At 39.8% G+C, this 60,948-nt stretch overlaps 4 protein-coding genes and 2 pseudogenes across 4 annotated transcripts; 2 read left to right on the forward strand and 4 right to left on the reverse strand.

Moving 5' to 3' along the window:
- Window positions 1–3,906: 3,906 nt before the first annotated feature.
- LOC122449799 (olfactory receptor 5B2-like) lies at window positions 3,907–4,862 on the reverse strand. Its single transcript, XM_043481818.1, has one exon. It carries the CDS (start codon window positions 4,860–4,862, stop codon window positions 3,909–3,911), a length of 954 nt encoding a protein of 317 aa, XP_043337753.1. The 3' UTR covers window positions 3,907–3,908.
- Window positions 4,863–14,350: 9,488 nt separating this feature from the next.
- Window positions 14,351–15,278, reverse strand: LOC122449825 (annotated as a pseudogene).
- A 5,870-nt stretch (window positions 15,279–21,148) lies between these two features.
- LOC122449385 lies at window positions 21,149–22,098 on the forward strand (annotated as a pseudogene).
- A 5,143-nt stretch (window positions 22,099–27,241) lies between these two features.
- On the reverse strand, window positions 27,242–33,327 carry LOC122449827 (olfactory receptor 5B2-like). Its single transcript, XM_043481870.1, has 2 exons — window positions 33,277–33,327; window positions 27,242–28,207 (listed from the first exon to the last, which is right to left on the reverse strand). The coding sequence occupies exons 1-2, from the start codon at window positions 33,277–33,279 to the stop codon at window positions 27,242–27,244; spliced, it is 969 nt and encodes a 322-aa protein (XP_043337805.1). The 5' UTR covers window positions 33,280–33,327.
- Window positions 33,328–38,274: 4,947 nt separating this feature from the next.
- LOC122449826 (olfactory receptor 5B2-like) lies at window positions 38,275–39,213 on the reverse strand. Its single transcript, XM_043481869.1, has one exon. The coding sequence runs from the start codon at window positions 39,211–39,213 to the stop codon at window positions 38,275–38,277; it is 939 nt and encodes a 312-aa protein (XP_043337804.1).
- Window positions 39,214–59,651: 20,438 nt separating this feature from the next.
- LOC122449858 (olfactory receptor 5B3-like) lies at window positions 59,652–60,596 on the forward strand. Its single transcript, XM_043481901.1, has one exon. It carries the CDS (start codon window positions 59,652–59,654, stop codon window positions 60,594–60,596), a length of 945 nt encoding a protein of 314 aa, XP_043337836.1.
- Window positions 60,597–60,948: the final 352 nt, after the last annotated feature.

Below are 60,948 nucleotides of genomic sequence, written 5' to 3' on the forward strand. Positions count from 1 at the left end.
TCATGGCTGCAATCACCATCTGCAGTGATTTTGGAGCCCAGAAAAATAAAGTCAGCAACTGTTTCCATTGTTTCCCCATCTATTTCCCATGAGGTGATGGGACCAGATGCCACGATCTTAGTTTTCTGAATGCTGAGTTTTAAGCCAACTTTTTCACTCTCCTCTTTCACTTTCATCAAGAGGCTCTTTAGTTCCTCTTCACTCTCTGCCATAAGGGTGGTGTCATCTGCATAGCTGAGGTTATTGATATTTCTCCCAGCAATCTTGATTCCAGCTTGTGCTTCCTCCAGCCCAGCGCTTCCCATGATGTACTCTGCATATAAGTTAAATAAGCAGGGTGACAATCTACAGCCTTGAAGTAATCCTTTTCCTATTTGGAACCAGTCTGTTGTTCCATGTCCAGTTCTAACTGTTGCTTTCTGACCTGCATACAGGTTTCTCAAGAGGCAGGTCAGGTGGTCTGGTATTACCATCTCTTTCAGAATTTTCCACAGTTTATTGTGATCGACACAGTCAAAGGCTTTGGCATAGTCAATAAAGCAGAAATAGATGTTTTTCTGGAGCCAGGACATGGTGACAATCTAAATGTCCATTGACAGATGAATGGATAAAGAAGATATGATATGTATATACAATAGACTATTTCTCAATCATTAAAAAAAGAATGAATTAATCTCATCTGCAGTAGCATGGCTGAACCTAGAGATTGTCATACTAAGTGAAGTAAGTCAAACAGAGAAAGATATATATTTCATTCACATGTGGAATCTTAAAAAATGATTGTAGTAATGAACTTATTTACAAAACTGATGGAGTCCAGCCCCAGCGGGTCCAGGAGTACCCAAGGGATGAGTGGTGTTGGCAAAGAAGAAGACAGACACACACAGAAGGTTGCGTGGAAGAAAAATCTTTTATTTTTAGGACAGTTCAGTTTTTATAGAATGAATGTTATCTCCCCCTTAAGTCACCACATATTGCATCAGATATTGGTTTCGTGCTTCTGTCAATATTTTTCTTTACCATGTTTATCCCCTATGCATTCATCTGGAACATTTCTGATTACAGGGTTTTTTTCTTAAATGTCCCGTACATAGTCTTCTTGCCTCAATGGCCTAAAATTTTCACTCTAACAAAAACAATGTTCCACAAATTTCAGGTATAGTATGAATTCTTTAGACAATAAAACAATACGTGGGAAGGGTTACAGTAACATGTTTGACATTTCTGAGAATAGTACCATGTGAAAACCCTGATATTTTTCTTTACCTAAAATTACAAAGTCTACAGTGATTAACTATGAAACAGCAAAACACTTCTATTAATAGTGAGGTAATGGCAGTGAAGCTGGTTAATATAAATCTTCTATTGAAATCCTATGTACCCAATTTCCTAACTCTACAAAAATACCCATAGTCTTCCATGTTGTTTAAAGGAAGGGAAACAATGGACAAATAGCAACAAGGAAATAGCAGTAATGAAAACCCTCTCAACCAAGGAGCAAGTAAACTGAATCAGAATATCTACTTCTAAATCTAAATGCCTCTACTCTTTTCTATTCTAGAACATTTTAATATTTAAGCAAGCAGCCAAACTATGCCTGTGGCCTTTTCCTTTTTGACCTGATGTTTATGGTTGTGTCCTGAGCCAGAGCAATCATGAGCATTTCTAAATAGGCTTGGACTTTTCCAGGGAGGCCTGATCACTATATGTTACATTTCCAAAAATTAATAGAAAGCCCGACAACAGTAAGACACAAAGAGGAAAGGGATATATCGGGTCCCCGGGACACCCTCGAGGGGAAGAGCTGCCTTGCAGGTTCCTTTCGCGTCCCATGACCTTGTCCCCGGGACAACCTCGAGGGGAGGAACTGCCTTGCAGGTTCCTCTCTCATCCTGTGACCTTCTCACGGCCTGGGCACGTCCCGGCGGCTCCCAACACAAAACAGACTTACAAACTTTGAAAACAAACTACAGTTATCAAAATGTAAAAGTGGAGTGGGGGAATAAATTAGGATTTGGGGATTAACATACACACACTACTATCTATGGGGCTTCCCAGGTGGTGCTAGAAGCAAGGAACCTGCCTGCCAATGCAGGAGATGTAAGAGATCCCTGGGTGGGGAAGATCCCCTGGAGGAGGTCATGGCAACCCACTCCAGTATTTTTGCCTGGAAAATCACATGGACAGGGGAACCTGGTGGGCTACAGTCCATGGGGTCACAAAGAGTCAGACGTGACTGAAACAACTTAGTATGAATGCACTAATATGTGCGAAGCAGATAATCAACAAGGACCTACTGTGTAGCCCTGCAATTCTACTCAATATTCTGTGATAAATTATGTAGGAAAACAATCTGAGAAAGAGCGTGTATATACTGAATCTCTTTTCTGAACACCAAAACCTAACATAATATTGTAAATCAACTATGAGTGTGTTCAGTAGTTCAGTCATTTTCAACTCTTTGCACATCCATGGACTGTAGCCCGCCAGGCTTCTCCATCCATGGAATTTTCCAGGCAAGAATACTGGAGTGGGTTGTCATTTCCTCCTCCAGGTGATCTTCCTTGGATTGAACCCATGTCCACTGAACCTCCTGCATTGGCAGGCAGATTTTTTATCACTGGCTTCACATTCCAATATAAAATTTAAATTTAAAAAGAGGAGATTTAAGAAAATGAAAATACTCTGCATGGTATTATAATGATTCATTCAGTTCATTATACATTTTTCCAAACCAGTAGCATGTAGAATACCATTAGGGTAAGCTATGGATTTGGGTTGATTATTTTATCTTATTGAAAATTGTAGTGTGACTGTGTTGTGATTTAGTCAAGAAGAAATATTAATTCAAGATATTTATGTATCTCTTAATAAAATGTGCCAAAAGAATACATAATTTCATTTAAAATAATGATTTTCCTCCTATTCAGAATCACAGAACAGTTATTCAACAAAAGAAATAACCACACATAGACATAATTTTATATTTAATGTCAAATAACTGCTAAAATTATTTTTATTAAAAACTAGCCACAGTCCATTTTTTCATTTAAAAGAAGTTTTACTGGAGTATGGTTGATTTACAATATTTTGTTAGTTTCTGTTTTACAGAAAAGTGAATCAGTTATGCATATACACATGTCCACTTTCTGTAGATTCTTTCCCATATAGGTCATTACAGAATATTAAGTAGAGTTTCTTGTGCTATACAGTAGGTTCTTATTAGCTATCTGTTTTACATATAGCAGTGTGTATATGTCAGTTCCAATTGACCAGTTTATCCCTCCCCTCCCCATTCCCTCCTAGTAACCATAAGTTTGCTTTTAAAGTCTGTGAACCTGTTTCTTTTTTGTAAGTAAATCTGTTTTACCGTTTTTTTTTTTTCGATTCCACATACAAGTGATATCAAATGTCTGTCTTTCTCTGACTGACTTCACTCAGTGTGACCATCTGGAGGTCCATCCGTGTTGCTGCAGATGGCATTATTCTGTTCTTTCTTATGCCAGCCACACTTCAGTTACCTTTGACAAAGTTCCCTTTCCAGTGTGTGTGTGCCCACACGAGACACACACCTGTACCTTTGTTTATGGGCTTGACTGTACTCCTGTATTAGCATGTGTGTTTGCATTGACAGGTAGTCAACCAAATGTAAGTGAAACAGGTGAATAAATCAAATAGCATCAATAAGTTTTGACAAGCAGGTCCTAACATTTCTAAAGCTTCCCATTAGTCATTCTCATTCAGGTTTTAGATTTTTAAATATGTTATATTTTTTACTGGATGACAGATTTTTAAAGAGATAAAGATGCCCCCTCAAAAATGTAAATGCGGTGTGCACTTGAAGAGCAACAAGTTACATGGGGAAAGTCTGAGAGGAGTTAAATAAGGTTACTGTCGATACTACAATGTTAAAATCCCAACCCTATAGAAATATCTGTCTTCTCAACTACCTTCTTGAAGGCACTCTTGACCTCCTTGTTCCTCAGGCTGTAGACCACAGGATTCAGCATGGGGATGACCACAGCATAGAACACAGAGGCCACTTTGTCTGTGTCCATGGAGTGGCTGGAGCTGGGCTGTACGTACATGAAGATGACGGTCCCATAGAAGATGGAGACAGTGGTGAGGTGGGAAGCGCAGGTCGACAAAGCCTTTTGGTGACCCTGAGCTGAGTGCATCTTCAAGATGTTCACAAATATGAACAGGTAGGAAATCAGTATAACCAGAAGAGCAAAAGAGACATTAAAGCTCGACAGAAAAACAAGAACCACCTCACTAATGTGTTTTTCAGAGCAAGAGAGAGCCAGGACAGCTGGAACATCACAGAAGAAATGATGGACCGTGTTGGACTTACAGAAAGTAAGGCTGAATATGTCTCCAACATGGAAGCAGACATTTAGAAGCCCACAGATGTAGGACCCTATGGCCAGATGTGCACACACACTTGTCGTCATAGTTGTGGTATAATGCAGAGGTCTGCACACGGCTGCATAGCGATCATAGGCCATTGAGGCCAAAAGATAATTTTCCACAGTGGCAAAGGCGACAAAGAAGAACATCTGAGCAGCACATGCATTGTAGGAGATGAACTTGTCTCCTATAAGTAACCCAGCCATGGCTTTCGGAGTGACTGCCGAGGAGTAGCCAAAGTCCACCAGAGACAGGTTACTGAGGAAAAAGTACATAGGAGTGTGCAGACGAGAGTCCAGGAGAATCAGTATGATCATTCCCAGGTTTCCGACCAGGGTGACGAGGTAAATGACAGTGAACATGATACAGAGGAGGCTCTGCAGTTCGGGGGCACTGGATAGTCCGAGGAGGACGAACCTAGTCACTTCTGTCTTGTTCTCCATTTGTGCCATTTGGGAATCATGAGATGTCCTGTAGCAATGAGAAATGAAGGGAAAAGTGACCCCCAAAATAATAGACTGTGCTGAAATGGAAGTGCCTAATTACCTTGTGTAATATGTCATTAATAATTTGTACTTCAAAATTATCTTGATTTAATGATAAGAGCTTTTCATTTAAATTTGTGCATGTGGTTGCTAGTGGTAAAGAACCCACCTGCCCATGGAATTAAAAGATGCTTACTCTTTGGAAGGAAAGTTATGACCAACCTAGACAGCACATTAAAAAGCAGAGACATTACATTGTCAACAAAGGTCCGTCTAGTCAAGACTCTGGTTTTTCTAGTGGTCATGTATGGATGTGAGAGTTGGACTATAAAGAAAGCTGAGTGCCAAAGAAATTTGAACTGTATTGTTGGAGAAGACTCTTGAGGGTCCCTTGGGCTGCAAGGAGATCCAACCAGTCCACCCTAAAGGAGATCAGTCCTGGGTGTTCAATGGAAGGACTGATATTGAAGCTGAAACTCCAATACTTTGGCCACCTGATGCGAGGAGCTGACTCATTGGAAAAGACCCTGATGCTGGGAAAGACTGAGGGCAGGAGGAGAAGGGGACGCCAGAGGAGGAGATGTCTGGATGGCAGCACAGACTAAATGGACATGAGTTTCGGTAAACTCCGGAAGTTGGTGATGGACAGGGAGGCCTGGAGTGCTGCGGTTGTGGGGTCGCAAAGAGTCAGACATGACTGAGCGACTGAACTGAACTGAACCCATGCAGGAGACATAAGAGATGTGAGTTTGATCCCTGGGTCGGTAAGATGCCCTGGAGTAGGAAATGGCAACCCATTCCAGTATTCTTGCCTGGAGAATCCCATGGACAGAGAAGCCTGGCAGGCTACAGTCTGTAGGGTTGCAAAGAATCGGACACAATGAAGCAATTTAGCATGCACACAAGTGTGTATATGTGTATATGTATGTGTGTGTATGTACATATGTGTGTACAGTGGATAGTGTTATTATATTTATTTTGCCACTACAAGAATTAAAGATTTGAGAAGTTATGTGTTATTCCACAATTTCATTGAAGAAATTTCAGGATTCAAGATTGAAATCCAGTTTCAATATAATAAAAAATATGTGTGCTTTTATCCACTCTATTGTCAGCATATTTAAAGGTGCCTGTAATAACAAGGGTGAGGTAATGGGGAAAAGGTTACACTGCAGTTTGATCTTGCTAGGGATCATATGGTTCTCTGTGTAGTTTTAAAATGATCACTTCACACATATGCTTTTGTTTTAAACCTCCAATGGGAGACCAGCTGATGGTGTACAAGATGAAATTACTACTTACACAATCACAGTATTATGTATCTTATTTTTTAAACTTCTCTTTATTCAGGTCTTCCCCAATAGCTCAGCTGGTAAAGAATCCACCTGCAATGCAGGAGACCCCTGTTCGATTCCTAGGTTGGGAAAATCCCCTGGAGAAGGGAATGGCTCCCCATTCCAGTATTCTGGCCTAGAGAATTCCATGGACCGTATAGTCCATGGGGTCACAAAAAGTCAGACACGACTGAGTGACTTTCACTTTCACTTATTCAGGAAGCAGCAGGATTCATAATTATCACCAAACCCCTTACTAACCAAAGTTTTGACATTTATACTCCAGGTTTTACTTACTATTATAAAAATATTCAAAACACCTTTTTCTATACTCTAATAATTCATAGTGTGTGTAGTTTCCCCACACTTTTTACATGGAGTTCACTTTTTACTAAAAATCCCTGGGTTAGGAAGATCCCCTGGAAAGGGAAATGGCAACCACTTCAGTATTCTCGCTTGAAAAATTCCTTGGACGGAGGAGCCTGGCAGGTTACAGTCCATGGGGTTGCAAAGAGTCAAACATGATGGAGAGACCGAGAACACACACACATTGATATACATGGAATATAATAGCTTACCTTGATCCTTGACGAGAAGGGACAATCAATTTCGAATAGTGAGGGTGAAGTGAGAAATTCAGCCATAAAATAGTTCATCAATAATGAAAGAGGGTCTATGTTTTAGGTAGTGGTCAAAGGTTTCAAATTCTCTGAAGCAGAGAAATATGGAGGAAAAAACTAACAAAGATGGAGGAGCCTGGGTTCAAATTTCAAATCCGTTATCAATTCTTATTGTGCCTTGGAAGGAGTCACTTAACCTCTCCTTATTTGTAAGAATAACACAATAAATAATTTCTCTCACGTAATTTATAGATCTAGTCTCTATAAGTAGCAAGTAACAGAAGGTCGACATAATTTTTACATAGAGGTGATTTTCTTGGCCATGGTTGTAGGCTCATAGCAATTCCTCATGTAGGAGGGAGACCTGGGTGCAATGACGATGATTAACATTCAGGTGAGTGTATGATGACCAAGGAGCTTGGCATGCAGTCATGCACCTCTAAAATGATGTTACGTGGAGTGTTGTTGGTATTTCAGAGGCTGGTGCAGGGAACCAGGAGTGAGTTATAGAGACATGGAGCTCTCAGGGGATGCCCCCATGGGACCATCTACAGCTCCTCAGCCCACCTTCCCAGGAAAGAAGCAATTGAACACCCTATGGGCACCTTATTGCATATGAGTGTGCATGCATATTTTGGTATTACTTGTTCTTTCCTCTTGAGTTTTTCTAAATACATAATTCACAAATATTAAAATCTACGCTTTTTGTATATAGTTTTTAAAATTTGGCCTAATATATATGGTTATGTGTTACTGCAATCAAGATATAAAACCCTTCTATCATGTAAACAAAACCTGTAGCTCTTTATGATCCACTCCTTCTACCCGTGGCCCCTAGAAACCACACAAATGCCTTGTGTACATACTTTGCCTTTGCAAGAATTTCCTTAACTAGAATTCTAGCATATTTGGTCTTTGAGTCTTGTTTCTTTCACTCACTATAATGCAATTAATATCCATCAATGTTGTTAACCTGACTATCAGTGGAATTTTTTAAGTTGTATTCCATTTTCATCAGCTCCTCATTGTTGCATGCATGCTAAGTTGCTTCACTCATGTCTGATTTTTTGCAACCCTACAGACTGTAGCCTGCCAGGCCCCTCTGTCCATGGAATTTTCCAGGCAAGGATACTGGAGTGGGTTGCTATCTCCTATTCCAGGGGATGTTTCCAATCCAGGGATCGAATTCTTGCATCTCTTGGGTTGGCAGTCAGGCTCTTTACCAGTAGTGCCAGAGATATCATGTTGGTTCTAGTGTTTAGTGATTACAAATAAAGAGAAATAAAAAATAGATTAAGACAAATAAAAATGAAAACATTACATATCAAATATTTAATAGTTAACAAAAACAGTGTTTGTAGAGATCCTTATAGCTGTGAGTGTTTATTTCAGTAATGAGTAAAGATCTCTACGGGAAAAGAAGTGCTCACTAAAACCAAAATTTAAAGAAGGCAATAAATAGTACAGATTCGAGTGGAGATAAGTGAAATAGACAATAAAAATATGTAATCTGTAATAGAAGCCATATGAAACTAATAAACCCTTACCCAGCTTTCTCCATATCCTGTATTTATTACTAAAATGTAAAAAATAACAGCTGCATGTATTTGAGTGCAACATGATATTTTGATGTACATGTACATAGTGAAATGATTGTCGCTGTCAATATAATCAACATAAGCATTTTTTCACATAGTTACTTGGTTTGCTATGTGTGTATTTCACAGCATTATTCACAATAGCCAAGATCAGGAAGCAATCTAAGTGTCTCTGAAGGATACAAGGATAAAGAGATTGTGGTATATATACATGCAATGGAATAATAGTCAGCCTTAAAAAAGGAGATCTTGCCTTTTCCAACAACATAACTATACCCAGAGGACATTATACTAAGTGAAATAAATGAGAACTGGGAAGAAAATTGCTGCATGATCTCACTTATGCAGGTCAGGAAGCAACAGTTAGAACTGGGCATGGACCAACAGACTGGTTCCAAATAGGAAAAGGAGTACGTCAAGGCTGTATATTGTCACCCTGTTTATTTAACTTACATGCAGAGTACATCATGAGAAACGCTGGGTTGGAAGAAGCACAAGCTGGAATCAAGATTGCCGGAAGAAATATCAATAATCTCAGATATGCAGATGATACCATCCTTATGGCAGAGAGTGAAGAGGAACTAAAAAGCCTCTTGATGAAAGTGAAAGAGGAGAGTGAAAAAGTTGGCTTAAAGCTCAGCATTCAGAAAACTAAGATCATGGCATCTGGTCCCATCACCTCATGGGAAATAGATGGGGAGACAGTGGAAACAGTGTCAGACTTCATTTTTTTTGGCTCCAAAATCACTGCAGATGGTGATTGCAGCCATGAAATTAAAAGACACTTACTCCTTGGAAGGAAAGTTATGAGCAACCTAGATAGCATATTAATAAGCAGAGACATTACTTTGCCAACAAAGGTCCGTCTAGTCAAGGCTATGATTTTTCCAGTGGTCATGTATGGATGTGAGAGTTGGACTGTGAAGAAAGCTGAGCACAGAAGAAGTGATGCTTTTGAACTGTGGTGTTAGAGAAGACTCTTGAGAGTCCCTTGGACTGCAAGGAGATCCAACCAGTCCATCCTAAAGGAGATCAGTCCGGAGTGTTCATTGGAAGGACTGATGTTGAAGCTGAAACTCCAGTACTTTGGCCACCTCATGCGAAGATTTGACTCATTGGAAAAGACCCTGATGATGGGAGGGATTGGGGGCAGGAGGAGAAGGGGACGACAGAGGATGCGATGGCTGGATGGCATCACCGACTCGATGGGCATGAGTTTGAGTAAACTTCGGGAGCTGGTGATGGACAGGGAGGCCTGGCGTGCTGCGATTCATGGGGTTGCAAAGAGACGGACACGACTGAGCGACTGAACTGAACTGAATTGAAGAAAACTAAATACATAGAAACAGGTAGTAGAAGGTGAATCTGTTGCAATGTTATTTTTTTCACTTTTTATGGTGAAATGAAAATATCTCCTGCCATTTCGATAAGCAAGAAATGTCACAGCCATCAGCGATTTCTGGCCTCCAAATGAGAATGAGGGCTCCCCAAGCTGGGATCAGCAGATGCCTCCACCCTCCAGGGTGATTGCTGAGCAGCTGGGGGCAGGCAAGAAGCAGCCATCTCCACATCCACCACCCTTTCGGGTGATCCAGGAAATAGGATTGGCCCCAGATAGCAGAGGTGCATATGAAAGGAATGAATTCCGGAGGCCAGAGGCTTGCATCTTCCCATACATAGAATGCTAAATTCCTTAACCTGATACCGGATCTTTGATGTTCAGACTGCCTGCTCCCTTTGTTGCATATATAGCCTTTGTTTGTATATAGCCTGAGTTCCTCTCCTGCCTCCTTGGAGCAGTTTTCTCAGATCTACTGAGATACCATCCCCGGGCTCTGAGTCCTAAACATTCCCACCAAATAAAATAGCTCTCTACTTTCAGGTTATGACTATATTATGTCTTTGAAATAAGTCACTAAGTCAAGCTTACTGAACTCCAGGTGTTGTGGAACTAAGCCCCACCTCCTAGGGGTGGCAATGTTTTAACAGTTTAAGAATTCTGTTAGTGAGATTTGTCTCTTCTTCCCGATTTATTATTAGTCATGTATTTTTATTAGTGTGTTCTCATACATTTATACCTTGGGTTATAATCCACTCCTAGGTTATTTTTTTGCTCTAATTATTCCAGTTTTCACCATGTGAAATTTTTTCAGTTGGTTCCTTTGTCTCCCTGACATAGCACGAGCCTTCTGTTCTTGGAGCATTTCTTTACTTCGTGGCACTACAGAATGCTCTAGGCATAATGCTCTTGTTTTTCCTCTTCCCCCAAACCAGAATCAATACTTAAAAGCTTGGTTGCTTAAAAGAACAGAAAGTTATTCTCTCACAGTTCCAAAAGCTAAGCATCCAAAGTCAGTTTCACCGTGCCAAATTAGTGGTGATCCCTTTGGAGGCTGTAGGATCGGCTGCATTATTGCTTGCTTGTTCCATTTCTGGTAGTTGCATCACCCCAATCTCTGTCTCCATAACTACTTTGCCTTCCCCTCCTCTGTGAGCTAATCTCTCTGACTTCTTCTTACAGGGATACAGGTGATTTCCTTTAGGGCCCACATGTATAATCCAGGACAGTTGCTCCGTCTTAAATCCTTAACATAACCACAGCTGCACAGTTCCCAGTCTGCACAAGTTCACATGGGAACATTCTACATGATCTTTGAAAATTGGCTATAACTCAAAAAAGCTCTAATATTAAATGATTAAGTTTCAACAGAGAAACATCATAATAAAGACAGATGTGAATCTTATGATATACTTCACTGCCTACATGTAGCAGCATGATCGTCTTAGTACATTCCAGTAGGATCTTACCAATAATGATATGGTGAAGTCTACAATCAGATAGAGACAGTAAAAGGAGCCACTGGTGCATGTTCCCTTTGGAGTTTTAGTATAGAATTGAGTTCCCTGAGGATCTAATTAAATGCATAATGATTGTGTTATAGCCACGCTTTCCGGGAAACAAACTCACTCAGAAGGACAATGCAGATAGTGGAGTGCAGTTTATTACACCGGCGGGCCCAAGGCAGAGTCTCCTCTTAGCCAAGGACCCTGACCAGCATTTGTGAAAATCTTTTATACCCCATGTGTACGTGTCCAAACCCACCATCCCAAATTCCTTGAGACTTACATAAACAAAGGAAGGGTAAATACAACTACGATAACCCCATCATTCACGTGTTATGTGTTCAAACAGTTAATAATCAATAAGCCCGTGGTCACATTCCAACCAGTTAATAATCGATAAGCCTGTGATTACATCCCGATAGATACGGAAAAATTTTATGACCTGTCCAGAGGCAGGGGTGATTAGGGTATGAGTAACCTGGATGTGATCTTCAAGATTCCCCTGCCCAGAGCAGGTCTTATCCTTCCATTGTCGTTCCATAGGCGCTAAGCACAGAGTTCAGAGTCCACTGGAGAGGTGGCCGTGCACGACCAGCACGGACAGGCCTAAGATGGAGTGCAGGCCCTATGAATTCCTTCTTCAGTTGTGCTTTATATTAGGATACAGAATGTATGTTATGCTTATTACTGACAGGTATTTTTATATTGACATTATGTAGCATTTCAGTTAGATGTATAATCAGTATGTATGAAGTAATTTTCCAAATTAACTGTGTAAACTTTTATATAATCTTATTAGTGTATTTTTATGATTTACCAAATAGAATTCATTTGGTGCTTACTTGCCGTTGTACAAGGCATCACTTCTGAATAAAATGTGTTGAGATGATTTGAGATTACCCAGTTGACGAGATGTCTAGGAAACCATTGTGCCAAAAGTGGGGCATGAAAGCACTAATAATGCAAATTAAAACATTTCCCCAAAGCAAAAAATAAGTTGTAACTCTAAAAATGCTCTAGAAGGTTACTGAGGGGAATAAGCTATAATGTAATAATCAATGGTTCAAAGATTTAACATATAGTACAAAAGGACACAAACAATTTATTTGTACATTTGATAATCTTTTATTAAGAGTCTACTATGAGGGGCTTCCCTGGTGGCTCAGTGGTAAAGAATCCACCACTCATGCAGAAGACATGGGTTTGATCCCTGGTCTGGGAAGATCCCACATGCCATGGAATAGCTAAGCTGAAACAGCTAAGCCTGCAGTCTAGAGCCTGTGCTCCACAACAAGAGAAGCTGCCGCAATGAGATACCCACACACCACAGCCAGGAAGCAGCCTCCACTTGCCACAACTGGAGAAAAGCAGCAGTGAAGACCCAGCACAGTCAATATATATATAATTATTTTTAAAAAAGAATCTACTATGAAATACATATCCATGATCTACTATGAAACATGTACTGAGAATCATGTAATGAGAAAATCAGATAAAATCACTCTTCTTTTGGAGCTTACATTCTAGTTAGATGTGTGCCAAGTTGCTTCAGTTGGGTCCAGCTCTTTGCGACCCTATAGACTGCAGCCCACTCGGTGCCTCTGTCCATGGCATTCTCCAGGCAAGAGTACTGGAGTGGGTGCCATGCCCTTCTCCAGGGGATCTTCCTGACCCAGGGTGAGGAGAAATATTTAACAAGCCAGTGGGCAAATAAATATTGACAAATGAGTAGTGATAAGAACTCTAAAAGACAATACAGGATGAGGAGTATGTGTATGTGGGGAGGAGACAGTGACTGCTTTTAAAGATGATCAGGGCAGCTCTCCATGTTAGGATAACACTTAAAGACACCCTGAGTGAAGTAAGCAGAGATTCCATTCAGAAGGAACCTCAAGTACAAAAGCAATGAAACAGAAGCATGTGCAGACTTGTCAGGAAACAGCAAGAGGATCACAGAATGAATGGAGTGAGGAAGCAGACACTGGGAGTGACAAGAGATGACCTAATTCAGCCAAAGTATGAACATTAACCATTTCACAGCATTTGTAGGCAGAAGAACGTACTGACTGGGCTTTGCTGGTGGCTCCGTGGTAAAGAATCCACCTGCCAATGCAGGTTTGATCCTGTTTGATCCCTGGGCTGGGAAGATCCCCTGGACATGGAAGTGACAACCCACTCCAGTATTCTTGCCTGGGAAATCCCATGGACAGAGGAACCTAGTAGGCTGCCTGGCATGCTACAGTCCATGGGGTCGCAAAGAGTCAGACACGTCTGTGCTACTGAACAACAACTCTCAGGGCATTTTTAAACATCGTGAAAATTTGTGGTCATCTGTGACAAACTGAACACGCTTTTATTTTCCTCTGTTTTACTTCTAGTGTTTTCATCTTTTCATAAAACCAAATGTTTGGCTTTTCATTCTTCAGAATGACTCAGTCAAGACAGAAATATAACTCCATTTAAATGTGATATTTATGTGTCTTTCAATAATGTGTGCCAGTAAGGCACATACTTTCATTTAGAATTACAAAGTATTTCTCTAATTAAGACACTTAGAAGAGATATTCAGCTAAATAAATAAATTAGACATAAGTTTACAGTCTAATACCCAAAAGTCATCTTAACTTATTTTACTAAAAACTACCTACACATTATCACTGATATTTACACCACTGTCACATGTATGTGACCACATGCCTCATGCCCACATAGAGCACATGTATGTGTTTCTGTTCATAGCCTTGCTTGTCTCACTGATTTACATGTATGTTTGCACTGGCATGTGGTAGAGAAAAGGCCTGTGTAGCAAGTGAATGAATCAAATCCATGACTAAGGTTTTTGAGAACCAAGACCCAAAGCATCTTAGTTTTCCCCTGAGCCACACTATTTCAAGTAGCACATTTCCAGACATATTTTATTATTGCTAAACAACATATTTTTGAAGTGGTAAGGCTATAACGTTAGGTATTAAATGCATGGTGAGGCTAAAAAGAGAATAGAATAACCTGAGAGAAATGAAACTACATTATTATACATAGTACAACATTAAATGCAAATCCTAAAGAGAATTTGCCTTCCCCCAAACCTTCTTGAATGCACTTTTCACCTCTTTGTTCCTCAGGCTGTAGACTATAGGGTTCAGCATGGGGATGACCATAGCATAGAACACAGAGGCCACTTTGTCCGTGTCCATGGAATGATTGGAGCTGGGCTGTAAGTACATGAAGATGATTGTCCCGTAGAAGATAGAGACCACCGAGAGGTGACTAGCACAGGTGGACAAAGCTTTTTGGTATCCCTTAGCTGAGTGCATCTTCAAGACAGTGATAAATATGAAAAAGTAGGAAATAAATATTACCAGAAGAGCAAAAAAGACATTAAAGCTTGAAATTAAAACAAGGACCACCTCGCTAACGTGTTTATCAGAGCAAGAGAGCCGTGACAGCTGGAATACCCCAGAAGAAGTGACGGACCACGTTGGACTTACACAGAGAAAGGCTGAACGTGCCCCCAACCTGGATGGAGGCATTCACAAAACCACAGACGTAGGAGCCTATGGCCAGACGGGCACACACACTCGTCTTCATGGTGGTGGTGTAATGTAGGGGTTCACATACCGCTGCATGGCGATCATAGGCCACTGAAGCTAAGAGGAAATTTTCCACACTGGCAAAGGCTGCAAAAAAGAATATCTGAGTAGCACAGGCATTGTATGAGATGACTTTGTCTCCTCTAAGAAACCCAGCCATCACTTTCGGTGTGACAGCTGAGGAGTAGCCAAAGTCCACCAAAGACAGATTAATGATGAAAAAGTACATTGGGGTGTGTAGATGGGAGTCCAACAGGATCAATGTGATCATCCCCAGGTTTCCAAAAACACTGATGAGATAAATGAGGGTAAACACAATAAAGAGGGGAATCTGAACTTCTGGAGCATTGGTTAGCCCCACCAGGATGAAATCCATCACCTCTGTACTATTCTCCATGGAAATTTTCTAAATTCTCTGTAGTAATGAGAAAGCAAGGAACATCTGGTAAACAGCAGAGTTTGCACTGGAATTATAAAAACACCCTGTTATTTTATCATTTTATGATGGCAATAAATTATTCTTCACAATTCTCTGATCTAGAGAATAGGTTTGAAACAAAAAACCTAGTAAATATCTTATAGTTACATACTGATTTATCTTACAGCTACATACTTTATGTTTTTGGGCTCCAAAGTCACTGTAGATGGTGACTGCGGCCATGAAATTAAAAGACACATGCTCCTTGGAAGAAAATTTATAACCAACATAGACAGCATGTTGAAAAGCAGAGACATTACTTTGCCAACAAAGGTTTGTCTAGTCAAAGCTACGGTTCCAGTAGTCATGTATGGATGTGACAGTTGGATTATAAAGAAAGCTGAATGCTGAAGAATTGATGCTTTTGAACCATGGTGCTGAAGACTCTTGAGAGGCCCTTGGACAGCAAGGAGATCCAACAAATCAATCCTAAAGGAAATCAGTCCTGAATATTCATTGGAAGGACTAATGCTGAAGCTTAAACTCCAATCCTTTGGCCACCTGATGTGAAGATCTGACTCATTTGAAAAAACCCTTATGTTGGGCAAGATTGAAGGTGGGGGTAGAAGGGGATGACAGAGGATGAGATGGTTGGATGGCATCACTGACTCAATGGACATGAGTTTGAATAAGCTCCAGGAGTTGGTGACGGACAGAGAGGCCTGGGGTGCTGCAGTCCATGGGGTCGCAAAGAGTCATACATGACTAAGCGACTGAACTGAACTGAACTGAACTGATAGTTACATACTGTTGAAGCTGCAAGATCCATACAGAGTACATGCATTTCACAACTTCCCACTTGTGCAGATGAACAAACTAAGGTGCAGAAAGAGGTTATAATTTGTCTAAGATCACATATTTACCATAAACACATCTCCCAAGTCCGATAACTTGAATCTGTTAACAGCTTACATTTACATAGTGCTCATTCTCAGTACACATTTACATTTAATATGTTGGGCTTCCCTAGTGCCTAGATGGAAAAGAATCTGCCTATAATGCAGGAGACCTGGGTTCAACCCCTAGGTCAGGAAGATCCCCTGGAGATAGAAATGGCAACCAACTCCAGTGTTCTTGCCTGAAGAATCCTGTGGACAGAGGAGTCTGGAAGGCTACAGTCCATGGGGTTGATGTTAAAAACTTCTTGATCCTCTTAACAGTCATACAAAAGGTTAAGTGTTTTGTGGACCTTTACAAGTGACAGAGTGAAGCTTTGAATCAAAGGCAGAGCTTGGACTCTGGAAAAAGGTACATATATATTAAAAAAGCAGCCCCACCATTTACTATTCATAAAATAACTTCTTAGAGCCTTTCTTTCTCTATATACAAAATGAAAAGTTTAATAGGACATCTAAAATTGGATTATTATAATAGTTAAATGAGAGAATACATTTTTAAAAAAGCGCAAAAGGGTGTTCACCACAATCCCAGTGATTTACTATGTGTGTCCTTATTAAGATAAAATGGCAGTCTCCATCTTGGTTTAGGAAATATGGGTAGTGACATGTAGGGTCTCAAGATGTGGGTGGCATTGACCAATTCTAATTTGACCTATGAGATTCTAATTTGATCAGTTAGAATCATACACTAAAAGCTATGAGTTTTGGGCTTCGCTGGTGGCTTAGACGGTAAAGAATCCACCTGCAATGCAAGCAACCTAGGTTCGATCCCTGGGTTGGGAAGATCCCCTGGAAAAGGGAATGGCTACCCACTCCAGTATTCTTGCCTGGAGAATCCCATAAACAGAGGAGCCTGGTAGGCTACAGTTAATGGGGTGGCAAAGAGTTGAGCATGACTAAAATGACTTAGCACACCACAAAAACGATGGCTATTAAGTGTTTGTTGTTGCTAGTGGTAAAGAGTTCTCCTGCCAGCGCAGGAGACACAAGAGAATGGGTTCAGTCCATGGGTTGGGAAGATCCCCTGGAGAAGGGAATGGCAACCCACCCCAGTATTCCTGCCTGGGAAATCCCATGGACAGAATTGCCTGTAGGGCTGCATTCAGTGGAGTCACAAAGAGTTGGACATGACTGAGCAACTGAGCGCACATATATTTTAATTAGAAAATGGAGAAGGAAGAAGAAATAATGAGCAATATGATAACGTGTGCACCATCAACACATCCAGCTAGATCACACAGGTAATTCAATTCTTTCTTCCCTAAGAGAGAGATGAGAGCTATAGATGCCCTCATGGGCAATATCCCCAAAGAGCTCCGTGTATCTATAACTCCTTCCTGATTCCCATGAGCTAGTCTCTGAAATCCCAATATGACTCAGTATGACATAATTTTAGCTGAGATCCCTTGGCTGTCATCTATTCCTCTGATTGTTAGTAGTTGTAAACATATGCAGGCGTTCACCTCCCGAACCCCCAACCTGAGGATTTGCTGTGATGCTGCAGTCATGGCCAGAGAAAACATGCCGGTTGCTCTGCGTCAACCTAGAGGGGTTGACAGCCCTAGAGCGGTGGGAGGCAGGAGGCGGGAGGGAGGTTTGAGAGGGAGGGGACGTATGTATGCCCGCGGCTGGTTCATGCTGATGTACGGCAGAAATAAACACAACATTGTAAAGCATTTCTCCTCCAATTTAAAAAAAAATAATTTTTAAAATATATATTGATTGACTTTAAAATGATAGCACTTCAGCAAGGCATTGCTGCTAATCATAGGCCCAATACTGTGAAATATACGGAAGAGGTAATTTTATTATTTCTTTTTCAAATTAGCAGAAGCCAAGGGACTCTGCCAAGAGCAAAGTAAGAATTAGTGAAGTATTCAGGACTTTCTCCCAGGTTTCTAACTCTATGTTGGGTTCTTTCCTCCATCTTTACTTGTCATAGAGGTCTTAGAATCTTTGGACCAGTGCCTGACAGAGAACATCCATCTCTAGCCATATACATGCATTATTCCACGGTTAAAGGCTGATTCTAGACTCACTATTTGGGACTCATTGTCTTTTCCAGTAGTAAGGTAAGACTTTATGTTTCATATAAATTTTTAGTGAGTGTAATTCATGCAAAAATCTGTGGGGCAACTTTAACTACTATGAACTATTTGAGCACAGAAATAGATATTTTGACAATTTTCTTCCCTAAAACAGTAAGTTGAGACTGGAGTTTAAATGTCAAAACTTCCATCAATAGGAAATTTAGTGACACATGGAATATCATCATACTGCTTTCCTAAAACAATTAGTAAAAAAAAATGTAAGTGATACTGTAAGTCTTACTTCATTTTATTTACTATTTCTTGTCCTTTTATTGGAAGCTAAAAAGAAACTTAAATAAAAAACATTAAAACACCAGAGCAGAGTAAAATAATTCTTCTTTAGACCACAGAAGTGTTATAATTGAATTAGCACGATCAATATTCCATTGTAATCTTTCCCCAATAACCTCACCCTCATCATTATTACTAGCATATTTATAAAGGCCAATAGAGAGGGGGCCAAAAAATAAGGCTTTTGGTTTGATCAGAGCTGAGTTTGAATTTTGAATCTTTAATTTTCCTCATAGTAACTATGTAATTGTAGAGCTTCAAGTAATTCTCAAATCCTCAGTTTTCTTAATGGTAAAATAGGAATAATAATACCTACCTTACAACATGACTGAGGATTAAATGAAAAGAGATGTGTATTTGTATATATACATATAAACACATGAATAAATAAATATATATCTGACAATTAGAAGTACAATGGTAGAGAAGAATAATAGATGGCCCGCTAAAGGACTAAATTCAAGTAAGAAATATTTAAGGCACTCTTCCTACACAAGAACATATTCATATAAAAATTTCAAACATGGGGCTCACCACCAAACCAGACCTGTAGGCAGGCTGAAGTCTGCCAACAAACTAGGAAATTTTCAACCCTTGACCTCTGTGGTTCAACTATGAGAAGATAGTAATAAGAGAAAGGATGAGTTTCTAAAAAGAGGCTCTGGGAATTCCCTGGCAGTCCAGTGGTTAGGACTCCAGGCTGTCACTGCCGAGGGCCTGGGTTAATCCCTTGTTGGAGAACTAAGATCCCAGAAGCCACATGGGCTGGCCAAAATAAAAATAAAGAAAAGATCCTTTCAACCCAAGCCAAAAAGTGGATTTTAAAGGAGGAACCTGAGCAAGAGAATCACTCGCATGGAATGACCAGAAGAGCTATTCCGCACAGCTAGAGGGACAGCCTGGGAGACCCTGGAGGTCACAGGAAAACGTCAGTGGACCGAAGGTGAGAGGGAGGCCACAGGATTACAGAGCTCATCCACGCTTGAACCTTGCACTTCACTAACCACGTTTCTCAAACAGTCATGGAGGTGGTCAGTTCACCGTAATACTAATATTACATCTGATCTGATCAGACTGTACTCAATACCCAGCATTTTACTCATTGTTTTTAATGTTTTATCTCCTTTAATTCTCATAATAATACCTTGTTAAGTCTCATTAAGCAGGAACTTCCCCGGTGGCTCAGATGGTAAAGAATCCACCTGCAACGCAAGAGACCTGGTTTTGATCCCTAATTTGGGAAGATCCCCTGGAGAAGGGAATGGCCACTGACCCCAGTATTCTGGCCTGGAGAATCCCATGGACAGAGGAGCCTGGAGGGCTACAGTCCATGGATTGCAAAGAGTCGGATGACTGAGCAACTAACTTTTTTAGTCTCATGGCTGTTTTCATTTTGTAAATGAAAAAGGCGGGTTCAGAGGAGTTAGGTCAGGCTCAGTGATTCCCAGGTAGTGGACGGCAGGCTGTTGCACCGCATCTCAGAACCCAGGCTTCTTGCTGGACGCTGCGCCCGCCTCGCTGAATTGTCTCTGCGGGTTGTAGAGTCCCTCCCGCCCCAGTTATCCCACCACGTGGGCTTGTGTCTGTCAGTTACTCCGCTGTAAAACTCCAAAGGCTGGGTTAGAACACGGGAGACATAGAGTAATTGTAAACCGAATTAAGTTCAACTTGGTTTTAAACTCAGTTAAGACAGTGGACTTACACTGGCAGTGTAATCACTTATAGTGGAATCACTCTGAAGGGGAAAGTCGCTCGGTTGTGTCCTACTCTTTGCGGCCCCATGGACTGTGGCCCTGCAGGCTCCTCTGTCCATGGGATTCTCCCAGCAAGAATACTGGAGTGGGTAGTCATTCTCTTCTCCAGGGGATCTTCCCCACCAAGGTATCAAACCCACATCTCCCACATTGCAGGCAGATTCCTTATTGTTTGAGCCACGCCGGAAGCTGGGTACAAACATTGTTCTGGCAGTCATAATTTTATAAACTTAAATACAATACTCAGCCTTTGTGCTTCCTGAGTTAAATGAGGATAACAATCAATCTCATGGGGTTGTTGAGAGACATAAAAGGAAATACGTGTCACGTGTCCAGAGCATTTAGGGGCATTTGAGCAATTTATACCTAAGTGTTTACTAGGCTGAGAAAAACTGAATTAACAGATTTATTTATTCAAGACAGTTTGTCTTAGTCAGGGCATAATATTTTCTACATTTCAGTTCACGAACTTACAAAATTTAAAAGTTAGAAAATGATCCATGAAGATCCCTCAGCTTCAACAGTGTGAAACTCTACAGATACTTTGCGCCTTAAATTTTATTTAGTCTGTACTTCAGATGTGGAGAATCTTGAAGTTCAAATTATTCCTTAATGAAATATTTGTATATGTGTATATATACACATATGCTCCCACAATACTGAATTAATTTCACTTTCAATCTCCCATTTGTTTATCACTGTGTTCCCTTCTATTTCATTGACATAGGACCTCCTGTGATTCAGAAACTGCATCCATGGAGAATAATACAGAAGTGCCTGAATTCATCCTGCTGGGACTAACCAGTGCCCCAGAACTGCAGGTCCCCTTGTTCATTATATTCATGCTCATTTACCTTGTCAGTGTGGTTGGAAATCTGGGACTGATCCTGCTGATCCTCTTGGACTATCAGCTTCACACTCCCATGTACTTTTTCCTTACAAATCTGTCTCTGGCGGACTTCTGCTACTCCATAGCTGTCACTCCCAAGGTGATGGCTGGACTCCTTGTAGGAGACCAGGTCATCTCCTACAATGCATGTGCTGCTCAGATGTTCTTTTTTGCAGCATTTGCCACTGTGGAAAGTTACCTGTTGGCCTCAATGGCCTACGACCGCTTCGTAGCAGTATGCGACCCCCTACGTTATAACACCACCATGACAGCAAGCATGTGTACTTGCATGGCTGTAGGCCCCTACTTCTGTGGTTTCCTGAATGCCTCCATCCACACTGGAAACATTTTCAGGCTCTGCTTCTGTAGGTCCAATGTGGTCCACCACTTTTTCTGCGATGTCCCAGCAGTCATGGCCCTCTCTTGCTCTGATAAACATATCAGTGAGCTGATTCTCCACATGGTGGCAAGTTTCAGTATCATGTTTGCCCTCCTGGTTATCTTGATTTCTTATTTGTTCATATTTACCACCATCTTGAAGATGCACTCAGCTGAGGGATATCGGAAGGTTTATCCACCTGCACGTCTCACCTCACCACAGTCTCCATCTTCTATGGGACAGGCATCTTTACGTACTCCCAGCCCAGCTCCAGTCATTCCATGGACACAGACAAAATTGCATCTGTGTTCTATACCGTGGTTATCCCCATGCTCAACCCCTTGGTCTATAGTTTGAGGAACAAGGAGGTCAAAAATGCTTTCAAGAAGTTGGTTAAGAAGGCAAAATTTTCTAAGCTTCACCTTTTAAAGTTGTAGGATCCAAATGACTTAGTTTCATTCCCCTCGGAATTTCATCATGCAGTAATTCACATTTTAAGGCTCATACTGCACCTAAATTACTGAGGTAACACCATTCCTTCTTTGAAAATCTATCATCTAGAAAAACAAAAAAAAAAATTATGTTCAAATATGTGATAGTTGATTGAGGATGGCCAGAGGGGACTTTAAGAATATTGAAATCCTGCTTGTAGTGAATTTTGTTAATTGCATTTGATTTATTCACATGTTGATATTATCTCTATCATGTGGCAATGCTAGCATATATGAAAACACGGCATGCAGAAACCCTCTAACAGGAGCATATGTGAGAATCTCGTAAGTGCACATACACGCAGGAGTGAGAAATTTGTTAAAGGAGTTGGGGTATGGCTAGCTTTTAAATAAAAATTTAAAATAACCAATATATGTCCATGTCTGACATTACTTATCTAGTTGAGAAATTGTTTCCAGAGTCCAGAATGAAGAAAATTGTGACTTGGGTTTTCAATAAAAATGTATTATTTTATTGGCATAATTTATTCAGCGCCACATATGTATAACATTTGACAGAAATCAATATCTCTGTCTTTTGTCATCTGGTAGAAAGAGTAAGGTCACAGGGTAATCTTGAGAAGCAAGAAGCCCATAGTGCAAGAAAAGGTGATCAGTCAATACAAATGGAACTTTTCAGTTGTCCCATATATGACTATTGTCTCTTACATTTTGGAAAAAAAAAGGCACTAATAATAATGTCATCCACTTTCCTCCCTGGAAATACTATAAACTGGCTAAAGCCACTCACTTATAAATACTTTGGTTTTAGATGAGCCACGTGGTGTCTTACATCTTCGAGGCGCTCACGCCACTTGTTTCACACCGAGTTCATCGCTGTTCCTGGACAACTTCAGCGCGCTTCATCCCCAGGGTCTCTGTCCTCGCTGTTTCTAATGACCAAAGGCTTCCGCACAGCCTCCAGCTTTGCTTCAGTGTTACCATATCCTAGTTACCCCAGGCCCAGCGAACACTGTCCCTTCTTACTCCCCTTGCTTTATTTTTCTTTGCTCTGCTCACTGCCCAAATCCTATTTATTTCTTAAGGCTTTTAAAAATTAATTATTTGACTCTGCCAGGTCTTAGTTGTGGCCTGTGAGATCTTCACCGCGGCCTGTAGGATCTATTAATAGTTCCCGGAACAGAGTTTGGACCCAGGCCCCCTGCAATGGGAACGTGGAGTTTTAGCCACTGCACCACCAGGAAAGAACCTTATTTCCTTCTTTATTCATTCATTTACCTTTCTCCCAAAAACATACACTACACAAGAGGAGTGACTTTGTCTTCTTTATGAACAACTTCATGCACAATACGTGAATAATGATCTGATTCATACTCATAGTTCAATAAACATTTGTTTAAAGAATTCAGTTTGGTGTCCAGAAGTCAATATATCTGAATCACTGATAATTATAGTTCACTACTCTTCAGAGAATTCTTCAGAAAATAATTTTAGAGCATTTCAGGTGATACAGCTTGTTTTTCTGTATTCTCACTCAGTATTTGTACTTTTGGACAAATTAATTTTTTGGAAACCAACAGTATTAAATGATTCATATCAAACCATCTTAATTTTTCATTAGTGATTTTTCAAGGGGAAAATAACACATGAAATGAATTTTATTTAGTAAATCAAAAAGGCAAACTATGAGACTATGAGAAGTTTCCTACCTGATACAATTTGCAAAATTTCTTCATAAATAATTATTCATTTAACTCGAATGATACTAGACAGACAAGACTTGCATAATTCTCACCCAGTTTCCCCTATTTTTAACATCCTATTTTATCATATTGGTCAAACTAAGAAACCAATATTAACAGGCTGCTGCTAAGTCACTTCAGTCGTGTCCGACTCTGTGCAACCCCATAGACGTCAGCCCACCAGGCTTCCCCATCCCTGGGATTCTCCAGGCAAGAACATTGGAGTGGGTTGCCATTTCCTTCTCCAATTAACATGCTACTGTTATCTGAAACTTCAATAATTTATTCAGATTATTATTGATATTTTCAGTTATGTCATTTTGCTCTCACAAATCTAATCCAGGACACAGCATTAAATAGATTTGTTATATCTCTTTATTCTCCTCTGATTTGTGACAGTTTCTCAGTCTTTCCTTAGTTTTCTTGAACTTAATATCCTTAAGGAATACTGGACCAGTGTTTTCTTGAAAGTCTTTCAATATATGTTTGCTGATTTTTTTGGGTCACAGTTATACAGAATGCATAAGTTTTGAGAAAGGATAAGTGACATTTGTATCACATCCTATCAGATAATATATTTTACCAACAAGACTTGTTACTGGGGGATGTTAACCTTGATCACCTACTCAAGATACTTTTGCCAGCTTCTGCAATGTAGTGCTAACTTTTCTGCTTGCATACTCTATACTCCAGAAACAAATCATTAAGTTGAGGACATGTTTAAGGTAGAAGGGAATATGCTCTATCTTCTAATGGAAGTCTAAATCTATTGTTTAGAATTTTTCTATAAAGAAAGATTATTTATTTGTTTGTTTGTTATTTATATCAGCATGGAGTCATGTATATTTGTCTTATACTTTGGTTACACTTTGGTACTATGGTATTTATTGCATTGTTCAAATTGTTTCATCTTTGGCCACTGGGAGCACTTTAAGTTTTACTCTGTTTCCTTTTAATATGCCCCAACTCTTTTGTCTTTTGGGTTCCTCCATATTTTCTGAAACTACCAGGTATTCCAGGCTCATTCTGTATTATCCTTGTCCCAATCCTATAATCAGCTAGTTCTCCAAAGAACCACACTTCCTTTTATTCAGTTCAGTTCAATCGCTCAGCCATGTCCAACTCTTTGCGACCCCATGGACTGCAGCATGCCAGGCTTCCCTGTCCATCACCAACTCCCAGAGTTTATTCAAACTCATGTCCATCAAGTCAGTGATGCCATTAAACCATCTCATCCTCTTGTTGTCCCCTTCTTCTCCCCTTCTCTTCTTCCTTTTATTAGATAATGATATTTAGTATTGAGTGGTGTGTTGGGTATAGTTATTGCTACTGGGCATCACTTATTTCAGGCCTTCAAAGCCAAGAAACCAGGAATAAATATTATATATATATATAGATATATATCTATATCTCTATATATCTATATAGATATAGATAGCTCCATGAAAGAAAAAGTGAAAGTGAAAGTGTTAGTTATTTAGTCGTGTCCAACTCTTTGCAACACCATGGACTGTGTGGCCCACCAGGCTTCTCTGTCCATGGGATTCTCCAGCAAGAACACTGGAGTGTGTTGCCATGCCCTTCTCCAGGGGATCTTCCTGACCCAGGGATTGACCCCAGGTCTCCTGCCCTGCAGGTAGTTTCTTTTACCGTCTGAACCATCAGGAAGGTAGTCTCATTGTTTTGACAAACGCATAGTCAAGTGTCTATCATCCCAGAAACATATAGACTAGTTCTATCACTCTAAATATTTCCATATGTGTCTCTTTTGCAGAAAACAGCTCTTCCTTTTCCCAAACCACCAACAATGAACAATTAGAAAAGGAAATTAACAAATAACTGTACTGTTGAGCCTTGAACAACATGGGTTTGAACTGCATGGGTCCACTCGTATGTGGATTATTTTTCACTACATATGTAGACGAGTAATACACAATCTGTGGTTGGTTGAATCTGCACATGTAGAATTGCAGATATGGAGGGCCAATTTTAAAGTTATATGTGATTTTTTAACTGTGAAGAGCTCTAATACTGAACAGTGTTTGAGGCTCAGCTGATTTGCAATAGCATCAAAAGGAATAAAATGCTTAAGGATAAATTTAATCAAAGAATCGAAAGACTTGTATGTACACTGAAAATTACAAAGCATTGTTAAAAAAACTAAAGATGATACAAAAAAGGAAAGATAGTCTATATTCATTGATCAGAAGACTTAATATTGTTTAAACAGCTATACTACCTCAAGGAGCCTACACATTCAATGCAATCCCCACCGCTGAGCCAAAACTACCCAAATACGTTCATGTTGCTACAGCCTATGGTCAATTCCTGCCAATGGAATGTATTCAGAAATTATGTGTACAGCATCTACATCACTTTCTTGAAAAGAAATGATTTTTCCTCTAACTTACCTATTTCTCCTCTCCTCTAGATATAATAGTTATAATGAAGACAGACTTGCAAGACTCTAGGCAACGGTAGAAAGAGACAATGTGGAATGAATTTGGTCCCAGGATGACCGAGACACACAAGTTGTCTAGGTAATTCATTTTCACCATGCTGCATTAGCTACTACTATTTGAGAAATAAATAGCTCTATTTTTAAAATCCACTATATTTTGTCTCTCTTTGTTATAGAAGTTTAACCTAATTGTGATAAATGAATTATGGGCAGAAATTCTTTGCAGTTCTTTTCTTCAAGAAAGAGAGTCTTTTTCTTCACATTTGGATCTTGACCATCCTTTTGACATTCATTGATTAGCATAACATGGTCAAAAAAGATGTTTCGAGTTGGGAGTCTGGACTTTAAGAAGCTTTTTAGTTTTGCTTTCACACTGTGAGAATGTTAGCCTGAAGATATTATGAGAGAAAGCTTTTCCAGCCTCTGGAGAATCAAAGACCATGTGTAGAAGAGACAGAGTAGCCAGAATCAAAATCCAGGCATGTAAGGCCATCTTTAAGCTTTCAGCCCAGCTGACCATGCAGAAAATAGGGTACCTCATGAGTCTATGTGAAAGCAGCAAAATAAATGCCCTGCCAACCACAGAACTAAGAGAAATAATAGATAGCTGTTTTAAGCTTCCCTCGTGGCTTAAATGGTAAAGAATCTGCCTGCAATGCAGGAGACTTGGATTCAATCTCTGGGTCAGGATGATCCCCTGGAGAAGGGAATGGCAACCCACTCCAGTATTCTTGTCTGGAGAATCCCATGGACAGAGGAGCCTGGCAGGATATAGTCCTTGCGGTCGGAAAGAGTCAGACACGTCTGAACAATGAACACTTTCACTTTTCACTACTACTTTAAGCAACTAAGTTTCTTGGGCGCTAAATACAAAATAATAGATGACTGATTAGTAATACATATTGTGTAATCTCTTTAATTCAATCTATGTACTGAACAGAAGCTTCATCTTCTTAATGGCTCTCCTGAAAGCATTACTAACCTCTTTATTCCTTAGACTATAGACGAGAGGGTTCAACATGGGGACAATTATTGTATAGAACACAGATGCCATCTGGTCGGTATCCATAGAATGACTAGAGCTTGGCTGTAAGTACATGAAGATCACAGTTCCATAGAAGATGATGACAGCAGTGAGGTGAGAAGAACAGGTGGAAAAGGCTTTCTTCCGTCCCTCCGCTGAGTGCATTCTCAGGATGGCCATGAATATGAACAGATAGGAACTCACAATTACCATCAGGGCCAAAAAGACATTGAAAGCTGCTAGAATAAAGAGCACCATCTCATTTACGTAGATATCCGAGCAGGAAAGAGCCAGGATTGGAGGAATATCACAGAAGAAGTGGTGGACCACATTGGAATGGCAGAAGGAGAGGTGGAAGGTGAATCCAGTGTGGATGGCAGACTCAGCAAAGCCCCAGACATAGCAGGCCATGACCATCTGAGCAGACACACTGGGGGTCACAGTGCTGGCATAATGTAGAGGCTTACACACGGCGGCATGCCGATCATAGGCCATAACAGCTAGGAGAAAACAGTCTACACTGGCAAAGGCCACAAAGAAGAACATCTGAGCAACACATCCCCCGTAGGAGATTACCTTATCTCCTGTGAGAAGCCCAGCCATCACCTTGGGAGTCACAGCTGAGGAGTAAACACAATCCACCAGAGAGAGGTTGCTGAGGAGAAAATACATGGGGGTGTGGAGCCGAGAGTCCAACAGAATCAGCGTGACCATCCCAAGATTTCCAGTGAGAGTGATGAGATATATGAACGTGAATATTATAAACAGGGGGACTTGCAACTCTGGGGCATCCGTCAGTCCCAAGAGTCTAAACTCATTCACCTCAGTGTTGTTCTTCATGAAGGACATTTTGAAATGATGTTTCACCTGTCAGAACAAGGGAAGCAAAACAGATGAATTATTGATGCACAGAAAATGACTCACTGCACATTCTGCCACCTGAATGACATGAGCACGCCTTGATACCACTACCAGTATAGTTCAGTCCAGTTCAGTCACTCAGTCATGTCTGAGTCTTTGTGACCCCATGGACTTCAGCATGTCAGGCCTCCCTGACCATCACCAACTCCCGGAGTTTACTCAAACTCATGTCCATCGAGTCAGTGATGCCATCAACCCATCTCATCCTCTGTTGCCCCCTTTTCCTCCTTCCTTCAATCTTTCCCAGCATCAGGGTCTTTTCCAATGAGTCAGTTCTTTGTATCAGGTGGCCAAAGTATTGGAGCTTCAGCATCAGTCCTTCCAATGAATATTCAGGACTGATCTCCTTCAGGATTGACTGGTTGGATCTCCTGGCAGTCCAGGGGAATCTCAGAGTCTTCTCCAACACCACAGTTCAAAAGCATCAATTCTTCGGTGCTCAGCTTTCTTTATAGTCCAACTCTCACATCCATACATGACTACTGGAAAAACCATAGCCTTGACTAGATGGGCCTTTGTTGGCAAAGTAATGTCTCTGCTTTTTAATGTGCTATCTAGTTTGGTCATAGCTTTTTTTCCAAAGAGCAAGCATCTTTTAATTTCACGGCTGCAGTCACCTTCTGCAGTGATTTTGGAGCCCAGAAAAATAAAGTCTGTCCTTGTTTCCACTGTCTCCCCATCTATTTGCCATGAAGTGATAGAACAGGATGCCATGATTTTAGTTTTCTGAATGTTGAGTTTTAAGCCAACCTTTTCACTCTCCTCTTTCACTTTCATCAAGAGGCTCTTTAGTTCTTCTTCACTTTCTGCCATAAGGGTGGTGTCATCTGCACATCTGAGGTGATTGATTTCTCCCGGCAATCTTGATTCCAGCTTGTGCTTCATCCAGCCTGGCATTTAGCATGATGTACTCTGCATATAAGCTAAATAAGCAGGGTGACAATATACAGCTTTGACGTACTCCTTTCCTATTTTGGAACCAGTCTGTTGTTCCATGTCCAGTTCTAACAATATTGCATAGGATCCTGGAATGTTAGGTCCATGAATCAAGGCAAATTGGAAGTGGTCAAACAGGTGATGGCAAGAGTGAACATCAACATTTTAGGAATCAGTGAAGTAAAATGGAATGAAATGGGTGAATTTAACCCAGATGACCATTATATCTATCTCACCTGCATCTTGCCATTTGTAAAGGCATGCACTGTATTCATTAGTTCCTAACCCCACTCAGCTATTCCAAACAACCACTTAATTATGTACAAAATATCTATTGCTTGGGCTTCCTTGATGGCTCAACAGGTAAAGAACCTGCCTGCAGTGCAGAAGATGCAGGTCCGATCCCTGGGAAGGAAACATAACTTGGAGGAGGAAATGGCAACCCACTCCAGCATTTTTGCCTGGAGAAGCCCATGGACAGAGTAGCCTGATGGGCTGCCGTCCAGGGGATCACAGAGTCGGACATGACTGAGCACATGCATACTGCTAACGTCTATTGTTTATTTTTATATGGATTGAAAGTTGTGCTTCCTCTGCAGATTACTTTTTCTAAGAACTTTTTTTGTCACAGACCAGTTTTGAAATGTTTATTGAATTTGTTACAATATTGGTTCTGTTTTACACATAGGTATTTTGGCCACAAGGAGTGTGGGATCTTAGCTTCCTGACCAGGGATCAAATACCCACACCCCCTGCAATGGAAGGCAAAATCTGAACCCCTGGACTGCCAGGGAAGTCCCTATTTATACTATTAATCACTGTCTTTCCTAAGCAAGACACCACTCCTATTCACTGAGCATTTACCATATGCCAAGTAGTCTGAAAGAATAAATAATATTTCATTTGATCTTCTCAGCTCTCCTATTAGATTATCACCTGAGAAAAACAATGATATATCACTGTCTTTCTGGAGGTGAACAATGTGAAGAGATTATCATCCAAGCAACTGTGGTCTCTCTGAGGTTTAAGAAATGGAGAGTCAATTGCAATGCTAAATGCAGATTTTCGACTGTGCTGAGGGTCACTGCCCCTAAATCTCATGTTGTTCAAGAGTCAGTCTTACTTAGCGAAATATGTTTAAATCACAAGATGAATATAGGCTGGTTCATCCTGATGGCTGTCAGAGGTTGGGGAGAGGAGGGTGGGTGAAATGGGTGAAAGAGTCAAATGATACAAACTCTTAGTTACAAAATAAATCATGGTGATATAATGTACATCATGGTCAATACAAGTACATTATAGTCAATAATACTATATTTATAGTATAAATACCGCATATTTGAAAAAAATTGTATGTATGGTGACAGATGTTATCAAGACTTATTCTGATGATCATTTTACTATATATACAAATATCAAATCACTATGTTGTGCACCTGAAACTAATAGATGGAAGATAGAAAAGCACAGAATTTAAAGGTACATTTCAGATAAAAATAAGCTAGGGCTCCATGAAAGTTTGGTTTCTACTGTATGTGTGTATGCATTATAGGTGGGTAGATGTGCTGAGTGACAATGTAAATCATATTTTTTTCCTGTAGATTTCTTATTCAAAAAGCCTGAAGCTTTTGATCTCGGGCTTCTGAAAATCTTGTGCAGTTACACCTGAGACTGCTCTAGTAACATAGGACCATGTACTTCATAATGTGTTCAGTGGAGTTCATTTAATGATTTATTCATTCATTCATTTCTTCATTTGTTCACTCAGTGCCTTAGTAAACATTTACTGAGTACCCACCATTTTCTAAGTGCTGCCCTAAACACAGGGATTGTGCTTAGAAAAATATCATCTTCCATTACTTGAGAAAAATCATTTCTTAATTAATGAAGGTTGTTGAAGTAGCTGGACTCTAGCTTGGAAACATGAGAGCATTAAAACTCAGGATTTTAAACTCCAAAGAAATTCGTGGGGACACATTGCCTTTGTAACTTTACACAACTTTACACAGCACATCTTGTAAGACCACAGTCTAAACTAGGCCACAGAACTGATCTAGAAATTTACCTTACTTTTCAAGGAAAGCGGCACAGCTTCTCTTGTGACCTTCAAATTGTTAGTCCCACTCAAAGAGAAAGGATCCTATTGAAGCTTTTTCTTCATGTCTCGTTACAAAGATCGAAGTTCTCCAGAGGCAGGGAGATACAAGAAAAATGTAATTTTTAAGTGAGGATGATAAAATACTTTCAAATGTGTCACACAGGGAAGCTGCTGTGAGGACAAACAGGAGAACATCCTTGCATGAACTCTATAAAGGGCTAAGCAATGTCAAGAAAGGATTATCATACTCACCACGGACATTTTAGCTTGGGGTTTTATCCCTGATCGTTGTTACAGGCTCAGAGTAATATGCCTGGGAAATAAGTCCACTTAGTAAAATGGACAAACTATTACCTTAAGATCAATAGGAGAATGCCAAAGGGCCTTTGACAAACAGACTGGTCCATCTAACATGATGCCAGAGTCATTTGGGATGTTACAGGCCAGTGAATGGAAACCAGATGGATTTATGCATACATGCAGTTAATCAGGGGATTAGGTACCCAGGAGGGTAGCCACCGTCTCTCATTCCACCTGGAGAAGAAGCAATTAAACTGTCTGTAGAGACCTACCTTAGTTTGTGAAGGCACAACATGATATATCTACATCACTTGGGGTTATTTCTTTTGATAGTGCAGACATCTTTAGAAGAGATTTTTCACTAACTTTCCTGATAGAATCAGACAGAATCTTGAGAGGAGCAATGAAAACTATGCTAGGACATTAATTCTGTCATCTCACAGCAATATGACTTCCTAAATTCACAACAAAACTGTTACAGGCTACATGACCCTTGTGCACATCAGTTCCCTCATTTATAAAAAGGAGATGACAACAGTGCCTACTTCTTGTGGATGTTATGAGGAATGTATTAGTTAATGCTGATAAAGTTCTTCGAACAGCCTGATACACGGTAAAGTCTTCAAATACTATAAAAAACAAAGTCTTAATTTTCTTTGTAAAAGAGCCTCCATTTCTGAAAGTGTGATTTTCTCTAAAACAAATCATTTATCCCTTGTGGTGGTGGTGTTCAGTCACTGAATCATGTCTGACTCTGTGATCCCATGGACTGCATCACTCCAGGCTTCCCTGTCCTTCACTGTGTCTCAGAGTTTGCTCAAGTTCATGGCCGTTGAGTCGACGATGCTCTCTAACCATTTCATCCTCTGCTGCCCTCTCCTTGTGCCTTCAGTCTTTCCCAGCACCAAGGTCTTTTCCAATGAGATGGCTCTTCAGGTCAGGTGGCCAAAGTACTTGGACCTTCAGCTTTGGCATCAGTGCTTTCAGTGAATATCCAGGGTTGATTCCCTTCAGGATTGACTGGCTTGATCTCCTTGAAGTCCAAGGAGACTTAAAAGTCACCATGAGTTAATTTCAAAGACCCTAACACATAGTTGTGGGGTTGGGGATTCAAGTGAGTAATTAACAAACCGAGAAATAAGACAGAGGAGGGTCAAAACATGAACTTTCTTAAGGTGTCAAAAATTGCAAAGCAAGGATTCATCGGTAGCATATTTGATTTTTTCCCCCAGTTATAGACAAAGCTGAACAATTCTGGGACTCAACCAAAACAAAAATTCAGACGTATTTCTGTGTGGAAACTGTAACATGACCACTAGGAGCTGATATATGACATTTTTCTGGAAGTTCTTTACCTTAACTTTTCCTATTTTTGATAATTCCCCAGTATGCGAAACTCGGTGGAAAGCTATACAATACTGTGTTCAAGGGTCTCCCTAGAGAACCTCTAAAGAGTGGCATGATTGCAAACTTGGTTCTGTGCAAACTGCCCTGGACCTCGGGCAAGTTATTTAGCGTCTCCAAGCCTCCGTTTCCTCATAAGTAAAATGGGAATAATGGTACCTATTCATGGAGTTGTTGTGAGGATTAAATAAGCTAAGACATGTGAAGCACTGAGAACAGCATGGATGTTCTAAGAAACCATATAAATGAGAGCTACTATTCTTGTCATTATACTCACCATGCTCTCTGCTCCGCCGGCAACAGGAGTGCTTATCTCAGTCAAGGGGAGGCCACAGATGACATGCGGAAGTTGGGACGGTCAGGACTTGTTGACATTGGCGCTGTGGCATGTGACATTAGCAAAGGGCCTTCAGCTGTGATTGTGACGGCCTGAGGTAGACGTGATGGATGTGCCAGAGGACGTGTCTTAGCAAAGCTGTCTCAGGGGGTTTGTCTTGCCTGTTTCCTGCCTTCCGGTTTCCTTTGTTTAACACCGATTTCCTTCGCTTAATCAGCCATCATTCTTCTTGGTTTTGTGCGTACTTCATTATTCCTCCAATAAACGCCTTTCTGTTAAGTTGGCCAGAGTTGGCTTCTACTCTGTACATCCGCCATCCTGTCTCACCAACCACACCTACCCGGTCGGTGGGGACGGTGATGCAGGAGGAAGCCTACCAGAAAAGGCAGAGTGCTGCCGCCGCGCCGCTCAGTCCCCAAGCTGTCCTGTCTCACACTTTAGCTCCCACGGGGGTCATGGCTAGGCTGCTTGACACAACATGCCAAACACGGAGAAGTTTGTGGATTTTATGTCTTAGATACAGGAGGAAAAGACATGCTTCTTTGTCTCTGCTTACCACATTATCTCGGCCTATTTACACTTTACCCTTGGTGATGGATCAACTTTGTCCCAGCAAAAGCATTCCGACTCAGCTGGGGAAGAAAATAAAAATAACAGCCATGAATGAGAAGCACATTGCGATCTGTTCTCAGGTTTCCTAATTCTACAATATTTAAATACAAGTTTATAATAAGTCTTTTAATTGCAAGTGACCAAAAAAAAAAAAAAAAAAAAAAAAAAAAAAAAAAAAAAAAAAAAAAAAAAAAAAAAAGAAGTATAGAAAGTACCCTAATACTAACATCAGAAAAATACATTAAAAGTAAAGAAAATTACAGACCAGTATTTCTCATGAACATAAATGCAGAAGTCCTCAATAAAATATTATCAAACCAAATCCAGCAAAGTATAAAAAGAATTATACGCCACAACTAAATGGGATTTATTCCATGTATGCCAGGCTGATACAACATTTAAATATCAGTCACTGTAATCTGGCATATTAATATGCTAATAAAGAAAATAACATGATCATATCAATTGCTGCAGAAAATAATAATTGATAAAATTCAATTTCATGATAAAAACCCTTAGAAAGCCAGGAGTAGAGAGGAGAAGTCACACATAAGTAGGGAAGACTGAAAGAACCGGCAGGATGAATGTATTATTTAGCTTACTGTAGACATAGATGGACGGATATAGAAAGAAACATACTTTTGGATGTATATATTTGTTATTGTTATTTAGTCTCTAAGTCAAGTCTGACTCTTTTGTGACTCCATGGACTGTGGTCCACCAGGCTCTGACTGTGCATGGAATGTCCCAGGCAAGAATACTGGAGTCGGTTGCCATTTCTTCTCCAGGCGAGCTTCTTGACCCAGGGATTGAACCTGCACTCCTGCATTGCAGGTGGATTCTTGACCACTGGGCCACCAGGGAAGCCCAGATACGTTTGTTAGTGTACATGTATATTTCCTGGTTTTTTCTCTGAGAGCGCCTAGAAGTGGCACCCCAGTAACAATGAGCCTTCCTGGCTCCTGGATCCTACTTGCTAAGTATCTTCCTCTAATAGATTAAAGCAGAGCTCTTTGGAGAAATAATTTATTGATTCTGGGACTGAGCAGGTTAAATAGAAGATGACCCTGGGTGTCCTGTAACTCTCAAATATAAATAAATGTTCAAATATAAAAGGATACAGGACATGTCAAAAGAAAACAGAAAAAAAAAATTAAAGTTTCCAATGACCAAAGTTGGAACAATTTAAGCAAAATAAACAAATCAATACAATATTGAATTATAATACAAAGTGCACAGTAAATATGTGTTTCTATGGTTACATAAACAAATAATTGAATAAATAAAATTAAGTGGTAGAGAAGAGATCATTTTTTCCCTTCAAAGCATTCTAAATAATTTATTGGTATATTCTCCTCCACTGCAGGAGGTCAACCTTAGTCTTCCATAGCCTGGAGGATCAGCTAGACTTAGTGAGTTGCTTACAAAAAAAAAAGAAAAAAAATAGAAAAGGGAGAAATTTTCTTTACACTGGACAACATAACAAAACTATCTTGGGCCAGTGACGGAAGTTAATATCACAGTGTCAAGTCACATTGCTTACATGTACACCTTTATATAAGAATGAAAAGGGGTCTTATTCTTCACATAATCCCCCAACCCTCATCTCACAATGATCAAAAAATTCAGACAAATGCAAGTTAAGAGACTTTACAAAACCTCTGACTAGTATTCCCCAAAACTTTAGGACTATGAAAAATGAGGAAAGACTGAGAAACCGTCATAGACAAGAAGAAATGAAGGAACCATGAGATGTCGACTCAATGTTGTTCCTGAGTTGTCTCCTGGAAGAGAAAAAAAAATTGGTTGGAAAAAATTGCAAAACCCAAGTAAAATCTAAAGTTTAGATAATAGTAACGCCAATGGTGATGTCCAAGTTTGACAAAGGTACCTGGTGGCTCAGCTGGTAAAGAATCTGCCTGCAATGCGGGAGACCCAGGTTTGATCCCTGGGTTGGGAAGATCTCCTGGAGAAGGGAATGGCTTCCCACTCCAGTATTCTGGTCTGGAGAATTCAATGGGTTGTATAGTCCATGGGGTACCAAAGAGTCAGACATGACTGAGTGACTTTCACTTTAACACATGGTAAAGACAGTAACAGTAGGGATGATCATTGGATTCTGTGGATTCCAAAAGTTCATTGTGTAACTGAAAGTGGGTTCTGACTGCTCACCACTCAAAAGTCATTAAAGACAAGGTAGGTAGAAAGGAAATTTTGCTTCGTTTTGGATGATGGCAACTGGCAGGAAGAGCAGACTCCTATCCAAAGGCCAGCTCTGTCCCCACCTCCAACAATCAGAGGGCAAGAGTTTTCATTGGCTGAGAGAGGGAGCTACTCATAGAAACCTCACAGTCAGCTCTGACAGTCATCTTGAAATTGGTCATCAGTGGCCTGGCCAGTGTCCTCTTGATTGATTTAATGACAAGTACTCTTCAGTTCCGGGGTCATTTTGTTGTCATGTTTTTTTAGGCCAATTCTTAGAATTATGGCCGCTTGTGTCATGACTACAGTCTGGTCATCACGTATCTTCACGCCTCCCCCTGGCGGGGCTTTCAATATCTATGGCCCAGAATATCACCTACAGCACTTGAGAAGGAACTAAAGGGCCTAGACTTTGCTTACTTTCTAAACTATTATTATTTGGCCTCCCTTGACTATTTACCTTTGTTTCTGCATTTTCCTCACTTATCTGGTTAAACTTAAACAAGTTTAACCCCCACCAGTTTTCTTCTACTATAGTCATTTTATCTCTTTGAAAATTATCATATGAACATGCTAGTTCTCCAAAATGACAGAGTCAAGATGGAAATATTATTATAATCCATTAAATGCTATGCTTATGTAGCTTTCTATAAAATGTGCCCAAAAAATGACACCTTCATCTGAAAAATGGCAAAACTCTTCCTCTACATTGGACAATTTTTCAATTAAATAAATAAAGGTTCAACATAACTTTATATTCCAATACCCTAATTAATTTTGATTTTACTAAGGGGAATACACTGTAATATGATCATCAGCAGTTCAAAGATTTAACATATGATGCAAAAAAGACTCAATTTATTTGTACTTTTGATGATTGTTTATTGAGAATCTATTACGAGACGCATAGCCATTTAAGTGCTGAGAATCACATGATGAGAAAAAGAGATAAAGTAACTGTTCTTATGGAGCTTACATTTTAGTTAGGAGAAATGGTTAACAAACCAACGGGCAAATAAATATACATGAGTGAGTGTTGATAAGGATTATAAAGAAAATTATAGGGTTAAGGGTTGCTGTGTATGGGGATGAGAGAGTGTTTTATAAAGATAGTCAGGGAAGTCTCTGGGTTAGAATAACATTTAAGGACATCCTAAATGAAGTAAGGGAAGATTCCATTCAGAGGGAGCAGCAAATTCAAAGGCTCTGATGCAGAAATATATGTGAAGTTGTCAAGAAATAGCAAGGGAATTGGTGTGAATGGAGCTGGGGAGAAGACTTGGAGAGCGAAAAAGGTGACCTAACTCACTAAAGTATGAACAAACGAGAAGCATCAACCATTTCAAAGCATTTGCAGACAGAAAAATGCACAATGTTATTAATACTCTCTGCATTTTTTTAAACATCACTAAACTTTGTGGTCATATATACATAATTTAAAATGCTTTTATTTTCTTTTATTTTTCTTATATTCAAGTTCATCCTTTTGAAAATTTTAATGTGAACATTTGGTTTTACAAAATTTCTCAGCCAAGACAGAAATATAACTTCATTTGAATGTGATATTTATGTGTCTTTCAATAAAATGTGCCAATGAAGCCCATCCTTTAGTTTAGGATTACATAACTTTTTAACCAATTAAGGCTCTTAAAACAGATACTCCATTAAAGAAATAAAGAAGATTAGACATAAATTTATATTCTAATAGCTTTAAATTGTCTTAAATTATTACTTTATAAACTACCTACACCACAAATTTACCAGTGCCATGTGTATGTGATCATATGCCCACATAGATCACACATATGTGTTTCTGTTCATGAACTTGCTTATATCACTGATTTACATGCATGTTTGCACTGCCATGTGATAGAGAAAATGCCTGTGTAGCAAATGACTAAGTAAAAAACCATTAGAAATGTTTTTAAGAAGTAAGATTCAAAATGTCTTATGCTTTACTTGAGACATATTTAGTTCAAGTATCACATACATTTTATTTTTATTATACAACAGATTTTTGAGTGGTAAGAATATAACTTTACCAATTAAATGTACTTCAGGGCTAAAAATGTGAATGGAAAGACTTAAGAGGAACAAAACTAGATTATTGTACGTCGTGCAGCATTAAAATCCTAGAGAGAATTTTGCCTTCCCCCAAACCTTCTTGAATGCACTTTTCACCTCTTTGTTCCTCAGGCTGTAGACTATAGGGTTCAGCATGGGGATGACCATAGCATAGAACACAGAGGCCACTTTGTCTGTGTCCATGGAATGATTGGAGCTGGGCTGTAAGTACATGAAGATGATTGTCCCGTAGAAGATAGAGACTGCCGAGAGGTGACTAGCACAGGTGGACAAAGCTTTTTGGTATCCCTTAGCCGAGTGCATTTTCAAGACAGTGATAAATATGAAAAAGTAGGAAATAAATATGACCAGAAGAGCAAAAAAGACATTAAAGCTTGAAATTAAAATGAGAACCACCTCTCTAACATGTTTATCAGAGCAAGAGAGAGCCGTGACAGCTGGAATATCACAGAAAAAGTGACGGATCACGTTGGACTTACACAGAGAAAGGCTGAACGTGCCCCCAACATGGATGGAGGCATTCATGAAACCACAGATGTAGGAGCCTATGGCCAGACGGGCACACACACTCGTCTTCATGGTGATGGTGTAATGTAGGGGTTCACATACTGCTGCATGGCGATCATAGGCCATTGAAGCTAAGAGGAAATTTTCCACACTGGCAAAGGCTGCAAAAAAGAATATCTGAGTAGCACAGGCATTGTATGAGATGACTTTGTCTCCTCTAAGAAACCCAGCCATCACTTTCGGTGTGACAGCTGAGGAGTAGCCAAAGTCCACCAAAGACAGATTAATGATGAAAAAGTACATTGGGGTGTGTAGACGGGAGTCCAGCAGGATCAACGTGATCATCCCCAGGTTTCCAAAAACACTGATGAGATAAATGAGGGTAAACACAATAAAGAGGGGAATCTGGAGTTCTGGAGCATTGGTTAGCCCCACCAGGATGAAATCCATCACCTCTGTGCCATTCTCCATGGAAATTTTCTAAATTCTCTGTAGTAATGAGAAAGCAAAGAGCATGTGGTAAACAGCAAAGAGTTTGCACTGGAATCATATAAACACCCTGTTATTTTATTATTTTATGATGACAATAAATTATTCTTCTTGATTCTCTGATCTAAAGCATAGTTTTGGTCTTCCCTGGTGGTCTAGTGGTTTAGAAGCTGCCTGCCAATGCAGGGGGCATGGGATGGATTCCTCAACCAGGAGAGTTCCACATGCTGAGGAGCAACCAAGCCCTTGCACCACAACTGTTGAAACCCACACACTCTAGAGCCCAAGCTCCACAACAAGAGAGATCATGGCAATGAAAAGTCCGTGCACCACAGCTACAAAGTAGCCCCACTCACCACAACTCTAGAAAGCCTGTGAGCAGCAACGAAGACTCAAAAGTCAAAAAACGTAGGATAAAAATAAAGCATAGAGTGGAATAAAAAACTTAGCAAATGAATTATCTAACAGTTATATGCTGTTTGTTGAAGCTGAAAGATCCATGCAGATTACATTGTCAATTTCCCACTTGAGCAAATGAACAAACTGAGGTGCAGAGAGAGATTATTATTTGTCTTATATCACACAATACTTTGACCACCTGATGCAAAGAAGGTAATTTGAAAAGACCCTGATGTGGGGAAAGATTGAAGGTGGGAGGAGAAGGGAATGACAGAGGATGAGGTGGTTGGATGACATCACCAACTCAATGGACATGAGTTTGAGTAAACTCCAGGAGTTGGTGATGGACATGGAGGCCTGGTGTGCTACTGTCCATGGGGTCACAGAGTTGGACACGACTGAACTACTGAACTGAACTGAACTGACTGATCACACATTTGCCATAAACACATCTTCCAAATCAGATTACTTGAATCTATCAACAGGTTATGTTTATACAGTGCTCACTCCAAGTACACATTTAAGTTTCATATGCTTAAATATGCTTAATCCTCTCAACAAACCTACAAAAGGTTAAGTGTTTTGAGCAAGTTTATCTGACTACCAACTGACAGAGTCAAGCTTTGGACCCAGGCAGAGTGATTTCCAGGACACATGCTCCTGAAATTTAATTGAATTTATTTTTAACTAACACTTATATTTATTTATTCATTGCATATCATAGAGCCATACATAGCCAAAGAGGCAATTCTAAAATGAAAGTGTGCCATGGAATGTTGAGCTTGGGTTCTGAAAAGAGGTGCATATGTGTTCAAAAGCAGCTTTGTAATTTAAAACCTAGGAGACATTATTCGAGAAATAACATCTTTGAGCCTCATTGTCTCTATAAAATGATGTGGTAATTAGGTCCTTAAAAAACAGTTATTATAACAGTTAAATGAGGTAATATATTTTTTAAAAGCACAATTAGGGTGTTGCTATGAAAGTGAAAGTCACTAGTCCTGTCTGATTCTTTGCAACCCTATGGTCCATGGAATTCTCCAGGCCAGATTAGTGCAGTGGGTAGTCAACAAAAGGTCCGAAATGCAGTACTTGAAGGCAATTTCAAAAACAACAGAATGATCTCTGTTCATTTCCAAGGCAAACCATTCAGTATCACAGTAATCCAAGTCTATGCTCCAACCACTAAAGCTGAAGAAGCTGAAGTTGAACGGCTCTATGAAGACCTACAAGATCTTCTAGAACTAACACTCAAAAAAGATGTCCTCCAGTTCCATTCTTCTTTCTCAAGATTACTTTGGCTATTTGAGGTTTTTTGTATTTCCATACAAATTGTGAAATTATTTGTTCTAGTTTGTGAAAAATACCGTTGGTAGCTTGATAGGGATTGCATTGAATCTATAGATTGCTTTGGGTAGAATAGCCATTTTGACAATATTGATTCTTCCAATCCATAAACACGGTATGTTTCTCCATCTGTTTGTGTCCTCTTTGATTTCTTTCATCAGTGTTTTATAGTTTTCTATGTATAGGTCTTTTGTTTCTTTAGGTAGATATACTCCTAAGTATTTTATTCTTTTTGTTGCAATGGTGAATGGTATTGTTTCCTTAATTTCTCTTTCTGTTTTTTCATTGTTAGTGTATAGGAATGCAAGGGATTTCTCTGTGTTAATTTTATATCTTGCGACTTTACTATATTCGCTGATTAGCTCTAGTAATTTTCTGGTAGTCTTTAGGGTTTTCTATGTAGAGGATCATGTCATCTGCAAACAGTGAGAGTTTCACTTCTTCTTTTCCTATCTGGATTCCTTTTACTTCATTTTCTGCTCTGATTGCTGTGGCCAAAACTTCCAACACTATGTTGAATAGTAGTGGTGAGAGTGGGCACCCTTGTCTTGTTCCTGATTTCAGCAGAAGTGCTTTCAATTTTTCACCATTGAGGGTGATACTTGCTGTGGGTTTGTCATATATAGCTTTTATCATGTTGAGGTATATTCCTTCTATTCCTGCTTTTTGGAGAGTTTTAATCATAAATGAGTGTTGAATTTTGTCAAAGGCTTTCTCTGCATCTATTGAGATAATCATATGGTTTTTATCTTTCAATTTGTTAATGTGGTGTATTACATTGATTGATTTGCAGATATTAAAGAATCGTTGCATTCCTGGGATAAAGCCCACTTGGTCATGGTGTATGATTTTTTTAATATGTTGTTGGATTCTGTTTGCTAGAATTTTGTTAAGGATTTTTGCATCTATGTTCATGAGTGATATTGGTGTGTAGTTTTCTTTCTTTGTGGCATCTTTGTCTGGTTTTGGAATTAGGGTGATGGTGGCCTCATAGGATGAGTTTGGAAATTTACCTTCTTCTGCAATTTTCTGGAAGAGTTTGAGTAACATAGGTGTTAGCTTTTCTCTAAATTTTTGGTAGGATTCAGTTGTGAAGCCATCTGGTCCTGGGCTTTTGTTTGCTGGAAGATTTTTGATTACAGTTTCAATTTCCTTGCTTGTGATGGGTCTGTTAAGATCTTCTATTTCTTCCTGGTTCAGTTTTGGAAAGTTATACTTTTCTAAGAATTTGTCCATTTCATCCAAGTTGTCAATTTTATTGGCATAGAGCTGCTGGTAGTAGTCTCTTATGATCCTTTGTATTTCAGTGTTGTCTGTTGTGATCTCTCCATTTTCATTTCTAATTTTGTTAATTTGGTTCTTCTCTCTTTGTTTCTTAATGAGTCTTGCTAATGGTTTGTCAATTTTGTTTATTTTTTCAAAAAACCAGCTTTTAGCTTTGCCTGACTTCAGACTATACTACAAAGCCACAGTCATCAAGACAGTATGGTACTGGCACAAAGACAGAAATATAGATCAATGGAACAGAATAGAAAGCCCAGAGATAAATCCACAAACTTATGGACACCTTATCTTTGACAAAGGAGGCAAGGATATACAATGGAAAAAGACAACCTCTTTAACAAGTGGTGCTGGGAAAACTGGTCAACCACTTGTAAAAGAATGAAACTAGAACACTTTCTAACACCATACACAAAAATAAACTCAAAATGGATTAAAGATCTAAATGTAAGACCAGAAACTATAAAACTCCTAGAGGAGAACATAGGCAAAACACTCTCCGACATAAATCACAGCAAGATCCTCTATGACCCACCTCCCAGAATATTGGAAATAAAAGCAAAAATAAACAAATGGGACCTAATGAAACTTAAAAGCTTTTGCACTACAAAGGAAACTATAAGTAAGGTGAAAAGACAGCCCTCAGATTGGGAGAAAATAATAGCAAATGAAGAAACAGACAAAGGATTAACCTCAAAAATATACAAGCAACTCCTGCAGCTCAATTCCAGAAAAATAAATGACCCAATCAAAAAATGGGCCAAAGAACTAAACAGATATTTCTCCAAAGAAGACACACAGATGGCTAACAAACACATGAAAAGATGCTCAACATCACTCATTATCAGAGAAATGCAAATCAAAACCACAATGGGGTACCATTACATGCCAGTCAGGATGGCTGCTATCCAAAAGTCTATAAGCAGTAAATGCTGGAGAGGGTGTGGAGAAAAGGGAACCCTCTTACACTGTTGGTGGGAATGCAAACTAGTACAACCACTATGGAAAACAGTGTGGAGATTTCTTAAAAAACTGGAAATAGAACTGCCATATGACCCAGCAATCCCACTTTTGGGCATACACACCGAGGAAACCAGATCTGAAAGAGACACATGCACCCCAATGTTCGTCGCAGCACTGTTTATAATAGCCAGGACATGGAAACAACCTAGATGCCCATCAGCAGACGAATGGATAAGGAAGCTGTGGTACATATACACCATGGAATATTACTCAGCCATTAAAAAGAATTCATTTGAATCAGTTCTAATGAGATGGATGAAATTGGAGCCCATTATACAGAGTGAAGTAAGCCAGAAAGATAAAGAACATTACAGCATACTAACACATATATATGGAATTTAGAAAGATGGTAATGATAACCCTATATGCAAAACAGAAAAAGAGACACAGATGTATGGAACAGACTTCTGGACTCTGTGGAAGAAGGCTAGGGTGGGATGTTTCAAAAGAACAGCATGTATACTATCCCTGGTGAAACAGATCACCAGCCCAGGTGGGATGCATGAGACAAGTGCTCGGGCCTGGTGCACTGGGAAGACCCAGAGGAATCGGGTGGAGAGGGAGGTGGGAGGGGGGATCGGGATGGGGAATACATGTAACTCCATGGCTGATTCATATCAATGTATGACAAAACCCACTGAAATGTTGTGAGGTAATTAGCCTCCAACTAATAAAGAAAGAAAAAAAAAAAAAAAAGATGTCCTTTTCATTATATGGGACTGGAATGTAAAAGTAGGACATCAAGAGATAGCTGGGGTAACAGGCAAATTTGGCCTTTGAGTACAAAATGAATCAGGGCAAAGGCTAACAGAGTTTTGCCAAGAGAATGCACTGGTCATAGCAAACACTCTCTTCCAACAACACAAGAGAAGACTCTACACATGGATATCACCAGATGGTCAATACCGAAATCAAATTGATTACATTCTTTGCAGCCAAAGATGGAGAAGCTCTATAAAGTCAGCAAAAACAAGACTGGGAGCTGACTGAGCAACTGAACTGCTCAGATCATGAACGCCTTTTTGCCAAATTTAGACTTAAATTGAAGAAAGTAGGGAAAACCACTAAACCATTCAGGTATGACCTGAATCAAATCTCTTATGAACATACACTGGGAGTGAGAAACAGATTCAAGGGATTAGATCTCATAGACAGAGTGCCTGATGAACTATGAACGGAGGTTTGTAGCATTGTACAGGAGGTAGTTATCAAGACCATCTCCAAGAAGAAGAAATGCAAAAAGGCAAAATGGTTGTCTGTGGAGGTCTCACAAATAGCTGAGAAAAGAAGAGAAGCTAAAGGCAAAGGAAAGATATATCCATTTTAATGCAGAGTTCCAAAGAATACCAAGGAGATAAAAGAAAGCCTTCCTAAGTGATCAATGCAAAGAAATAGAGGAAAACAATAGAATGGGAAAGACTAGAGATCTCTTTGAGAAAATGAGAGATACCAAGGGAACATTTCATGCAAAGATGGGCTCAATAAAGGACACAAATGGTATGGACCTAACAGAAGCAGAAGAGACTAAGAAGAGGTGGAAAGAATACACAGAAGAACTGTACAAAAAAGATCTTCATGACCCAGATAATCCCGATGGTGTGATCACTCACCTAGAGCCAGATATCCTGGAATGTGAAGTCAGGTGGGCCTTAGGAAGCATCACTACAAACAAAGCAAGTGAAAGTGATGGAATTCCAGTTGAGCTATTTAAAATACTAAAAGATGATGCTGGGAAAATGCTGCACTCAATATGCCAGCAAATCTAGGAAACTCAGCAGTAGCCACAGGACTGGAAAAGATCAGTTTTCATTCCAATCCCAAATAAAGGCAATGCCAAATAATGTTCAAACTGCTGCACAATTGCACTCATCTCACACGCTAGCAAAGTAATGCTCAAAATTCTCCAAGCCAGGCTTCAACAGTACATGAACCGTGAATTTCTAGATGTTCAAGCTGTATTAGAAAAGACAGAGGAACCAGAGATCAAATTGCCAACATCCAATGGATCATGGAAAAAGCAAGAGAGTTTCCAGAAAAACATCTGCTTCTGCTTTATTGACTATGCCAAAGCTTTTGACTGTGTGGATCACAACAAACTGTGGGAAATTCTTAAAGAGATGGGAATAACAGGCCACCTGACTTGCCTCTTGAGAAATTTGTATGCAAGTCAGGAAGCAACAGTTAAAACTGGACATGGACCATCAGACTTGCTCCAAATAGGAAAAGGAGTACGTCAAGGCTGTGTGTTTTCACCCTGCTTATTTAACTCACATGTCAGGCAAAATGCCTGGCTAGATGAAGCAGAAGCTGAAATCAAGATTGCTGGGAGAAATATCAATAACCTCAAACATGAAGATGACACCACACTTATGGCAGAAGGTGAAGAAGAACTAAAGAGCCTCTTGATGAAAGTGAAAGAAAAGAGTGAAAAATTTGGCTTAAAGCATCTTGTCCCATCACTTCATGGCAAATAGATGGGGAAATAACTGAAACAGTAAGAGACTTTATTTGGGGGGGCTCCAAAATCACTGCAGATGATGACTGCAGCCATGAAATTAAAAGATGCTTGCTCCTTGGAAGGAAAGTTATGACTAACCTAGATAGAATATTAAAAAGCAAAGAAATTACTTTGCCAACAAAGGTCCATCTGGTCAAGGCTATGGTTTTTCCAGTGGTCATGTATGGATGTGAGAGTTGGATTGTGAAGAAAGCTGAGTGCCAAAAAATTGATGCTTTTGAAGTATGGTGTTGGAGAAGACCCTTGAGAGCCCCTTGGACTGCAAGGAGATCCAACCAGTCCATCCTAAAGGAGATCAGTTCTGGGTGTTCATTGGAAGGACTGATGCTGAAGCTGAAACTCCAATACTTTGGCCACCTCATGCGAAGAGCTGACTCATTGGAAAAGACTCTGATGCTGGGAAAGACTGAGCACAGGAGGAGAAGCGGACGACAGAGGATGAGATGGTTGGATGGCATCACTGACTTGATGGACATGAGTTTGAGTAAGCTCCGGGAGTTGGTGATGGACAGGGAGGCTTTTTGTGCTGCGATTCATGGGGTCACAGTCAGACAGGACTAAGCAACTGAACTGAACTGAACTGAGCTGTTCCCTTCTCCAGGGGATCTTCCCAACCCAGGGATCGAACACAGGTATCCTACATGGCAGGAGGATGATAACAAAGCAAATCCTGATAAATTGTTATGTTATCGTTACCATGAAATGATGATCTCCATCTTAGTTTAGGAAAGGTGGATGGTGCTTTTCAGGGTCTCAAAATATGGGTGAGTTTGAAGTCTGGACTTATTTCTCAATATGCCTTTCCTCACACATGAGTTCATTTAGTCTTTCCTGTGCCCTCCAGGATTTCTTACTCTATCCCAGACATTTTAGGGCTTCCCTGGTGATGAACCTGTCAATGCAGAAAGTGCTGTTTCGATCCCTGGATGGGGAAGATCCCTTGGAGTAAGCAGTGGCAACCCTCTCCAGCATTCTTGGCTGGAAAATCCCATGGACAGAGCAGTCCATGGGGTTGCAAAAGATTTCAACATGACTTAGTGACTTAACAACGACAGGCATTTTATAAGAAAATTCAAGGATGTTCGGCCTATCTTGCTTATTTTTCCTTGTGATCCATATTTGAAGGAGTTTTCTTCTCTAAAACTCATTTTTACTCACTTCACTCTCATTCATTGGCTGGGTCACAGAAATATAGGGTTGATAAATGATGGACCAGGAGTTTAATTCTAGCCTGCACCTCTTCTGGGGTAAGTCCCATGTTTTAACTCTTTAATTTAGATTTGGAGCATTGGAAGTATGTTCATTCTCTGGCAGCACTTGTCTCTAAAATCTTTCTCTGTCCATGCTGCTATTTAAGTTTCCATTCCTAATCTCTAAAGGCATTTGTGCTTACCAATTTCTGACAAACATGGTAAAATAACCTATAACAATTTATAGCATACACTGGGTCCTATGATCTTTAATAAGAGAATTATATATTTAGATATTATAGATTGTCTCAATCTTCACGGTAAATGTTAACTCCATTATGAATGTTTTAGAGATACTAAAAATGAGAATTTGAGAAGGTATTTCCTAAATTACATATCTAATACAACATAAATCTAAGATTTAAATGAAATAAATGCTTCTGAATGACTGCTCCGTCAACTTTTCTGAAAAGGGTGAGATTGTGAGGTAAAGAATAGAAAATAGCATACAGATCTAAAAAAATCTAATGAGGACTCTTCTGGAATCTAAACTGTTAATTCAAACATTGTAAGCTTCCACCACAATGACATGAGAAGATAGAAAACAATGAAATTACCGCCTCCTCAGTCAGAGCATCACCTACTGTTTTTGTCCATCATCTTTAGGAGCATGATGTAGAGCTTCATGAGCATAACTGAACTTCCAACCAGTGGAATTATTTTGTAATTTGCCTCTATCCCAGTTTTTTCAGGAAAATGTTAATGACATTCCAGCTTGAGCTCAAATAGCTCATAGGATCAGCTTCATGACTGCTTTTACACGTATTACACTTCTTGCTCAAAATGTATATGGAATACAGAAGCTTACCTGTCTCTTGAAAAAAGAGGCTGCAAATCCTGAATTTTCAGTCTGATCTGAAGCTCTTTCAGGGTAGAATTTAAAAATTCTGTTGAAGAAGCTCTCTCTGTGACGCTAATCAAAAGGTGTCCTTATCAGTCCAGACTTCTTTCAGTTCAGTTCAGTTCAGTCGCTCAGTCGTGTCTGACTCTTTGCGACCCCATGAACCGCAGCATGCCAGGCCTCCCTGTCCATCACCAACTCTCAGAAAAATAAATAAATAGATAAAAGGTGTTCTTATAATTGTCACTTACCTTAGACGAAACTTTTGTGAAATAGATACAATATGGTTGACACATCAGCATAGTTCACCGACTTGTGACCACGAGGAGCTAATGAAAGAAGGTCTATAATACAGCTCAGTAAGTTGCCATTTTGACTGCATTCCATATAATATCTATCTTGGGGGTTTTCCCTGTCAGTGTTTGCAGACCCACAGAAAATCCTGTTTTGAGGAAGGCCTTTATGTGTACTAACAATTATTCACATTCAGATGAGTAAATAAATGACCAGAGAGGTTCCGTAAGTAGTCTGTTCCTCCTAAAGTGATGTCAAGGAGAACTATTTGGGGGTGTTAGAAGCTGATGAATGGGAGCCAGGAGGGAATGTTAGGGACCTGGAGCTTCTCTCAGGACAAGCCCCCGTGAGGATAGCCAGAGCTCTCGTTCCACTTTCTTCAGAAAGAAGCAATTAAATCGCCTTGAGGACGAGCTTGACTTCCTGAGCCAGCAGCACACAGATATATTTACATTATTTTCTTGTCATTTCTTTCTTTTTTTTCAGTTTAAGTGTAATTTATTTGCAACTTCATATTTTAGTGTACAGTTCTGAGAGTTTGGACAAATGTGTGTGATCATGTAACCACCAACACAATAAAAATAAAGAACAGTCTTGTCTGCCCTCAAATTTCTCTGCTCTTTCTCAGTGAAACTCTCCTGCCACTCCCAGATCCTTGAACCTGAATTTGTCATATAACTGTTCCTTTGTAAGAAATACAAGTGAAATCATACAACATGTAGCTTTTGGGGTCTGGCTACTCTCATCTGGGATAACACATAATACATTCAACCTTTTGTTGCTCATATCAGTAGATTGTTATTTTTTATTATCAAGTACTATTCTATTATACGGATCTAACCAGGTTGTTTATTTCTAGTTTTATTGATTACAGTTAAATCTGCTATAAACATTTGCATATAGTTCTGTGTTTGAACAACACAGTTCTGGGTTTGCGTTTCACTTGAGTAAATACCTTTAAGTGGAATTGTTGGCTGATGGGGTAAATTTATGTTTGACTTTCTAAGACTGACAACTTTTAAAAAATGTAACATACCATTTGCATTCCCACTGGTAAAGTATCTCTGTTCCTTCCTGCCATGGCCAGCCCTTACTACTGTCTACACCAGGGTTGAGTGTTCCTGACAGAACGAAGCAACTGAGTGAAAGTGCTAAGGCTGGGAGGAAGTTACACTGTTTAGAGAACTCAGAGAGGTCTATGGGTTCCAATAGCAACTGGTAGAACTACTGGAGAAGGCCAAACCACAGGTGTCTAAAGCTGTGATATTGTTCAGAAGTAGCGGAAAAATTAAAGTTTTTAATGATATCTAGAAAATGATACATGGCCTTTAAGAAGTTCTGACATTTTCCTGGATATTGAGAAGGTTACGGTCATGTTCAAGATTATGAAAAAACAGTTGGTGGTTTAGTCGCTAAGTCATGTCTGACTCTTGCGACCCCACGGACTGTAGACCACCAGGCTCCTCTGTCCATGGGATTCTCCAGGCAAGAATACTGGAGTGGGTTGCCATTTCCTTCTCCAGGGGATTTTCCTGACCAAAGTATCGAACCTGGGTCTCCTGTACTGCAGGCAGATTCTTTACCAACTGAGCTACGAGGAAAGAACAGAGCAGATACCAATTACTTATTCCAACTGACCTTGAGGACCTGCACAAACAGAAAACAAAAGCCAAAGCAAGATTTGTCAACTGGGCAAATTTCGGATATGGTCCCCAGTCCACACATTCAGACCCTCTTATCAAAATGTGTATAAGGAAGACTCTGACTATTGGTTGACCAGTACTACAGTTGCAACCCCAAAGATGACAAGCTTGTAAATAAAAATGGGATTTTTGAAGACTGGGCAGAGACTTCAGTGGCTCTACAGCACAGGGAAACAGACCCTAAAATTAGCCCACACAGGTCACTAAACAAACAAAAGCAAATATCAAACAATTACAAGCTAGTCAGAATGCAATTTCAACACTATATTATCTAAAGTGTCCATTTATTTAACACACACACACACAAATGTGGATCATGAAAATTTGGAGGAAAATATGAAAAGGTAGTCAACAGAAACTCTCTGAGAGTGTCTATATACTTTCAAAGAACTGAGGGAAACAATAGGTAAAGAATTGAAGGAAAATTACAGGTGGTGCAGTGGTAAAGAACCCGCCTGCTATGGCAGGAGACATAGAGATGCAGGTCCGATCCCTGAGTCAGGAAGATCCCCTGTAAGAGGAAATGGCAACCCACTCCAGTATTCTTGCCTGGAGAATCCCATGGACAGAGGAGCCAGTCAGGCTGCAGTTCATAGGGTCCCAAAGAGTCAGACAGGAATGAGGCAACAGCACACACCAACACACGTGATTACAGTGACTCATCTAATAGAGACTGGGCGTCCCTAGTGGCTCAGCAGTAAAGAATCCGCCTGCCAATGAAGGAGATGGAGGAGACGTGGACTCGATCCCTGGGTCAGGAAGATCCCCTGGAGAAGAAAATGGCAACCCACTCCAGTATTCTTGCCTGGAAAGTCCCATGGACAGAGGAGCCTGGAGGGCTATAGTCCATGAGGGTCGCAAAGAGTTGGATTTGACTTAGCAACTAAACAACAACAACATCTAATAGAGAATATCAACAAAGATATTAAGTTATAAAAAAAAGCAATTAGAAGTTCTGGAGTTATAATTTTAACTTTATTAAAATTCAGAATGCTTCTATGTTAAGAAACACCATTTATAAAATTAAAAAAATAAATTACAAATTTGGAGAAAATGTTTGCAAATCAAATATCTAATTAAAAAGATAATTTTGAGAATATAGAAATCTTACAACTCAATGATGAGAAAACAAATGTCTCAATTGAAGATGGGGAAAATTTGAAACTACATTTTATAGAAAAAGGTGTATTAGTGCCTAAAATCCACATGAAGAGATAAAAAATGATCATAAATCATACAAATTAAAATGACAATGAGATATATCAGATACACTGGGATGGCTATAACTGAATAAGCAGATTATAACAGATATTTTAAGAGACGTGGTAAAAAGAAAATCTCCATACATTACTAGTAGTCTTTAACTTTTGGATAAGTGGGTGCTAAAGAATTGGGCCAAACTCTTCTATTACTGATAGCTCAGTTGGTAAAGAATCTGCGTACAAAGCAGGAGAGCCCAGTTTGATTCCTGGGTCAGGAAGATCTGCTAGAGAAGGGATAGGCTACCTATGCCAGTATTCTTGGGCTTCCCTTGTGGCTCAGCTGGTAAAGAATCTGCCTGCAATGTGGGAGACCTGGCTTGGACCCCTGGGTTGGGAAGATCCCCTGGAGAAGGGAAAGGCTACCCACTCCAATATTCTGGCCTAGAGAATTCCATGGACTGTATAGTCCACGGGATCACAGAGTTGGACACGACGGAGTGACTTTCACTTTCTTTCACTTCTATTAAAGGTAGAGTAAAATCCCCTGAAGTATCTTTATATGAAGAGACAAATAAGTGCTAGAGGAGGGAACTCTGTTTCAAGACAAGGACACTATCACTCACATGACAGTCATATGTTAAAGGTAATAGGGTGAAACACTAGAGGGCTGGACTAGAGAATTCTGAATTTTGAGGAGACAGACTCAGTAGAGTTCCAATAAACATTTCTGGCAATGTAAGTCAGAAAGAGAAAAGCAAATACTGTGTACTAGCACATATATAGGAAATCTAGAAAAACAGTACTGATGAACCCATTTGCAGGGCTATATTCCTGCAGACATAGAGAACAGACTGTGGGCGCAGCGGGGGAAGGAGCGGGTGGGGCAGATTGAGAGAGTAGCTTTGGAACATACACATCACCACATGCAAAACAGACAGCTGGTGGGGCGCTGCTTACAGCGCAGAGAGCCGGACCTGGAGCTCTGGGACCACTCAGATGGGTCAGAGCAAGTGCGGGGTGGGCGGAGGTTCAAGCGCGAGGGGAAACGTGTAGACCTATCGCTGATTAACCTTATCGTAAGGCAGAAACCACAACACCGTAGAGCAATTTTCCTTCAGTTAACAATTTATATATATATTCATATATACATATACATTTCTGGCAGGAGACAACTTAGATTCCCAGTTAATCACCATAGACGCTCAATGATCAGCATATCCAAGAAATAACCTTGTCATCCCCATCTAGTCCAAACATGGGTCTTTCTGATCCAACAACCTGTAACCTGGAAAGAAAACTTAATTTGTCCCATAAACATACCCAAGATATAATGCTGAAGCAGCGTAAAGATAATAAGGGGGAAGATCCTCAATAATAAAATGATAGAAGACATGATAGCCAATTCTGAAATTCTTCTGAGCTTGCACCACAAAGACATCCCCCTTCCCCGCCGAACTCTGAGTTATTGATTTGTATCTTTATTGAGAATTATATTTTTCATTCCTTTTCTTAGCATCTGGTTCAACTTTTTGAATGTTGCTTTCTTAATATTTTATTTTTATTATGACTTCTGAAGTGGTGTTGAAGGGTCTTTCCTCCTTGAAGAATATTTGTTTGTGGCTTACTTCCATTCAAGTTTCCCTGGTGGCTCAGAGGGTAAAGCATCTGCATGCAATGCGGGAGACCCGGGTTCAATCCCTGGGTCAGGGGAAGATCCCCCAGAGAAGGGAATGGCAACCCACTCCAGTACTCTTGCCTGGAAAATCCCACTGACGGAGAGGCCTGGTGGGCTATAGTCCATGGGGTCGCAAAGAGTCGGACACGACTGAGCAACTTCATTTTTCCATTCATGCAGTTTGGAAATTTTAGAGGCAATTTAATGTTTAGTCAGACTTTTTAAACAAAGGCATAGCTTTCTTAGGAATGAAATCCCTTCAGAAACATGGAGGTTCATTATCCAGAAGTCAGAGCAAATGAACAAGCATGATAAACAGAAACATAGATGCAGAGAACAAACAAATTGTTGCTAGAGAGGAGAGGGTGGAGGATTGCTGAAGTAGGGGAAAGGGATTAAAAGGTACCATCTCCAATTATAAAATGAGTCTTGGGGATGGAGTATACAGAGTAGATAATATGGTTAATAGTACTATAAAAACTTTAAATTGAGAGAGATGGTAACTAAACTTAATGTGGTGATCATCTTTAATGCGTATAAGTCACCATGCTATACACCTGAAACTAATGTAACATTGTATGTCAATTCTACTCCCAACTTTTAAAAAGGTGGAAGGAGTTCATCACTGGTAGACCTGCCTGATAGGAAATGCTAAAAGCAGTCCTTCAAGTTGAAATGAGAAGACATTAGAGAGCAATGCAAAAGCCATATGAAAATAGAAAACTCACTGATAAAGGAAAATATATAGACAAATACAGAATCTTGCAATATAGTAATTGAAGTGTGTAAATCACTTTGAATTCTAGCATAGAGTATAAGAGATAAACAGATAAAAATAACTGTAACTGCAATTTTGTATTACCAGATACCAAATATGGAAAGATATAATTTGTGATATGAGTAATGAAAAGAGAAAGAGAGGTATATAGGAGCAGAGTTTTGTAAGTGATGGAAGTTAAGTTGTTACTAGTCAAAAAGAGATTGTTGTAACTATGAGATGTTTTGTGTAAGCCCCAAGACCTTTTGGATTTGGATTGTGGTAATCCCAAAGACAGTACCAGTAGATGCACAACAGAAATGAGAAAGGAATCAAAGTCTATCACTACAAAATGTCAGTGATGCACAAAGCAAGATATCAAGAGAGTAAAAGAGGGGGGAAATAGCTACAAGACAGCAAACGACAACAAAATGAAAATAACTAGTCCCTCTGTGATGGTTAATTATATGTATCAACTTGAGTAGGTCAGGGAATGCCCAGATACGTTATTAAACACTGTTTTTGATTGTGACTGTGACAATGTTTGTAGAAGAGATCAGCATTTGAATCAGTGAAATGAGTGAAGCAGATGACCCTCTCCAATGTGAGTGAGCATCATGCAATTCATTGTGGACCTGAATAAAACAAAGTGGTTGCAAGTTGAATTCACTTTCTACTTGAGTGCTTGAGCTTAAGACATTGATAATCAGCCCTTGGCATAAAAAAGCTCAGGGTTTTTGTTAAGGTGATAGAACTCTTCTGTATTGTAGTTGTGGCAGTGGTACCTGACCAGATAAAATATAACCAAGCTCTTAGAATAATACACTAAAAGCTATGGATGTTAATGGTTTGTAAATTATACTTTGAGCACAAAATGGAAAAAAGTGAAGAACAAGCAATGAATATGAAAACATGTGTACATTATAAATACATCCAGCATAATCCCACAAGCAATTTACTTCTGTCTTCCCTAAGAACATGGGATGAGAGCTACAAATGCTCTCATGGGGAAACCCCCAGAGAATTCTGTGTTTCTGTGGCTCCCTTCTGATTCCCATGAGCCAGCCTCTGAAACCTCAACATAAATTCATGTGACATCACAGAATGTATGCTGAGCCCCTTTGGCCATCATTTACCAAACACAGGCAGCCCTCTCTGACCTCGAACCTGAGGATCTGCTATGGTGGCCGGAGAAAACGTCTCAGAGTAAAATTACGTTGATCAGCTTTAAAGTGATAACCTCTCAGCAAGATGTTTTACGGAGCTTCCCTCATCTGCTAGTTACAGGCACAATTCTGTGAAATATATGAAAAGAGGTAATATTATTAATTGTTTTTCAAACAAGGAGAAGACAAGTGACTTCTCCAAGAGCATAGTCAGAATTAGTGGTGAATTCGGGGCTTTTATCCAGGTTTCTAACTCCATGTTGGGTTCCTTCCTCCATCTTTACTTGTCTTTGAGGTCTTGGGGTCTTTGGACCAGTATCTGATAAAGAGCATATCTAACAGTGGTGCTTTAGTGACTAAGTCGTGTCCAACTCTTGCAACCCCATGGACTGTAGCCCGCCAGGCTCTTCTGTCCGTGAGATTCTCCAGGCAAGAACACTGGAGTGGGTTGCGATTTCCTCTGCCAGGGGATCTTCTGGACCCAGGAATCAAACCTGGGTCCCCTGCATCGCAGGCAGATTCTTTACCAGCTGAGCTACTAGGGTTATGTGCTTTATTCCATGACTAAATGTCTGATTTCATTATCACTCTTCGGGATTGACTGTCTCTTCTTTTCCAGCAGCAAGGTAAGCTTCTATGTTTCATATACATTTTTAGTGAGAAGTATAATTCATGTAAAATCTATGGGGCAGCTATATCTACTATGAATTATCTGAGCACAGAAAGAGATGGTTTCAACATTTTTTTTTCTTAAACAGTGAGTTGAGGCTGAAGTTTGAATGTCAAAATTTCCATCCATGGGAGTTTAGAGATATGTATAGAATAAAGTCATGCTGTTCTACTATAAATCAATAACAACAACAACAACAAAATAGATGATCCTGTTACTAAGTCTTAATCTCATCTTAGTTACTATCCTATGTCATCTCATTGGAGGCAAGAAAGAAAACCACAAGAGTGAAATAACCTTTCTTTAAACCACAGAAGTGTTCTAATCAAGTTAGCGAGATCCTAACTCTATTGTAACCTTTCCCCCATAATCTCATCCTTATGATTACTAGCACGTTTACAAATGCGGCTAGTGAGGTGGCTGAAAGCACAGGCTTCTGATTTGGTCACAGTTGGATTTGAATCTTGAATCCTGAATCTTTTTCATACTAACAACTAATCGTGCAGCTTTACATGGATGCTCAAGTCCTCAGTGTTCCTACTGGTAAAATGGGTGTAACAACATGAGCCACCTTACAACATTACTGAGGATTGAAAGAAAAGGTGGGCTTCCCTCATGGCTCAGACAGTGAAGAATTCACCTGCAAAGTGGGAGACCTGGCTTTGATTCCTGGGTTGGGAAGACCCCCTGGAGAAGGGAAAGGCTACCCACTCCGGTATTCTTGCCTGGAGAATTCCATGGACAGAAGAGCTTGGCAACCATGGGGTTGCAAACAGCTGGACACAACTGAGCAACTTTCACTCACTCACCATTCATGGTAGAAGAGAACCGACAGACTGAGAAACATTGGAAGACACAAACGTTTCAGTGGACAGAGTGTGAGGAAAAGTTGAAGAGAGGCTGCAAGACTTCAGAATTCATCCACATCCGAATCCCTGATTTCACCTGCCTTTCTCATACATAGAGCCTATCATTTCATCCTCATTACAATATTACAACTAATGCTTATCAGGAGATGCTAGGCACTCAGCATTTGACTTATTTTTTGATACATTATTTCATCTAATTCTCACAATACTACCTTGAGGTGTTGTTATTCTGTACATGGAGAAAACCAGGTCAAGTAGTTAGGTTACAACTAATGACTCTTGGGTAGCAAATGGTAAGACTTGCATGCATCTCTTCCCAGAACCCAAGCTTTATACCCAATGCTATGTCTTCCCCTCAGAATTGCCTCTGCTGGCAAGTGCTGTAGTTACTCCGCTAGATCTATTACACATACGTGTCTCAGCTACTTGACGGGGAAACCCAAACACTGAGTTTGGGCCAATGGAGACAATGAGTAGTTGCAAATTGAGCAAAACTCAATTTTATTTATTTATTTATTGGAGGGGAGTTTAATTTATTTCTTTTTTTTAATTTTTATTTATTTTTTTTATTAGTTGGAGGCTAATTACTTCACAACATTTCAGTGGGTTTTGTCATACATTGATATGAATCAGCCATAGATTTACACGTATTCCCCATCCTGATCCCCCTCCCACCTCCCTCTCCACCCAATTCCTCTCCCCTGGTCAGTGCACCAGGCCGGAGCACTTGTCTCATGCATCCCACCTGGGCTGGTGATCTGTTTCACCATAGATAATATACATGCTGTTCTTTTGAAACATCCCACCCTCACCTTCTCCCACAGAGTTCAAAAGTCTGTTCTGTATTTCTGTGTCTCTTTTTCTGTTTTGCATATAGGGTTATCGTTACCATCTTTCTAAATTCCATATATATGTGTTAGTATGCTGTAATGTTCTTTATCTTTCTGGCTTACTTCACTCTGTATAAGGGGCTCCAGTTTCATCCATCTCATTAGGACTGATTCAAATGAATTCTTTTTAATGGCTGAGTAATATTCCATGGTGTATATGTACCACAGCTTCCTTATCCATTCATCTGCTGATGGGCATCTAGGTTGCTTCCATGTCCTGGCTATTATAAACAGTGCTGTGATGAACATTGGGGTGCACGTGTCTCTTTCAGATCTGGTTTCCTCAGTGTGTATGCCCAGGAGTGGGATTGCTGGGTCATATGGCAGTTCTATTTCCAGTTTTTTAAGAAATCGCCACACTCTTCTCCATAGCGGCTGTACTAGTTTGCATTCCCACCAACAGTGTAAGAGGGTTCCCTTTTCTCCACACCCTCTCCAGCATTTATTGCTTGTAGACTTTTGGATAGCAGCCATCCTGACTGGCATGTAATGGTACCTCATTGTGGTTTTGATTTGCATTTCTCTAATAATGAGTGATGTTGAGCATCTTTTCATGTGTTTGTTAGCCATCTGTATGTCTTCTTTGGAGAAATGTCTGTTTAGTTCTTTGGCCCATTTTTTGATTGGGTCATTTATTTTTCTGGAATTGAGCTGCAGGAGTTGCTTGTATATTTTTGAGGTTAATCCTTTGTCTGTTTCTTCATTTGCTATTATTTTCTCCCAATCTGAGGGCTGTCTTTTCACCTTACTTATAGTTTCCTTTGTAGTGCAAAAGCTTTTAAGTTTCATTAGGTCCCATTTGTTTAGTTTTGCTTTTATTTCCAATATTCTGGGAGGTGGGTCATAGAGGATCTTGCTGTGATTTATGTCGGAGAGTGTTTTGCCTATGTTCTCCTCTAGGAGTTTTATAGTTTCTGGTCTTACATTTAGATCTTTAATCCATTTTGAGTTTATTTTTGTGTATGGTGTTAGAAAGTGTTCTAGTTTCATTCTTTTACAAGTGGTTGACCAGTTTTCCCAGCACCACTTGTTAAAGAGGTTGTCTTTTTTCCATTGTATATCCTTGCCTCCTTTGTCAAAGATAAGGTGTCCATAGGTTCGTGGATTTATCTCTGGGCTTTCTATTCTGTTCCATTGATCTATATTTCTGTCTTTGTGCCAGTACCATACTGTCTTGATGACTGTGGCTTTGTAGTAGAGTCTGAAGTCAGGCAGGTTGATTCCTCCAGTTCCATTCTTCTTTCTCAAGATTACTTTGGCTATTCGAGGTTTTTTGTATTTCCATACAAATTGTGAAATTCTTTGGGTCTAGTTCTGTGAAAAATACCGTTGGTAGCTTGATAGGGATTGCATTGAATCTATAGATTGCTTTGGGTAGAATAGCCATTTTGACAATATTGATTCTTCCAATCCATGAACACGGTATGGTTCTCCATCTGTTTGTGTCCTCTTTGATTTCTTTCATCAGTGTTTTATAGTTTTCTATGTATAGGTCTTTTGTTTCTTTAGGTAGATATACTCCTAAGTATTTTATTCTTTTTGTTGCAATGGTGAATGGTATTGTTTCCTTAATTTCCCTTTCTGTTTTCTCATTATTAGTGTATAGGAACGCAAGGGATTTCTCTGTGTTAATTTTATATCCTGCGACTACTATATTCACTGATTAGCTCTAGTAATTTTCTGGTAGTCTTTAGGGTTTTCTATGTAGAGGATCATGTCATCTGCAAAGAGCGAGAGTTTGAAGTACAGTTGATTTACACTGTTGTTTCATTTCTGTTGTATAGTAAAGTGACTCAGTTATACATATACATTCTTTTTCATGTTCTTTTCCACCATGGTTTGTCACAAGCTATTGAATATAGTTCTCTGTGCTATACAGTAGGATCTTATTGCTTATCTATCCTGTATACCATAATTTGCATCTGTTAATCCCAAAGTCCCAGACCAGTGGATCGAAGAATGACTCTTCCTGGGTACACAACTTGACTTTGACAGTAATGATTTTGTAAATTTAAATACATTACTCAACCCCTATGCTTCAAAAACTAAAAGAGGGTAACAACTAGTCAGTCTTATAAGCTTATTGAGAAAAGCAAATTGATACACAGGTGAAGTGTACAGGGCAGCTCCTGGCACAACAGCAATGTACAGAATGTAAGCATTTACCAGGCTCAAGGAACCGAAAGGACACGTATATGCATTCTAGACATGCCATCTTGATTAAGACTTTATATTTTCACATTTCAGTTCACAAGTTTATAAAATTTAGACAGTAGGAGATGAACCATAAAGACCCTTCATTTTCAACAATGTGTAACTCTATAATGTATTAATATGCATTAAAACTTGTTGTCAAAGCATATTTTATATGAATAATATTTAATTCATAATTATTGCCATAATGCAATAATACACATCTACCTATCTACCAATCACCTAGTTATCTATCTGTTTCAATTTCTCTCCATTAAATTTCTCTGTTCCTTTATTTCTCATTGCTACAGGGCGTCATCTTGTGATTCCCAAACCAAATCCATGGAGAATAATACAGGGGTGACTGAATTCATCCTGCTGGGACTCACCAGTGCCCCCGGACTGCAGGTCCCCTTGTTCATCGTGTTTACTCTCATCTACCTCTTCAGCGTGGTTGGAAACCTGGGGATGATTGTTTTGATCCTCATGGACTCTCGTCTTCACGTTCCCATGTACTTTTTCCTTAGTAACCTGTCTTTGGTGGACTTTTGCTATTCTACAGCTGTCACTCCCAAGGTGATGGCTGAGCTGCTTATGGGAGACCAGGTCATCTCCTACAATGCATGTGCTGCTCAGATGTTCTTTTTTGTAGCCCTGGCCACCGTGGAAAATTTCCTCTTGGCATCAATGGCTTATGATCGCTATGCAGCCGTGTGCAAACCCCTACACTACACGACCACCATGACAACCAGTGTGTGTGCGGGTCTGGCCGCAGGCTCTTACGTCTACAGCTTTCTGAATGCCTCTGTTCACATCAGGGACACATTCAGTCTCTCTTTCTGTAGGTCCAATCTAGTCCATCACTTTTTCTGTGATGTTCCAGCAGTCATGGCCCTCTCTTGCTCTGATAGACATGTTAGTGAGCTAGTTCTTGTCTTTGTGGCAAGCTTCAATATCTTTTTTGCCCTCTTGGTTATCTTGGTTTCCTACTTGTTCATATTTGTCACCATCCTGAAGATGCACTCGGCTGAGGGATATCAAAAGGCTTTATCCACCTGCACTTCTCACCTCACCACAGTCTCCATCTTCTATGGGACTGTCATCTTTATGTACTCCCAGCCCAGCTCCAGTCATTCCATGGATGTAGACAAAATCGCATCTGTGTTCTATACCATGGTCATCCCCATGCTGAACCCCCTGGTCTATAGTTTAAGAAATAAGGAGGTTAAAAGTGCTTTCAAGAAGGCAGTTGAAAAAGTAAACTTGTCTCTAGGCTTCACCTTCTAAAGCTAAAAGATTCCAAATAACCTAGTTTCATTCCTCTCCTGTCTTTAACCATGAAATTATTCACATTTTAGGGCCCACACTACTCCTAAATTACTGAGGTAATATTGCCATTTCTCCTTCAAAAGTCTATCATCAAGAAAAAAGAAAATGTTATGTCCAACTATGTGATATCTGAATGAGGATGTCCACAGGGGCCTTTGAGTACTTGGTGCCCTGCCCAAATTACATTAATAAACTTTATTGATTATCTTTGATTCATTCATATGGTCATATTTTCTCTGCCTTATAACAACACATGCGTATAAGTAAAACACTGGACACACAAAACCATGAATCAAAGCACATGCAAGAA

Source organism: Cervus canadensis, chromosome 11 (assembly GCF_019320065.1).
Source record: "Cervus canadensis isolate Bull #8, Minnesota chromosome 11, ASM1932006v1, whole genome shotgun sequence".
Classification (NCBI taxonomy): Eukaryota; Metazoa; Chordata; class Mammalia; order Artiodactyla; family Cervidae; genus Cervus; species Cervus canadensis.

Bases quoted from the DNA above. Each gene is read 5' to 3' on its own strand.
- LOC122449799 (XM_043481818.1), bottom strand. From the start codon at position 4,862: ATGGCACAAATGGAGAACAAGACAGAAGTGACTAGGTTCGTCCTCCTC.
- LOC122449826 (XM_043481869.1), bottom strand. From the start codon at position 39,213: ATGGAGAATGGCACAGAGGTGATGGATTTCATCCTGGTGGGGCTAACC.
- LOC122449858 (XM_043481901.1), top strand. From the start codon at position 59,652: ATGGAGAATAATACAGGGGTGACTGAATTCATCCTGCTGGGACTCACC.